A 72,089-nucleotide genomic window follows, 5' to 3' on the forward strand; every position below is an offset into this window, starting at 1 on the left:
TTTGATTTTTAACAACAAAATTAAAGAAATTTTTTAAACATATTTCAAAAGGGTTTAATTTCATAATTTAAATAAATAATGTATTAAAATTTAAAATTATGAAAATTTAAATCTTCACATTTAGTACGCATTTTATAATGAAGTTATCTTACGGAGGCAGCATGCTCTGTAGCAGCAAATCTGTTTTCTTCTTCTCGCCAACGAGTTCTTCAGTTCTCTGCTCTACAATTTTCTCAAGATTATTTGCATACTTTTCCAGTTTTTCAAGCATGCTATCTACTATGTTCACATTGGTCCTTAATGTATTTAAGGTATTGGATTTGTATGAAAGAGTTTGTTAGTAACTGATGTTTTATTAGAGGTTCTTAAAATTAAAACCAAACCAAACCTCGTCCTACCAAATTTCATATATCAAAAATTTTTCATACGAATCAGCAAAATAATTACTTATTGTTGAACTTGAGTAGCATTTTACTGATGTTCTCAAAAGTTGGTCTGTTGGCAGGGTTCTCATGCCAGCACAGTTGGATCAACTCCAGCATGGATGGACTGACACTCGGCGACTTGTGTGGCGACATTGCAGGACGAAATTTTTCATCACCACCACACATCACTTTTTGGATTATATCTATTAATTTATAATGAATAAAGCTGATTTGGCTAAAAAACACAAAATTGTTGCCCGTGTAAACTTTGATAAATTCATCTCAACATATTCAAACAATTGTGGTTAGCTTCAAAAAACAATTGAGATATAAAAATAGTTTAATTGATTTTTATCGAATCATATTTAAAAGTGAAAATAAACCTACAGATTAAACACTTAATCTGTAGATTAAACACATTAAACAGATTAAACACCGTAAATTACTTAACAGACCTTTTGCTGACAAGCCAGCATCTTGGTACGGATACTCTCTAAACACAATCTCGTGGCAGATGATCCCAAAGCTGAACACATTGCCCGCTAGACTACTCGACTGCTGGTCATTCGACCTCAAAATTTCAGGGGCAGTCCACAAAAGGTCACGATAATAATCGTCGGTTGTTTCATCACATTTAGGCAAAAATCTGAACTTTTTTAAGCCGAACCCGGTTATTTTGACAACCCATCTTTTCGTTTGATGAAATATTTAAGTTGATAAGTTTTATTTATAAATTTACAAACACAAATTTTAGCAATTATCAATATTAACGTTTCATTATTATTAATTAACTTTGTTCTAAATATTAATTTAATTAATTAAATTACCTATGGCCATCGAAATGTTTGTTAATTCAACTCGTAAAATTTAATTTTGGGGCACAAAATTTTATACTGAATAGAAAAAATGGTTAACCTGTTATCCAACATGCACACGTTGCTTGTCAGTTTCTCGTGAAACTTAAAAAATGATTTCTGGAGATGAGTCATGCCCTGGAGGTTCAAATGAATGTTTCATTAGCAATAATTACAGAAAAATATAAAACCCATTCCACATTTTTATTATGAACATGCAGCGGCTTGGAATCGTAACATTACAATTTGATCATATCGTCACCACAATCTTTTTCATCAACAAATCACCTTCACGATATCCATCACAAACGAGAATTTGAACGACCAGTCCAATTTTTTAGAGTAATCGCTCAGCATGTCCTGTTAAAATATTCATGGAAATTATCAAGTCTAAATATTTATCCAGATTCAATCAAATACTGCAAAACATCGCTGTTGAACATCGCGGAAATAGCGCTTTATAAGATAATTGATTGATTGATTGAAAACTGATTAATATACAAATTTATGAACCATGGAAACATTATTCATTAATTATAAATAAAAAGGTTTTTTCATTTTAAATTCTTTTCACATTCAATTCAAATTCAACACCGCACTCCGAATTTAGTAACTCACCTGCAAAGAACCTCTACTGCAGTATTGCACAACGTAACAAATTTTATGATCATCTGTGCAGGCGCCTAAGAAAGGGAGCAAGTTGTCGTGTTGGAGTTCCTTCATTTGGACCAGTTCAACCAAATTCTCCCTGGTCAGTTTGATGCTGTGTATGTTTGAGTAACAAACAGACACCAACATTCCTTTGTAGACAGCTTTCAACTGGCCGTCCCTATCGTTCAAATTTTTGAAGTCCTTTACTTGATATTGGTCCTCATCTCCAGACATGTTTGAACTGTCCGTTATTTTCAAGCCGCTCTTCATCTAATGTTGGAAATCATACAAATAACAAACATTTTTTTGTAAAATCTTAGTATGTAAATTGGCGTAACGTTTAAAGGCGCCTGGTTATTAATCACAGTAGCCTATTTCGATTCTAGAAAGATTCCAGCCTATCATACACAAAGGTATATGATGCGTAGATACATTTTTGTTCTGAATAAAAAAAGAAAATGAAATACTGGAAAATATTTTTTTAATCTGAATGTTTGCTAACCACATTCTTACTGACACTTTTCGCCTCGACGATGAACTGCAGTTCATTGAATTCGATCTTCCAGGACATTTTGAAAACTTTTCTCTCAGATATCACCGTTCTGTATTTACATGTTATTGTGAGTATTTCATGTTCATTAGTCATAACGTTGATGTTCGCAGAATATTTTGAAATTAGCTAAGATGGTAGAAGAGCGTGGTTATTAATTAACACAAATTTGGTTTAAAGCTTAAGCCCTTTTCGCCTTGTATGTACGTTGCGGTTCATGTTCGTTACACACAAATATCTATCTACTCACGCTGAATTATTTTTATAACTCACACGACAAAACAAGTTTATTTGTAACCGAGAAGAACAAGTTATAAGCAGTTTTGCTTATGTTAAAATTACAAAATGAAAAAATATTTACAATATTCCAATATAAATAAAATGGCAAAAAAACAAATATTTTTTTTGAAAACCTCCTCTTACCGAATGATGTAAAAGAAGAGTGTTGCAAAAACAATCATGACAAAAATTACTGCCAGTGCGACAAACAACGAGATGTTACCTGGAAAGAATTGGATAGACTTTGCATGATGAGATCATTTAAATCTAAAGGTATATCTCCACCGTAGACATAAAAACATTTAGTCATTTACTAAATTCAATAAAAAAATTCAAAATAGAAAATATTATCATTTTTAAAGTTAATTGAAATGAATATTCACCTAGCGATTTAATGCAGTATTCGTTTTCGAATCCACAGTCTGGGGTATCTTTCGGCACCTTATTTTCAGTAGCCCATGCATCATAACCGATTGTGTATGTCTTAATTTTACAAAAAATTGCTAATTTTATTACACTACAGCATGAAAACATTAAGCATGTCTATTTTATTTCAGACGTTAAAAATGAAAATTTATTTTTTTCAACTTTAATGATAGCTATATTTATTACGAAACCATTCACACTTCTCGAAAAAAGTTACTTAAAAATTTTACAACAATGTTTTAATTTACGAGATACCTAAATAGCAGATACAACTATTCTTAAATATCATAAAACGTATGGATAAACTGGGGATTAAACAGTTTTTTGAAATTTTTCAATCTTTCGAAACAACGACAACCTTGTTTTAATTATAAAATGATCTGAATAAATGTTTGTAGATGTGAATATGTATGTTTATTATATATTTGTGTATCGTTCCTTATTATAAACAGTCCTACAAACTTGATTTTGAACAAATTTGATAGTTGATGTAAAGAATAAATTTTATTGCTTGTACTTACTTGTCAATTAATATGCTATAGCAGGGGTGGGCAAACTTTTTGCCGTGAGGGGCGCATTGAAAACTAATTTTTTCATCTTTGAAGGGCCGCATATGTATTAAAATTTTTCGACCCGGAGGTGAATTTTTTAAGATTTGTGGCTCCTTTATTTTTTCATAATGACGACCTTTTGTGGCGAACAAGGCATCGCCATAAAATAGCTTCGCGTCCATTGCAAAAATTGCTCAACAGTATTAAATAGATATATTTAAAAAGCTCTTGTTATTTATTATGAAAATTCACCGTTTGAAAAGTTAGATTTTTCATCTAACTTTTTTCTGAAGCAGCAAATAAAAAAAAATAAAAAACTTGTTTTTACGTGAATGTCTCAATAAAACCTAAGTACCCATCAATGAATTTGTCTTCGAACATTATTCAGAACATCACACAGGCGCCACTGCTAGGAGGAGTGCAATGATAATTAATAAATGGAAAGAGAGGTGAATGAGTAAGTACTTAACGACCCATGCATACAACAGCATTTTATGGTGATTAATTTTCCGCTTTCTAAGAGTTTTAATAAACCCGATTCATTGAAGTAATGCAAGTGGGATGAATTTATGATGATGAAAACGACGATCACAGTAAAAGTATTGATGAAATTTTTTTTTAAACAATAACAGAGTTGAGACGACATTTGCACCGTAAATGAGAATATTTTGAATAGCTCTATAAGTAATAAAAAGAAGACAAATGTATAATATAGCCTGAGTTTTAAAAATTAAGACTATATTTTAACCTAATTGTAGATTTGATTTAAAGAATATTTTATACGTATAATAGTTTCATCTGAAATTAAAATATAATTAATACATGCATTAACAGTAATACAATTATTTATTTAGTGTAAACCTATTATTATAAAATGTAATTTATTACAAATAATTCACCACATAGTACGTTAGCTCATCCAAAAAGTTCATCAAAACCTACATGCCTACCAACATTTCCACAAACAATTTCAATTACACATCCAATAATTAAAAAAATGAACCAGCACCCACCGAATATGCGCTTTCGTTGGTCATGTTGATTTCCATGTAGGGAGCGAATGTGGTTGCGTCGGGTGCCAGCGTCCAAACGTAGAAGTTCATCAGCCGGTCTCCATCAAAGTTAAATTTCACCGTCTCATTTTTATCTAATTCCATATGCGTTTTCATGATTTTAAAGATAAATAAACATTTGTTGTAATTTTTCAATTCATTTGTTTTTATTTGTTTTTAAAAATGTCTGCAAATTTATATGCATATAAATTCGGATGATGATTAAATCAATCATTTAGATATCTGGCTTCATTATGCCGTAAATCGTTTGATAACTTCCGTCATGTTTTGTTGATTGATTTGTATTTATCGCAAATTAATTTATCATTTCAAAAATCTCTGCATACATACATACTGATAATTTCGTTATACCTTATTGTCTAATATTTTTTTATTATACCTACCCATAATTTGATTTAATTTCGCAGAGTTGAGAATGTTGGACCCGCTCTTTGGATCCTTGTTTGAACTCAACGTTTGATTCCTGAGCACCAGGTAGAGGTAGAATATGTCATCCAGTGACTGCTGCGATGAAATATTACGATCGTTTGCTGTTAAAAATTATTGACAATGTTATATTAGTACATACTACATATTACTGTAGTCCTCTTTTCAATTGCTCATCTACTTATACTCCTTATTTTCCAAAACTCTAGAGTTTTGTTTCAGTTTTTTCTTTCACTGAATAAGTAATCATTCTAAGTGAAGTTAACAAATTCTCGAAAAATTTTTTCCTTTCAAAAAATATTTCATCATTTTCACTATTTTAATAAAATTTATATTTCGATATCGTTTGATGGTGACCCTATTTTTAAAATTTATTCAAGAAAGTAAAATACCTGAGTGGCGTCATTGGAAATGTAAGAGATGGGGGTCACGTTTTTGTACGTTATCTGTCAAGGTTGGCGAGAGGTTAATAATGGACCTCATCACCAATGTACCAACGCGCAATAACCATATAAACAGTTGAAAACTAATCTAATGATGTTTTGAAACAAGGGCACGTATCAGATTTTCTTTTAGCTTCATATTTACTTTTATATTATATTATTATATAATGTAATATGTTACTGTTTTTATTTAATTAGCTAAACTGGCAGTAATTTGGAGTAAAATTTTTATAAACAAAACATTTCACACCAAACCATTGCATCTACATACAATTTTTAGTGAAAGAAACGCTTTCCTCCTGTAGTCATTTTCAGGCAAGTGGTCGTTTGTGGCTGACCAGGGGTGAATCAGGGCATCAAATGGTAGTCCTTGAAAAAAAAATTAAGTACTTGATAATGCCCGTCAACTTTTTTTTATTGAATTGCTTCGGTTGAATGTCATAATCCCACATAACCAACATTTAGAATTTCACTCGTGAATTAATTAATGAACCTTAGTTCAAAAGAAAGTTTAAGCTCTATAAATAGCCATAGACAGTAAGCACTTATTCAATTTAGAAAATGAAAATGATTAAATTAACATTTATTTAGACAAATTTAGTGATAAATAAATGACAAATAATAAAGTCATGCCTATATTAATAATGTCGATATAAAGATGTTAAAGTTTAAGTTGAATGTTTTGTTATGAAATGAAAATTGCAATGCAGAAGTTATTTTTAAAAAATCAATGCGCAACCTAAGTAGATGTTATAAAAAGTGATCCAGACATAATTATCCGGATCAGTCATCCCAAGATCCTGTGCAAAGAACATAATTTTTCTGAAGACGGTTTGATTGGAGTGGCAGACGATAATTACTGCATGAATAATTTTTTAAATAATTATTATTATTGAAGATAGAGTTAACTTGCTATAGACATTTAGATTTTGATTTATTGTCATGACATAATATAACATAACATAAATTATAGTAGCTGAAAGACATATCCACTGTTTAGAGCCACTTTGGTTAAATTCCCAATTTGGCCAATTTGCTTTTAAAAATATTGCTCGATTCTGCTGGCACTGCATCGTTCAGTTATAGACAACTCTGTTGATAAAGAAATTATATTTCATTGGCCCAGCTCTTTCTTCGAAGAGTTTCAGTTTAAGACCATATATATTTGTTATGGGGCAGTTTAAAAAATCTTGCAGCCGATGAATCTTTGTCCGTAGTTTGGATCAAATCTCGCTTTGTTCGATGTGTTTCCAGGGTTGTTAGACAATGTTATTAAGACTATCTTTGTATTGCAGGCGTTGTAAACTTGTGATCAATTTTATAGTCCTTCTTTAATCAGTTTTATAGTCCTACTTTGAACCTGAAAACTGTGTGCACTAGACCAAATGGGGTCATACTCAGAATATGTTTAACCTTGTTAATACGATTTGTTCCTTGTTTAAAATCGTTTTTTTACGGGTCATCGCAAATGATTTGTTATTTCAGCGACTTTTAGACGCTGTTTTGATGGCTTACAATCTTAGGCAATGAAAACACAGGTCACGTTTTTTTGTAAAAGACTTAAGTTCATTCCCACATAGTGTCAATTGAGTTGTATGACTGCATATTTTTCAACATTGAAAAGCATCTACCAGTCTACCGACCATTGATATAATGATAATTTGTTCAGGTTTTTTTCAAACAAGGCCACATCTTTAGCGTTATCTAACACGGCGCACAGTTTTGTATCATTAACACTCTTGGGTAACCTAGAACCTAATCGGCTGTCAAAATCGTTTATACACACTGTAAAGGATGAACAGTAGTGATACTTGGGGTAGGTCACTAGTAACATTTTCTAATCTGATGAGTGTTCCAGTTTAATCATATTTTGTCGTCTCCTAAACCCCTGTAGACTGTGATTAGGTATATTATATGTGTTTTCATTATGATTCAAGATCCGTTCTTTTAACCATTACTTTGCAGTTTATATCGGTTAAGTTGATCGGTCTATAGTTAGCTTCAAAAATGGAATTACAACAGCCTCTCAATCTCAAAGTACCTTTAATTTTCGAATGAATATTTTTCAACTTTAAAAAGTATGTATCAATTTCTGGGCTTCTGTCTTCCTTCAGCTTATGCAGGATGTTTTCAATTTCGTTTGATGTAAACCGATAATTTGTTAAGTACTCATCTTCAACGTCATTAAAATTACTTGTAATTGCTAATATAACGTTTTCGTTTTCTTTTGTGTTCAAATAGGCAAAATACTCGTACATTTTTCTGCTGTTTCAGCATCGTCATCTAAAGTACGTCCAAAATTATTTAATAAAGACCCTACTTTTTCTTTCCGATTTTGTTTACTTTTTACGTATCTATAGAGGCTCTTACAGTCCACCTTAATGTTCTTAGCCAGCTTTCTTTGTGACATTTTTTTGCTTGTTTGTTTTACTTGATCTGAACCTATTTTTTTGTATTTTGTTGTTAAATGTTGTCTAGCGTTCAGATGTTTTTCCATATATGTTCATTATCTTGTTTAGTTATTGTTGTTATTTTTTCTACATTCTGATTCAATTTTTTCTCAATTTAAAAATTACTTTTGTAATTATCCAGGTTTTTTTTATTGTATTTAGAGACAGTGGATTGAATTATTTCTAGCATACAGTTCTTAAAGACTTTTCAACTAGCTTCGGTATCGAGAGAATTCATCTTGCTCGGTGTGATACAGAATTTAAATAACACAGATGTGAGGTGGTGTTTGTAAGAACATTTACACCGATTAAATGACAGCTTTCTTAATATTTTAGACACCGAATTACAAATTTACACTTTACACAAACTTCGAGCTGAGCGACGAATTTTAGAAAAAATCGAAGCATCCAAAGAGCTGATGTCAGCTGGCAATTGCACGATTTCAGCCACCGTCACCATGTCTCCTCTCAATGAAGATTGAATGGCATTAAGAGCAGAATTGCAAAAGTCTGCTTCACTTTCTATCATGATGGCGACGTTTTCCCATTGATACCTTTTGAAATATGCTGCAAACGATGCGCCAAATGATGTCAGAGAGCCGAAGAATCTAATGACAGTCAAATACAGAGTAGAATCGTCAAGTCTCGGGTCGAAGCAGTTCAAAGGGAAATATGGAATGTTCCAGTAATTGGCTGCTTGGGCTGTGGCAATGCAATCTGAACAAAATAGTTACATTAATATTTACGTTTGGGTAAAATATTTCACTACAAAAACAAAATGAGTTATTTACTGAGAATACAAATTTTGTGTGAATGTAGTGACGAAGAAATAAAACAAAAACAAAAAAATAATGGCAATCTTGATACATTAAAAATGACACATACTAGCTGTGCAGTGAGCTCCAAAGAGGACATCCACAGAGTCGTTTAGAATGAGGTTGAGAGTCTCTGTCATACTCGACATTCCATCACACGTGTCTAACACTCGGACCGTGGCACTGTTCAATGACAGGATTTGCAAATTCAACAGAACATTTCATTTATTTTAATGTGGTATAAATCTGATAAAATAAAATGATTTATTTGTTGGAAGATTGTGAATTCACGTGAATGAAAACATTTTCATTGTATAACCACTGAGTATTACAGAGGTACCAACTTATAGATTCCATTGTAAAACTTTTCCTGCTTTGCAAGAGAATATCCGTTATCCAGTGCCTTCATAGTACGACTTATGTTGCTACTGCTAGATAACATCCCGACGAGGATGTTGGCGTTGTTGGGTCGTGGTGGTAATGGTGGTGATGATGTTGTGATTGTTGCTGGTGATAAAGAAGATGATGATAATAATAATGAGGGAAATAATGATGATAAAAGTAAAGGTGATAACAGAGAAGAAAGTGAGTATGAGAAGAGATGAAAGAACAAATAAAATGAATGAGGGAAACTTAAGAGAAAAACAGATTCCATCATGATGATAAGTTCATAAAAATATGAACTGACGACGAGATTGAACTTAATTTAAGATGTGTTTCAGTTGGAAAAACACTGATATTGACGCGATGTAAAAGTTAATATAAATACAGTAGACTTGTTGAAGATGACGACTCATAAACGATGAAGACACAAAGATGCTGATGGTGCTGAAACATCCTACAGAAATTGTTAGATCAATCCTATAATTATTGTATAGAAAAATAAATTTAGTAAATAGTAGAAAGAATAATAAGAAAATAATCTTGATATTAAAATAATAAAGCAACCTTTCACAAGAGGCATTCAAACCTGCGCGAAACTATACGCCGCAAGTACTTTTAAAGCGTTTTCTCCAAGCGATGTTTCAAGCGATAGAGATATACAGACGGAGGCAGATAAACAGAATCAAAAAACATTCACACGTATAAGCAAACTCATTTGTACTCTTGTGTCCGCACATACGATCATACTTACATTATACACATGTATATGACGACGATATTAATAATGATAATGATGATTATTATTATTATTATATTTTATCATTTATTATTAAGCACAAATTAAATACCAAAGTTTATAATGGGTGGAATACAATAGGAAAAAAGCATTGAAAAAAATGTATAATAAAATTTTTTTAAATACAATTCTGCGTCTGTCAGATTCTGAATATAAAAAAAGCGTGGATGTTAAATTTTTGAACTAAAATATTTTGGCATTTACAAAAAGTGATAAACCAGGTTAACCTTTTGAAATTGGTTCACATGTTGTTTTTTTTCATTCGTAATGTCTTTTTAGACTGCATATATCTTTTTTTAACAACTATTCAACAAAATTATTCATTTTTAATAATATTTTTTAATACATTTGAAATTACTCGCTCTTAAAATATTTCAATCACACCATTTTATCAATTAATTTATTTACGTTTCATAGCACCAGTTAATCAAATCAAATCAAATCAAATTTTATTCAATCAATCCAAATAAATAATAATTAGGTAATGATTAGGAGACCAAAGCTAAAAGAAAACAAAATTCTTGTGTCGCAGGCCACCGTTCACAAATTGTTCATTCTAACACAATTTTTTAAGTAAATTTGTAATTTATGACAAAATTAACGTAATGCAAAAATTAGCAAAACACATGTGTATAACGTGAACAGACAGACTCCAACTCGATGATACCTTAATTAATTACGTAGAACCCCGATAGCAATCATTGAAAAAAATTTGGTGTCCACATTATTTACACCATTGTTTGTCGTTGTCTTAATAACCTTTTTTTTAATTTTTTCATTTATGTTGCTAAGTTTATTTGGTTGAAACCGATGGAGGGTTAGAATAGAATAATAATGCTGTTAGCAATCATAATTTTTTAGGGGCTCCCCATTAAGGATGTCCTGCTTTTGAAAGGTCGAGGTCATAAAATAAGCGATAGTTTGTGAGAGAAGAGAATATGAATGGTAGCTTACAGGAAATCATTTGTTTTTTTTGTTGAATGGTTAGAAAGAAAAAAAGTTGCATCGTGAATAAATAAAAAAGGTATATAGACAAATATAAACAAATCAACGTGTTTGGTGTAAAATTGATTCGATGTGATTCACAAACAGTTTCATGAAATCAAATTTTTTCAAATAAATTTTGAAAGTTTTATTCAAAATTTTAAATAATTAATTTCTTCTCACCAAGCCAAATAATGAAGTTTCATTTCTTATTTTAAAAATTGAACACGAAATAGTTTTACTTAAATTATATTTCGAAATTTTGATTGAATTTGATGTGAATTTGACATGAAAACTTATTTTGTACATAAACAATTTTTAACGAATTGAAAAGATTGAAAAAAATCCACAAATTAACCAGAGACATAACAATAAAGCATTATCTCGTGTCACTGGTATTTATGTATTTTTAATGTGCGAACTTTATTTTCACTAGTTTGCGATGATTATAACGAACGTGTTATAACGTGTTAAAAACTTTAAATTGAAAATAAAATTGTCAGTAAATTGTGATAATTTTTATCGGTTGAAAAAATGTAACTTCCTTTTGAGGACAAGAAATTTTTGAAAATTTTTTGAAAATTTTTTGAAAAAATTTGAAAATTCACCCAGAAACGTATTTAATATTTTATGTTGAAATATGAAAAAACTCTTTTACATATTTTTTTTTCAAAGTTCCTGGTGGAAAAAGCAGAAACTTTATGTAGGGAGTGACGTGATAATGTAAACTATAGTTGACAAATTTAGGGATTTGTGGGTAAAAAAATGTTATTCAAGGATTTGGAGTGGGACAAATTTTAATCAGATCCGGACTCTGGTAGTCGTAATAATAATAGTATTAGTGCATAACAGCTAAAAAGTACCACTAATGCAAATTGTAATTTGATGAAAAATGTTTTTAGTTAAAATGTTCGTAGTTGCTTAATTAATTGTGTAATGTTTACTGCAACTCAAACACACTGCATCCACATTTGACTTCCAAGCATCTGAAATGATAGGCCATTATAGTACGTTATGAAGTAGGGCTGGAAGCTGTTGTAGTTGGTGAAGCCACAGTTTCCTAAAACCGTGGTTGATGTGCTGTACCACCACCCTGTTTGTGATTGAATAAAAAATCATTTTAATGATGAGTCTGATCGTGCTGATCAACATGAATATCTAGGATGTGGTTTGTAAAATTTTTTATCTAAAAGTAATAAGTTGTGAATAATCTTTACAAATAAACAGTGTAAAAACTGTAAAAGTTTTGAATCATATAAGATATATAACTGCTTTTCAAAATAGCCATAAAGATGAATAATTTCAACAAAACAATTCCATATGCAATTTGTACCTGCTCTATAGACTGCAGCACAGTTGACAATGGAATCAACGTCGTTATCCTTATCGTACGTTGAGAAATAACTTTCCGCCCTCAACAAACCAGCGTACGTGCTGCAATTTCCACTGGCGTAACTTATCGCATCCAATCTGTAGTTATACGATTCTGAAGCAACTCTGAATTGATCATAATAGGAGTATTGGAGCTCCGGTTTTCCTGCTGAGAGAATTATAAAATTGACACACTTTTACCAAAATAAATAATTTAAAAAAGAAATGAGAGAAATGAAATGATCTATGGATAACTAGATGGTAATAACACGAATGGACATGTACAACTCCCCAAACCCATGAGTAACGACGAGGTTGTTTGAAAAAAACTTGTTGAACGAATTTGAAGTGAGCCTGTGTTAATGTACTGAGCCACAAAACAAATTTAAAAGTAATAATAGTATTACATAAAATGTAAATTCTCAAAAATTAAATATTCAATGAAATAAACTAAAATTCATTGTCAAATTGAACCAACCATTATTAACAGTGCGATAAACATGTAGACCGCATTTATACATGTTCGTAAGTTGGTACAGCAATTCATTACCCAACCAGTACACATCCCAGCTACCCCCACCACAACAACCAGGGTTTGAAGATGCCGACACAGTTGGAACAGAAAATCCACTTTTGAATTGAGACCAACTTCTGTCGAAAGATGTTGAAGATTCATTGAGTTTCAGTTGAACCAGAAACGTGAGAGATGTGTTTGGCAGTAAAGCTGGTGCTGCTTGAAATATCAAGGAAACAAATTAATTTAAATTACAAACTTTTTTTATAATATAGCATACATGAAAATTTAAACACATCAAGTGATAAAATTTTTAAAAATTAATAAGAAATATTATAATTTTATAAGACTAAATTTTTTATAAATCTGGTTGTATTAATATCACTTGCATGGCTTATAAAGCAAATGTCTGTATGGGTATGTTGGCACAACCACCAAACCTGAACTGTTAGCCGGTTTGAGCTGCAATATAGTTGATCAACAGTTACAAATTTGAAAACTAACTGTGAAATAATTTTAAGCATTCAAAGATTTTTTATAAAAAGTTCTTACAGCGTAAAATGAGCATCCGTCTTGTTGGGCGAAATATACCGGACCGAATCGATACAACTCGCACTCGCTTGAATCGAATCTGACATTGAATCCCTGGCAAATTGACTGATTGGTTTGTTTATACCGACACAGAGATATGCAAATAGTTACCAGCGCTTTCCCATCGTCACCGTGTTGTTTGTTCAATGCGACAAGATCGATATTCGCGGTTTCGGTCGGTTCTTCGATCGAACACACACTACGGTTCACGTTGTTGTTAGAGTTGGATCCAACTTTAGAAAGGTTCAATTTCAAGTTTTGGTAACAAGCAGTAAAGCTTGAAAAATTCAAAACTTGTATTATGTTTAATGATGCTGCTGATGAGAGTGAGGTTGATGAGATGATTTGTGCAAGTAGATTCAGGAGAATGAGTTGGCAGAGGAAATATTTCATTAACTTTGTAAGACTCATCTTCAACATATGTTGCAACGTTGGGAAATATAATTTTAGTGTAGTAAAATTTTATCAGTATTAACTTTTTAAATGATAAAAATATTTTGAAATGCTTTGAAATAATTTAAATTGATGCATGCATAAAAATTCTTCTGCGATATGAACGTATATAATTCTAGTGTTGATGCATATATATTTAGAAACCAACGCTTGTGTTCATTTCATGCTAGTGTTACTAAATACAAGAATGTATGTGTGTATATAGATGATACTGTCATGCAAAAATATCTATTCAGTTTTTCTATTATCTTCAACCTTTTGGTGCTTTCAAATTTTCCATTATACTTGGCTCGTCAAACACAATGGAAAGAAAATTTTTATTTTTTCCATTAGGATGTATTGGTACTTGCTGTTGTGCGTGAAGACCAGCGCGTGTTCGGTTGAGTAGATGCAACAGCAGTGCCAACCAAATAATGAGGAAAGTACTCACCGATGCACTTTGCGCTCATTCGTCGCAAATTTAAAACATGGTGCTTGGTAAACAACAATCCAAATAATTTATTTCTTTTTCATTATTATTTTTAAATTATGTTTTGAAAATTTTTTTTTCTTATTAGTACTTTTATTTCATTGTTTAGTTTTTTTTCAAAATATCATCAACACTATAATACAGTTATTCTTTTTTCATTTCAATAGGTAAAAAGAAGAAAAATTGTGCTATTATTATTTTTATTTGCTATTTTGAAACTAACAACATCATTACATCTTTTATTTCTTTCACTATTGACAAGAGGGATATGCGTCGTCATCAATAGGAACTTATTATTAATATGAAAGTTTCATTAACATGAATGCTTTATAAACATGAACGTTTATAGTAAGTTTATTGCCAATATATTTGTTTATCTATTAAATTTATTTTTGTTTATGTTCAAACTTCATAATTTAATTAAAAAAACTTATTTAATTTGTAAGTTTTAATTCGTTACTAAGTTCTGCTTTCAAGTCATGTCTAAAAATATAACGGCTGAGAATTTTCATTTTCCTTTTTTATTTAGAGACCTCAACAACAAACACACAGTCCATGTGAACATATGTAAAAAAACGCATCACACACATCGCGTGTAAATTCGCGAGTATCTTTGAAATCGAATTCTAACACGGCAATAGCAACGCCATGAAAAAATTATAGTTACATTCATATTAAAATCAAAAAATAAATATGTCAAATATGAATGTAAGTGTTAGTTCTTTGATAAATAGATAAGTTTACAAGTTATAAATTGTATGAAATAGAATGAAAAGTAATGTTTTTAGAAGAAAGACATTTGTGAAACATTGAGGAAATCATAAATATTTATCTGCTAATCTCAACTTTAATAATGTTATAATTTCACTATCTTATAAAAAATTTATTGTGAAGATTATGTTGATAAGAGTCGTTAAAATAATAAATGTTTAACAATTACAACACATAATGAAATTTATGATTCTGTTAATCTGACATTTTGAATTACTCACTTGTAAAATTAACTGTGATTTAATTTTTACAATTCTTTGTTGTAATGCGACCCATGGATGAGCGATGAGCGTAGCGACAAAAAATATGTCAAAGCTGAGAGGTTAATAAAACTTTACAATGAGCCAAGCGATAATTAATTATGATTCAATAATGCACTTTGTGACATCGACAAAGATCTACTAAACTAAGCTTCTTTGTAGATATTACTATTTAAGAAGTCAATTCTTGAACCTATCCAACCATTAAACTTTTACACCTGTTCAGAATTGCAATTAAAAAATATTAGCAAGTTGAAGTAAAATTTACAAACGTCGAATTCAAGCGCTAATTCTACGTAAACAATTTCATTGAAATCAGTTTCTAGGTAACAGTTGAAAAACATTTCAGAAGAAAAATGGAATCTAAATGTAACTACAATGATTCAGGTTCATTGAAATCTGATGCAGAAAAGAAAAAAGGTTATGGGATCAAACTACAACGAGCACAGTAGTGTTAATATGGGTGTGGACGATGATGACCACTTTGAATGGCCCTCATTTGATTATGATTATTTCTACGAGAATCCTCGTCGTTTCAGTGCCATAAGAAAAGCGACGTTAAAAAAGATTAAAAAATATAAATTATATGAAGAAGATGCGATTCTCTACATTAAAGTTCATGTAAAACAGGCTGCCAGGAAATTCAACCATTGGCTGGTTTTTCACGACATACCCATAAAGGATCCATCGTTAATAGAAGTGGAGAGACCCGAAGAGATAACCGCCCGTCAACGAACACGTTCACTGGACAATAATGGGAGAAGTGCAGATGGATCGTGCGGAAGACAGTTCTGCAAGAAACCTTCCTGCATTCGAGCTAGTTGAGCTTCTTGCCGATTGTAACCTATTTCGCCTATAACCTATTTAGAAGACGTTCGTCAAAAATGCAAAAATCTACTGAGGTTTCCACGACTGGGTCAACGTCAAAAGAGGAAAATGGATAGTGCTGAAGTAATGAGACAAGAGACTGAAAACATTGAGAAAGACACCCAAATTGCCAAAAAAATTATTAGATTAGATGATGACGAGAAAATACACAGTTTGATACGTTTTTTATGAAAAATATTAAACTTATTTATATTTTACTTTATTTGTAAATATAAAAACAAAAATAGATGGTAACATGTGCAAACTAAATCACCGTTATTCTCTTAAATTATTTTTTCTATCGAATGTAAAATTCAATGTCATAAAATAAAGTTTCAAAGTTATTTTGTCTTCCTTTCACATAATTTTCATTAAAACGTAAAACTCAACCGGTTTTTCAAATTTTTATAAATCATTAGTATTCAATATTATTTTTTGTTGCTTTTTTGTTTAAAATGAATATCTCTTCATAGTTAAAGTAAAATCGACTTTTAGTTGCCTCACTTTACTCATGTTTACAATTGCACACCTAACAAAAATTGTAACCAATGTTTGTTCATGACATTTATTCTGTATTATTCGATGAGTCCTAGTTAGAGTTCATATTGTCACTAAGAACATTAGGCCAAAAATTCTCATTAATATTATTTGTTCTGGTAAGGAATGTCTTCAAAAAAATTAAAAGATGGAAAATTTTGCCTGAAAGACGTTCGTCAAAATAGCGGAAATTTACACCAAGGTCAACATCTTCAAAAGATTTATCTGATTGGAAAGCATCTTCTTCACAGTCAATACCGCCATCTGTTGAAGTTTTCACGACCATTCCACAGTCAAATAAAAACCGGGTTTACGTCCATAAAAAGAAAAATGGATGGAGTTGAAATCATGACACAGGAAGATGAAAACATCGAGAAAGACTCCCAAAGTGCAAAAAAATGAGATTAAATGATGACAGGAATTAAACCTTGTGATCCATTTTTATACCTAAATTTATGAAAAATGTGTTTCAATGAATTTGACAGCGTTTCATAAGGTTTATCATTTTTTAAACGTGTTGCTTTTCGCCATGTAGATTTATACATTATAATTTGTAAACTTAAAAATAAATAGTAAATTTTAGAACACATTAATTGGAAATATATGCAAAATTTATAATAGAAATTAATTAAATAATTAAGTTGATGACAAATTTTATTAATAGTTTCAGGTTGAAACTTTTCAAAATTATTTGCTCTATCGAATGTAAAATTTAATGTCATGATGGGTGGTAAAAAGTTTATCAAGTTGACAAAATTTTTTCCATTGGCGTGGTTTGAACAGGTTTATGAAATTTTTATTAAATGTGGCTAGAAAAACTTTATAAAGTTGTCGAAGGTCGATCTAGGAAAGCAGCGTAGTTTACTGTTGCTTCGGGAACTTTATATAAAGTGCAGAATTATTTCGGATTAGTAGTTCGGCAAATAAATGGATCTTATAAATAAGTTGATATACAAATCTTGTTTTGGTCTTTCTGAACTTGATGTTTAATATTACTAAAATTGTTTGAGTTAGTTTGATTTGAATTTTTTAATACAGTTTTTAAATCGATAGTCGAAATTTCAAAAGAACAACATGGACAACAATGGTGGCACGATGGCAACAACTGCAATAATGCAGAAAACATACACGACAACAATAATTAAATTATATACGACTTCATTTGCCTCATAAATACAACAACAAAACAGTATTTGTCACAAGGAACATTAGGCCAAAAAGTTCCATTAAAGATATTTTTAATGTCGACAAACACCTCAAAAAACCTTAAAGATTGGAAAAAAACAGTTTGAACTTGTAAAACCTCAGGAAGAGGAAAAACCCAGACAAAAAGAACCGGTTGATAAAAATCCTCAGAAACGAAGACGATAGTTTTCATCAAGTCCACAATCATCACCAAATTCACCACCATCATCTGTTTCAAAATAATTTTCTTAACCTAGGTCAACATCTTCATCGTCAACACCACCGTCTATCGTAGTTTCCATGGACATTCCACAATCAGCTGGAAATTTTGTTGAAAACTGAATATCATCTGGGTCAACGTCTGAAAAAAGAAAAATGGATGGTGCTGAAGTCTTGAAAACAAGAGCATAAAACATCGAGAAAAATAATTGAAATGCAAAGAAAATGAGATTAGTTGATGGCAAGAGATAAACTCTATGATCCGTTTTTGTATGTCAATTTTTTTCTTCAAATATATCAAGGATATTTAACTCGGATTTCATGTTTTAGTTTATTTGGCGGAGTTTTATATGGTTTATAATTTTTTAAAGGTATTGCTTTTCATGTTACAGATTTGTAAATAATGAAAATTATTGTAAATTTGAAAATAAACTATAAATATAAAAAATATTTGGCAATAGGTGCAAAATTAGTCGGGAAATTTAATTAAACAATTCTTTACAATACACTGCAACGTTTACATCCGACTATCTCTTTAAATTAGTTTACTTTATTCTACTTTTGTTTAGAAATTGAACTATTTACAATAAACTCCAATTATATTTAGTCTCATTAGGTTATATTTTCAATTAAATATAAATGAACGTGAACTTATTATACACATTAATCTGTCCTCCTGCTGTTGGCAAATTCCTTCCTGATCAAACTTTTCCAGTTTTTAACGGCGGACGAGGCTTCGAATTTTAGCGGATTTCTGTTCAGGAATCGGTAAATTTTTCTCCTCCCAGACTGCTTAGATCGACTGTTTTCGGCTTTTTTGTCTGATTTTTGTGTAGATTTTGAATTGGAAGTGATTGAGATATTGCCGTCGTTGGTTGTGATTGTTTCGTCTAACACCTGATATTAAAATATTATTTATTTTTTAGTAAACAGTATTTTCAATGTAGTTTTTTTTATTTAATTAATTATTAAAAATGTAAATTTTTAATCATTAACAAAATAATGAAAGCACAACGACTGTTTTATCATCTGTCATCTTGAAATTTGAAGCTGCTGCAGTTGAAATGATGACGGTTGTGTTCGTTGTGGTAGTTGTGGTGGCTTCTTCCTCCTCACAACTCCCAAGAGATATGATTTGGTTAACTGTTTTGATGTCTTCAGCGCTAGTGCATACAATGCTTGGGTTTCGTCCTGTGATTTATTTTTCAGATGTAGGTGATTCGGTTTTAATTTTAATATTAAATATTCAATGAAGTATGATAATATCAATAATTTTCAAATGACCAAAACTATTTTCAGTTTTGCGTAATATATTTCAGCCTATATAAATAACAATTGTAGGCACCCCTGAAACAACCTGTGTTCAGATACCAAACCGTTAAGCCATTCATGAACAGTACCGGAGACACCAAAATTGTGATGTAATCTCATCAGAAAAACATCATGATTGACACAATCAAATGCCGATATTTTGTTAAACTTTTAAAAACCTAAAGACTTCCAAAAACTAATAATCCTTATAAAAATTTTGCAGCTGTTGTTTTAGAAAATAATTCACGCCAAAAAAACTTTGAAGAAAAATTCAGACTAGACAAACACAGATGAAAATGAACTGGAAGAGGAACCTATTTTGTTGAGCCTCTCAGCCGCCACACTTTCCAATGTCCTCCTCATCAGTGGGTAGTGGTCGAGTACGGAGTTGAAGTTCTCAACGGACAGCGAGAAAAGGTTGCAGTAAGTTTCGCACCGCACGCTGGCGCACCTTCGAGAGTTCGTCAGTAAACATATTTCTGCCAAAAAAATTAAAAATTTAGTTTTGTTTTTTTTTTTAAATAAGTAGTTATAAAATTTTTTTTTCACATTTTTTCAACAAAAAAAAATTGACAATTTGTAACAGGATGTTAAGGATGATTGCTGGTTGCTTCTTCCTGCTACATATTCGTTATTTTCTACAATAATATCCGCCAGTTTATTTTATACACGCTGTCATATTAATGATGATGCATGTCTTTTTGCTTATGAATGTGATTTAATACACATCACATCCATTTAATGTTTCTATACATAATGCACTGCATCATATTTCTTTTGTATTCTCATTTTTTCATCATTTAAAGAATGTTCGATTCATTTCATAATCACTTGAAAGTTTTTTTGAACGATGTTTACAAAAATTATTTTGATGAATCTAAAATATAGACCTATGATATGTCATTGTCGTCAAAATGTTGTGGTTTTCCAATTTAAAATTTTTATAATAGACTTGTCAATATATGATGATACATTAATCTGTAGGTAAATTGTGTCGAATATGTACTTGCTTGCTCTAAAGTGTTGTCTTTTTGAGATGTGGAGAGTAACTCAATAAATGTGCTTACATTAACAGATATATATATGATGTATGCTTACATTAACAGAAATATAAGCTTACCTTAACAAATACATGCGCTTACATTAACTGATACTTTCCCAACTGTGACCCCTCTTTCGCATTCAATAATGTTCAAATAGAAAATTTCGACTAGTTGTACGCTGTTGTTTGGTTTAAATGTACCCACGCTTTAGTTTAGAGACGCATTTTAAAAAAAGTAAAACTCCTCCGTGAATGATTTGATAAAAAAGTCGATCATTAAACATGAAAACTGCAATAACTGCAATTGCACAATGTATGCGTATTGAGCAGAGGTGCCGACTTTATGAAACTGTTAGAGGAGGGAGTTAGGATAATTTTAAAAGCTGCTGAGCTCTTAATCGGTTCTTGGAAGGACGACTAAAATAAGTAAATTAACACTTGGAATATTTTCAATTTAATCCCAACATATTCAAAAATGCAAAAACTTTGCGTGAAGTTCAATAGCCTACTGCTGATTGAACATCTGGAGAGATGCTGATTCAAGAGTCATTAAAGCAACGGTTTCCAATAACTTAAACTACTTTAACAATCAGCTAGTTTTTATCGACCAGCGAAAAAACCATTCAATTCTCTAAATGGTAAAACAAACGCGAAAACTAAATGCCAACTACGGATAACTCAATGGAATAAATAAAAATAATCTGTATGCTTTCTTTATAAAAGAGCTTAAACAGCATAAAAAAATTCAGTAAAGAACCTCCAAAGTAGCTGCCGTCAGAGAGACTTGTGGCCACATCTCCATCCTTCGTTACGATGTCCACAATGCCTTCCTGAATGAAGTACATCTTAGTGCCTATTGTGCTCTCTTTTATCACGTAATCGCCCGGCTGATACACCTAGGTTTGCAAAATATTTCAAATATAAACACTGAATCAGTTAAAAAAATAAACATGAAGAAAAAGTGTAACTTTTTAAACTTTTGTTTCCAATGGAAAAGACAAAGACTTCATTATAGCGCAGGGCCTTTGCAATAGAGTTTTAAAAGTTACTAAAATTGGGTTTTCATGAAAGCCAGATTGAATGCAAATGCAGAAGCGGTCGTTAACATTAATGAATATTCTTTCTACCAAAAACTACCTTTTTGAATTAAACAAATTTTACGGAAAATGATAGTGCTGAATAGTCTTAGTCTTCTTATTCAAACAATTTTCATAAAGTGTTCAATGAACACTCAAAAAGTAAAAAAATATAATAAAATTATGGTAAATTTATAATGATTTATTTATTTATAACGATTTTAATTCAAAAAAATATAATTTTAATTTACGTAATTGAATTAATATAAAAAATACTTAAAAAGAATTAACATTAATTAAAGAGAAAATTTTGATTTAATAGTAAATTTGAAAAATAAAAAAAGCGAAAAATATGGTTTGCCAAATAATTTATCTGAAAAAGAAATTAAAATAAAGTATACTTCGTATTCCAGTTTGGTGACGACGTCAGTGACGAAGTTTGGATCGGCGTGGGTGAAGAAGGGCACAGCAGCTACCAGAGATCTGCAATTGTAGTTGATGATGTCCTGTCAGATGGAATGATGATAGTGATGGGATGATGATGGTGATGGGATGGTGATGGAATGATGATGGTGATAGGAAGATGATGGTGATGGGAAGATGATGGTGATGGGATGATTATGGTGATGGGATGATGATGGAATGATGATGGTGATGGGATGATTATGGTGATGGGATGATGGTGGTGGTATGTAGATGGTGGGATGAAAATTGGATGATGATGATGGGATGATGAATGAATAAAGATGATGCAATGGTGACGGAAAGATGATGGTGGGATGATGATGAAACTAGAATGATGGTGATAAGATGAAGGAATTGATTTGTGATGTTGTGGTGATAATGTGATGAAGACGACTTTCTGTTGATGACGATTACGGTAATGGTAAAAGTGATGATGATAAAAATGGCGATGATGATGACGACGACGATGACGATGAAAAATAAATTCGAACATTCTCGAACATTTATATTAATAAAAATATGCATAGATAATAATAACAATAATCATACAAATAATAACAACAAAAAAAATAATAATAAAAGAAATACAACAATAACATCAATAATGGTCCAAATAAAAAAATAAGAAGAATAAAAGCTAAGATGACCACCTCTCTTAAGCATTCATTTACTTCAGATAAGATGCTCTTCTCGTCAAACATCTTGCCTCTGTACCTAATGCATGTATAAAATGGATGTGTGTGAATGTGTGTGTTGTGTGTGTGTGTGTGTGTGTGTGTGTGTGTGTGTGTGTGTGTGTGTGTGTGGATGAATTTATGTGTGAATGTGTAGATGAATGGATGCGTGAATGTATGGATGGATAGATGGATGGATGTCAAAGATTGTTGGATTTATGAATGTTGAAAAATGAATAAAATGGATGGAAAGATGGATTATGGATGAGTGGATGAATGAATTGATCATTGAATGGATGGTAGCTGGATATATAGTAGATGGTAGTTCTGCGGATGAATAGTTGGATGAAGGATCGGTTGGTAACTGATGAATGTATACATGAATGAATGAACGAATAAATTAATGGGAACGTGCATTGACAAATGAATTTTTGAATTGATGAATAAAAGTTGAATGATTAAAAACTGAAATGAAAGAGAGTTAATGGAATAACGGAAAAATGATTCGCTAGAATGATCGATAGATGAGGCAACAACAATGGATCGAAATATTGATAACCATGCATGATTAAATCGAGCTGACTGATGAAATGATTGGGAAATTATTAACTCAGAAAACTGAAAAAAATTAAAAAAATGAAACAAAAAACAGAAAAAAATTAGTAAAATTTAAGGTAGTAGAAAGGGAGAAAAGTTGAAACAATGATCAAATAGGCAAATAAAATTTGCAAGATAACAAGAATAGACAAAAACAAGAAATTGTACTGTAAATACAGAGCAACGAACGCCAAGAAACGTTAATGAACACTTCGCAGATTTGAAAATAAAACATTTCCAGAAAAAAAAATTCGTTCTAGAATTTTATTTCGCAACGTCATAAGGGAAGAATTATTTTCATAATGAATAGGTGTTTCACGGAAACACGCGCAATAATCCGATATCTAACTGATTAGTATTGATCAGCGTTTTATAATAGATAAAGAAAAGACGAAGAAAAAACATTTGCGTATTGATATACATTTCAAACAGGCACGCACACACACGCAGGCAAACGCACGCACGCATGCACACACGTGCTCTTCAAAAGCATGTTGACGGCCCCCCATCAAACTTTGACTTCCCCGCCTAAGTTACCCACACCAACCAACGATGTTATACCATTTGTCGGAAAAATTTAAAGGGCAAATACGAAGAAAACTTTTCATTTGAAATGTAATATAGTCGTGACAGTCGCAAATGTATTCGCTAGGAACGCTAGTGTCACTGCGAATGCACCGAGTTCGAGGAGGAACTGGAACCCTCTGACAACGAGTTCGTTTCAGTACGTTCGTGAAGGTCGATAAGACGTGCGAGATATCGAGACGGGGAGTGGCATTGAAGATTTGAAAGCGTTCGTTGTTGTTAGTGTCGTATAGGTTATTTGGCTCTGCGTTGAAAGTGTTGTCTTATTTGCGATAAAAGTTAGTGAATTGTTATTCGGGAAGCGATAGTTTCTGAAAAATAACATTAGTAAGGTTAAATAATGTTGATTATTGATTAACATTGATTATCGATCTGTAAATTAAAAGATAGTTTAAAAGTCACATCGTGATGACATTTTCCATCGGGGATAAAACAACTTCGGCGACCGGCCATTTATAACAATATGTATGGAGGTAAGGTACATGTTTTATGGTTATATACCTGTTATGTGCGTGTGTGTATGCACATATACGCGTGTTTGTTTCTGTGCCTGTTATGTATGCGTGTACATGTTTGCTTCATTGTTTGTGGATTTTAAATAAAAGATGTAAATTAATGTTTTCGTTGGAGTTGTTGAAACTCAGAAATCTATTTAAGTTGCTACCCAGACATTTTCCAGTGTTATATGTATATATATATATATATATATATATATATATATATATATATATATATATATATATATTTAATGAAAAAAAAATTTTTTCTCCTTTTATGTTACTTAAGTTTTAAATAATTTGAGGATCTGAATAAACAAATGAGCTCACTAAATAAATAAATAAATAAATGGATGAATGAATAAATGAATGAAATAATGAATGAACGAACGAACGAACGAACGAACGAACGAACGAACGAACGAACGAACGAATGAATGAATGGCTAATAACCAAACAAACGAACGAATGATTAAACAAAGAACGAATGGTTAGATGAATGTAAAAATAAGAAACCTGTGTTGGTAATAGTCGGTGATTTTTTGTCTCAAATGTTTCGGGGTCTTCCTGTACATCATATATTCTTCTACCTGTTTGAACTAGTGGAAAAAATGAATGTGTAAGTGGCGTGTGTGTGTGTGCGTGCGTGTGTGTGTCTCTGTGTTTGAATCTGTATGTATATTTCTGCTTGCATGTCAGTGGATGTTAGTTTTAACGATTCGTGAGTGCTTTTGAGAGAAGCATTATGAAAGAATTCCAGTCCTTCATGTCATTAACTATTCTTGCTAGAATGTTTTTGCCAGTAAAGATTTTTCGATGTTCAAATTTTTGCAAACATGCGTGCCGGCACGTGGAGTGTGTACTTGGCACTGTGTCTGCGTATCTGCTTGCGTATCTTATTTCCTTGTTTTGCCCCCCTTTTATCATAAAGTTTTAATCTTGCTACAGTATTTTATTCTTACTTTTTATCGAATACTTATTTCCTATAAATTTATTTGCACGTATATTTTATTTATATTTTATATAAACTTTTATATAAAAAAATTGTTTCTAATGAATTTAGATAATAAAAACCGTCATTGGAGTTTACGGTCCACAATTAACTAACAACACAAGACACCTTCATTTACCGTGTATTGATCTCACCTTCTCTCTGTAGAGTCGTTTGGCAGTGTCGAAAGATTGGATGATGGTCGTGGAGTGCCCCACAAACAGGGCATAACAGGTCGCTCCAGTCAACATGCTCACCTGGTTAAATTTTTAAATTAATTGGTTATTGTATTGTTTTGTTTAAATGTTTCGAATGGAGATAGATTAGAAACAATTTTTTTTAATTTGTCATGTCGGAAATGGTTGTAAAACATAAGAGTTAATTATCGTGAACATATGCCTATGTAGCTTGCCATTTAAGTTGATCATTGGAAAGTTGCTTGATTGTTGTGGACAATTTTTGAACAAATAATTGCATTGGTGGTTGTTACGAACGACTCTGACTTCATCATTAAAAACACAGTTTGGACTCAAATCACAAATGCAAAACATAAGAATAATTAATCCTCATCAAATATAAAGCAAATTCAAACTGACCATGGTCAGCCAGACGTCGGTGGAACTCTGCGGTGGAAACCTGCCGAAGCCAATGCAGAGCATGTGTGAGAGAGCCTTGAAGAGTGACCAGGTGTACTGCTCCAACCAGTGCACGTTCTGAAGATGGTTTAGTGAGGTTCGGGTTGTCAATTATTCTCTAAAAATTTAGTAAAACAGAAAATGTTTCTATATTTATAAAAATGTTTTTAATAAAAATGAAAAATTAATTGAGAAATTTATTCTAATAATAATAAATTGAGCTGTCGTGGGACATAAAAATGGATTATAAAAAAACATAAAAAAAAAACATTTTTAATTTTTAAAAAACATTTTTAAAAAACAAATTTCAAATTAATCAAGTTTTAAGCAATAAAATGAGAATCAGCCAAAACCAAACCAAACATTGCTCAATGAAAGTTACTTCATTAACGAACAAAAGTGATGTTCTCGTCTATCATCTTGATATTAAGCTAAGTATGTCTAACTATCATATATTGAAATTGTATTATTGTTGGAAGGAGGTCATATTTTATATAGTATTGTATGAATTCTACCGAATTGTTGGCATTAATCAATTTGAAGTTTATTTTCAATAAATTAAACAATTTCCAGAAAATTCTAATAAGGAAAACTGAAAACACAAGCTTTAAACTGATAAATGCCAACAATTCTGTAGAATTCATATAACACTGTATAAAACTGTTTATTGTATGTATTATAAAAGGTTTAAGTCCTATATGTGACTACTCAACAGATATGAAGCATGGTCTTCGTTGCAATAAAAAAAAAATGAAAAATTATCTCCATTATTATTTGTCAACAATTTTTTATTTTCTGGACTTTGCCGTTAACATTAATAATCGCTAATGACAACTACAATTTCATCATACAAACGACAAAGAGATTATTCATTTTAGATACAAAAAAAACTCATACTTTCATTGCAGCTATTATTATTATTTCTATAGTTTAATTTGGATTTTCATTTTTGAACTACTCTTTCAGCATTTCTAACAAAACCATCATCTTCACCATCTTTATCAGTTTCGTCATCTTCTTCATCTCAACCATTCATCTTCATCATCTTTAGCATCTTCACCATTTCCTCCAGCTCCATCAGCTTCGCCATCTACAGCACTACAATTTTCAGTAGCATTTTGTTGCATTACACTCCAGCATTTTTGAAGGACCATTCATTCTTAATGATGCCGTTTTGTTGAGTGGGGGGTTTCATTTTTTATTGCAACCTACACCATACTCTACACACGCACACACACGCACACAACTTACATAAACATAGATACACACACATACATACATGAATGTACACACACACACACACACACACATGCATACACAAACACACATGCAGTTAGCTTTCCTTTTAGTTGTAGTGCTTCAAAACGTTTCACCATCAGCCTCACTAACTTTCCTCATCTCATATCATCAATTACATCGTCATCATTCAATCGTCATCATCAACAACCACAACATCGTCTTCATCATTATCATAAACAACAACTTCTTCATCAGCAACAACTATATGGTCATCATCATCATGAAAAACAACAACGCCGTCATCATCACCATCAACAAAACAATACCGACCTCATCATCACCAACAACATTTTCATCCCCATCAACAACTCAACAACAACATTTTCATCATCACCCTCAGCATCAGCATCAGCGGCACACGACGTCCAGCGATATATTTATTACCAAATAAGTGCAAATGCGTTCACCACAGTAAGATCATGCTCTGGGCCAGCAGTACGTGCTGCTTGGTTTATTTTCTCCTAATTTTTTTTCTGTTTAGCGCTTCACCAAATTCTAAATTTGGATTACTCAAATCGTCTTTCTTTTCCTAAATAAAGTAATGGTCAGTCAGTTAATGTGATGGTCAGTCAGTTAATGTAATGGTCAGTCAGTTAATGCGATGGTCAGTCAGTTAATGTAGTGATCAGGCAGTAAAAGTGATGGTCGTCGATTTAACTAACACTGGCCAGTTTGTAGTTGTATCGTTTTACTTCTTTCAACACAGTTTAGTCACACAACTCTCTACTTATCCCTTTCATTCCACAATTAACTAATATTTTTAACGTAATTTCTTGGATTTGTAAATTTTAGCGATAAAGTTAAATTTATACACACGTCAATATATTTAGAAGATTGTGGTTGTCATTTATTTAGATTATATTCTACGGTGCTTTTCAATTTTACTATTCAATCACATGACTAATTTTCTAGTTTTCAAATCCATTGTAATTGCTACAGATTTAAAATGTGGATTTTTTTTAAAGGAATTTTGTCATCCCCATTTTTGGTTCATGATTTTATTTCATAGTGATGTAGAGCTATTATTATTTTTACACTTCGACTTTCGTTGATGGCATGTTACTTTTTAAAAATTGTGCCTCTGTGTGAGTGTCTGTCTGTGTCTGTGTGTGTGGTGTGGGTTTATGTTTCCGTACTTGCATGGATACACATAACGTTATATAATTGAAAGTTACAGGAAATAAATCAAATCATGAAAACTATTAGAAATAAATGAAAATATAAAAAAAACTAAGTAAAACAGGGAAAAAGTAATTTCGAAAAACCAAAAAAAAACGGCAGATGGAAAAATGGTTCGTGAAGAAGAAAAATAAATTCATCAAGTTGATGATGACCCTGCAGGAGTGAGTAATATAGAATGAAACATATCATGTAGAATGTGATGCAGAATTTGATGTAGAATGTTATTTAGAATGTGATGTAGAATGTTATTTAGAATGTGATGTAGAATGTTATGTAGAATGTGATGCAGAATGTGATGTAGATTGTATTGGCGGATCTAGACAACTTTGACGGAAGAGACAAAATTTTTTAAATGTTCAGATTATTACGGGAAGGCTGAAAGTTGTGGTAGGATGGTTGACGACGTTTTTTGTCTTGTCACGTCAAAAATTTGGTCGATGATTTTCTAACTAAAACGGTTCATTTTTCACTTTTAATAAAAACTGCTCACAACGGGTTCTCCCTAGATGATGGTTATTATTATTACTATGTTTGAGGTTTGTTTGATGTTTGATTATATCACATTGATAACCACAATGGTGATGATGAGGAAGACGATAAAAATAGTTGTGATGATGATAACGACACTCTTGATTATGACTATGGTGATTTTGTTTAAAGAAAAAACTGAAAAAATGTAAATATTCATCAACATTATCATTGTAATCGTAATCATCGTCATCATCATCACAACAACAACATCATCTTTTTGATCAACAACATCACCATCATTCTCAACATCATCATCATCCTACCTAACGACACCATCATCTTCATCGTCAACCACCGTCGTCATCCCAACCCCCATTGTCGTCATCATCATAATCACCATCACTCCCCCCCCCAGAAACAGTTCACGCGTGTGAAGTTGCCACCTTCGTGTCAGCTACAATCGATGGATTTGTTTTCCCGCATTCTTCCTAGTTATAATTATTGATAGGTTTTTTTTATGAAATCTTTTATTAACAACAAAAAATAAAAACAAATAAAAATTTTAATTCAATATATAATTTATTTGAATTATTCAGTAACAATTAACTAAATTAAAATGTTTTTGATTCATATTTTTCAGGAAAAACGAATTTTTCAAATTTTTTTTGTGGCAATTTTTTTTCATTTTTTCAATTTATAACTTTTATGGTTTTTATTACCCGCTTATTATTTTTTTTCAATTTTTATTCAGTGTCCATTATAACGAATTTTTAATGTTTACTTGAATTAAATTTTATAAAATTTAATGTTTCTATTTATTTATAAATATTTTGAATTTAATTTGTCATTAAAACGATAATTGCAAATTTATTTTAATTAAACAATTACTTCTACATTATCAATCAATCATAATCTGTTGTTTACAAATGATTGTGACGATGATTAAGAAAGAGGATGCTGTTGATTATAGTGATGAAATCATTTTTAAACTGTGAACAGGTGTTGACGGTCGGGATTTACAAATCAAATCACTTTTATATTCAATCAAACAAAAAAAAACCAAGTATCTGTCAAAATGCTAATGTGACAAAATAAAAGACAATTTAATAGGATTTTTTCCACTTGGAAAGCGCACCCAAGTTGTTGTTACATAATGATGCCTCCAGACATCTAGTCATTTCTATACATTAAAAGTTGGAAAATCCTATTCTTATTATCCTCATCTTTGTCGTCATCATGATTAAAAACATTATTATCATCGTTATCAACAATAACAGTATTAACATCATCATTTTCTTCTTCCATTAAGTTTTGAAATCATTTTATTATCACAATAAAAAACAAAATTTTCATCATCACCAACCATCATTGTTATCATGATCATCAGCACCGTCGTCGTCAACTTCATCTCCATTAGGAACATCAATGATTGACATCACTGTCAAATTTTCAACTTTTTATATAGAAAAAATCCGCATAGCGCTACGGCTGTTTACAGGCGGTCCAAAAAATAAAATCACGGTCATCATGTTATAAATACGTAACATCGTCATCCACATCATCATGACGTCATCCTCAACTGTAACCATCATTATACAATACAATATAATACAAAGATTATTTGATACAACACGATAATGAGGTTTTTTTTATGGTGATGACGATTATAACAATGCTACTATTGATACCATCAGTGACATTTGACGTCATGGATCATCGTCACCACTGAATTCATCATCATCATCGTGGTGGCTGATAGCAACAGCAGCAGCAGCAAGATAGGTAGAAACATTATTCATTCTGTTATCACTGATGTCCATCAAGAGATGTGCTCGTTCATCATTGCATATTCATCATCATCAAAATTTCATCTCTCCATCTTTTATTTCAAATTGGTTCATCATTTATTCATTTTGTTATTCTTTATTCCTTTGTCATTTATTTTCAATTCAATTGTTCGTTTTTCATTTAAGTTCGATTTCAGAACAGAACTGGGATGATATGCACCAACCATTCACTCCACCTGTACGAATGTTCAGACTCGAAACTGGCATCAATCATTCCTTACACGAGTATTTGTATCAACGTGTATATGTTCATATACATTACTTATGTGTTTGTATGTGTCTGTGTGTGTATGTGTGTGTGAACAATTATAAATTTATTATGTTATTTGCGGCATAGTAGAGACCAAATAATAATATTAGTTTAGAAATTTGTAATGTTTAGGTTATTTCAATTCTAAACAAGTTGCTCCAGTTTCTGCGTTAATGGACCTGTAATTTTATAATGGACAAATATAAATTTTCGAATCATATACGTCAGTCTGTGAAAAAGTTCTTGAAGCACAAACAACTAAAGTCCGCGTTTCCGTGTGGCAAAAATTATCGTAAAGAAAATATGTTATGAAGTTTTTAAAGTTTGAAAAAATTTTTATTACAAACTTATACATAAAATAATAAATTGCATACAACGGACATCCGATATAACCGTGAAACAACTTCGGGGTTGTAATCAGTAGAATTAAACTTTAAGAGGTATTCAGCGTAAAATTTAGTATATACAATTACTGAATTGTAAGTGTATTATACAAATCTCATTTTATAAAGCTCGTTGGTGATAGTTAATAATTACATTAAATTTTAATATTCACAGAAACTAGGAATTCTGTTTTTACATATAAGTCGGAATTTCCAAATGATTTAAATTTTCTGAATCTAATGTTAGGGCTCTGGTATAAACACAAGAATCAGTAATTGGACTTAGATTGGAATGTTTATATGCTAACATTTGGCAAAGTACCTACTAAACTGTCAGAATAATCTTGGTTAATGCCCAGTTTAATATGCTGCTCCAGCAAAAGTGAAGTATTGGTTGAAAGAGGATATCTTTCGGTTGATTGATTTATACAGAGATAGGCCTTGTCTCAGAGACAATGATGATATAGATCATCGTGATAGAAATTGTATGGATGAGTGCTGGAATAAAATAGCTGACTTACAACAAGCTCACAGATCTGAAATCGGAAAAAATGAATTCATTTTCAATACAGTTTCATAGAAAATACAAACGTAAAATGAAAATTGAACATGAATTTGGTTCAGATAAAGACTTCAAACCTAAGTGGTTTGTCCGTGAGAGGCGGTCTTTCCTTAGTAGAAGAGTTAGAAACAAACCAATTATTTGTCATAATGGATCAGGAGAAGTAGAAAATGGAGCGTCGGGGGAAGATGGTTCCAACGACATTAACCAATTTGGTCATATGGTCGACGAAAATTTCACAAATAAGGATGACCCGGTTGGTCAAACTTGCTATTTTTTTCAAAGCGCATGTGATAATTAGCTTGGCAAAAAAATTTTCTGAAATATACACAATGTGTATGTATTATATGTATAATGATTTTAATTTAGTAAGAGAGGTTTCGAATTATCAAATTATATATAATTAGATGGCTAAATATGTTCATTTGCCAGAACCAAGTGGATTTATTATTACAACATTGAAATTGCAAAAAACTTGTAAAAATTATAGGTCACAAACCTTTGATTAACTATTTCAGTAACTACAAGTAATCAGTTGTTTATATTACATAGTTTCAAGTTCGCTTCAATGAAAGAACACGTACACTTTCGAAATGGTAATTGATAAAAATGAATTATGTTAATGTTGACCTAATGTTACACTTTAATTCAAGTGTATTTCAAACACGTACCAATTAGTTCGTGACCTCTCTTGGCAGAATGCATATGCGTGTATGTGTGTATATGAGTGTGAGTGTGCTAAGTGTTGAATATATGTGTGTGTGTAATTTTAATGATTTTGGGAGTGTTTGTATGTGCTGTATTATGTGTGTTTGTATGCGTTTAAGTACACGGGTGTTTGTATTTGTTTATCTTGTAGGTGAGTTTTATATGTGTGTTTGCAGTGGCGGATCTAGACAACAGTGAAGGGGGGCCAAAATTTTGAAAATGTTTAAAAGTTTTCAAAATTTGACGGAGGCCAAAATTAAACTGGCGACCTTTTTTGACATAAAATGGTGCTTTGTCTGTGGAAAAACTCAGTTTTACAGACTTTTAATCCAAATACTGCCTTCAACGGGAGATCCATAGCCCCCCGGCCCCCTAGATCTCCCACTGTAAGTATTTATATATATATATATATATATATATATATATATATATATATATATATATATATATATATATATATATATATAATATTTTTGGTGAGAAAAATCTAAAAAACGAACAATATTGTGTGTATATATATATATACGTATGTAATTTACGTTTGCACGCAAGAAATGGGACGGAATTGCTACATGAATTGTGATGTGCGTAACAGCAGTTGCATTGCATTGAGTGTTTTGTATATTAAAACGAACGCAATGAGAGGAGGCAATTAGAATCATTTATTGACATCATAAATGCCTCCACACGCTCAGTGCAAGTAATTTCTACCGCTTATATAATAGAATTAGTAACGGTAGTTGTAAGTGTTGTAGTAGCAGCAGCAGTATTATTAGCAGCCATAGCAGCCGCAACAACTGTAGTAGCAGCAGTACTAGAAGCAGCCTCAGTAGTAACCGCAAAACGTAGTGGCAACCGTTGTAGCAATAGTAGTAACTTTAGAAGTAGCGATAGCAGTGAAAATAGTGGCTACTTTGATGATGTTAATAGTAGTTTAACGATGGTGTTAATATTTGCGGTAGTGAGTTTTCTACCAAGTTCAGTCAGCAATGGCAGTTTTAGTAGAAGTTGCAGTCGAGAATCGCGGTGTTGGATGGTGGTAGCAAGCCACAGGACATAGGAATTTCAACATTATTGATAGTAGATGTTTTAGGAGTAACTTTTATACATACACACTCACTCGAAAACAATATGATAAAGATTGTCTTTTAATTCAATTCATAAGATTTTTTGTGGAAATGATCCTTCCTTCTGCAAGCCACAATGGTGAAATGCTGATGGAAGTTATGATGGCAGCGATTTCACCATGCTGATTACATTACTATGAATATAATAATGATAGCAGTGATGGTGTTGATGGTCGTGACGTCATCATATATTGTGATCGGTTGACGTTGACGAAGACGACGATGGTGTAATAAAATTAACAACGACGAGAAAAGATCTCCGTTCATCATTATGATGTCACAGTTGATAACAAAGAATGACCATGATGTTTAAAAGGATGACGATGATAACGGTGATGATGACGATGCTTATGACGTTGATGATGATTTTGTAGGTACACGATGATGATGAGAGTGAGAAATCTGAACAAAAAAGAGATGATGCAAAGCATCTCTGGTACTTGAAACAATGTTTACTGTCCAGCACAGAGTTGCGATATTTGTGTCAGAAACAAAACAAAGAAAAAAAATTGAAACATTGTTGTCTCAAAATTTTGAGCAAAATCAATGTTCGTTGCGTTTAAGAGAAAAATATAATTTTTTTGTTGTTTTTGTTATTTTTAATCTATTTGCATTAATATCGTACAAGCTCTCAACATGTGTCTCATCATTACTGCAATATTGTTAGTATCATCCAGATTATTGTTTCTATTAAACGTAGTTCCGAGAGGATTGGTTTGTTATTTTTAATTTTATTATTATTATTATTGTTTACGTTGTTATCATTATTATTGTTGTTGTTATGTTATTATTATTGTTGTTATTAAAGATGCACGTCTCAATTTGTTGAACACAAAGAAGGTTGTCAATCAAACATTTCAATGCAGGCAATGTTTGTTTGTTTGTTCGTTCGTTCTTTCGTTCGTGTGTTGATCGTTCGTTCGTATGTTTGTTTTTATTGCGGGATTTAACTTTTGTGTGTTTGTGTTTGTATGCTTTTTGTTTGTGTTTGTGTTTTCAATATCTATTTTTTTGTATGTTTGTTTGCGACAATTAATACGTTTTTGTATGTTTTCAGGTTTGTGTGCTTTCTTGTCTATATCTATATTAGTGATTTTGTGAGTTTTTTGTGTGTTTCTCTGTTTAATTGAGCGTGTTTTGTGTGTTTGTGTTTTTGTGTGTGTTGGTTTCTGACTTCTGGGGAGGAACTATAGCAACCATGATGGTGACGATAAGGATGATGAATATAACGATGATAATTGAAAATATATGTTACTGATGATGAATGTAATAAGAAAAAATGCCACTGACGCTGATGATGTTTCTAAGGTAAGGTACTAATGTAGGTTGACATTTACATAGGTACGTTTTTACGTACATTATTTGTGCTAACTTGTGTACAAAAAATAAATACTCGTATTGCGTACAACCGGAGTTATGGGGCTGGTTTGAAATGAATGATGCCTGGTAAAAGTAGTTGCACGCCATCGCAATGTTTATTTTTATTTTTTTTTTTTTGAATGGTTCAGCACTTACAAGCATCATTGTTTCTGAATTATTACTATTATTATTATTATTTATTATTATTATTTCTTCTTCTTCTTATTATTATTATTATTATTATATGATATAACACTACAACCACGCTCAAAAGTTGCATAAGAGTAAATGAAATTATCATGTACGTAATAAACAGCATTACTTGAAGAGCATATGAATGAACAAATGAATAATGAACTAAAAAATAAGGACGATGTTTGTATTGTGTTTGTGTTGAATTGAGTTTTGTCTTCCAAAGAGTTGTTGGTGCTGTTTTTGCCGCTGTTTATGATGCGTCTAATGTGTGTGTATGTGTTTTATGTGTGTGTGTATGTGTTGTATGTGTATATGTGTGCGTGTGTGTGTGTGTTTGTGTGTTAACTTAAGCATAATCCCGTTAGTGTGTTGCTGATGTGCATGAAATGTGTCTGCACTAACCTGGAGTTCTTCCAAAGCCGGCCAACTGTTGCTCGGGAAGTCTTGAAGCATGGGGACCAGCCACTGAAGACATCCATTCCAGTGTCCCAAGAGGAGGATGAATGATATGAGGTTGAAGATGCGGATGAACTTCCCTGCTACTGAGATGAACTGTTTGTTGTTGTTGTGGCTGTTGTTGCTGATGTTGTTGTGGTTCACGTTGATGTGAATGCCGTTGATGTTATTTTTGTAAGGTTGTTGTTTTGTAAGGTTGTTGTTGTCAATGTTTGATGATGATGGTGTTATGTTCGGTCACTGATATATGTTTTGATGTTGTTTGTAATGTTTTCATTCGTATCTGACATGACTTTCCAGCTATTGTTGCTTTATATTACTTAAAATCATTCTAAATTTAAACTGAATGTCGCACGGAAATAGTAACTAAAACATTTTAAAATACTAGCAATGCAACTAAACTGACTTCTTCCCATTGGCTAACATATCTGACCAATCTGGAGAGCCGTAGCAGCTTAAGCAAGCTGAGCAGCTTGACCAATCGGAAGAATCTGAGAGCGCGGCCTGTTTTGTGATTGGATGCTAATTTTAAAAACCTCGATTCACAAAAAACAACTTGAGTTGTTTTATTAAGCATAAACATTTTAAATCGCGCTTTCAGTATCATAATCGAATCAAATTTGGATTGACAATATTGATGTCTACCATTCAAAAAAACAAAATAATAAGATAAATATATTTTATTGAAATGATCACATTTTCTACATTTATGTTATTCTCATGTGGCAATCTATTGGACTCTTTGCAGAGATTACGCAGAGGTTTAAACTTGATATTGAAGTGGATAAATGGCCTATTCCAGTGGATCAAGCGAACTGAGCTGCTAAATTTCTTTTAAACTAGTTTCATCATTAAAAACAAACTCTTTGAATGTTAACATTGTTACAAATTTAAAAAATTTTAAAGAATAAATACATATTAAATACTCTACGTTAAACTAGCTAGTCTATTTAGGACTCGAAAGTGTCAAAATAAATTCGCGAACGTCGTTTCGTAGTGTTGAAACTTTCCAGTTTAATTAGCTTTTAAAAAAAAAAATTTAAATGCCATTAGCATAACATGTCAGAAGGTGGAAAAAGTAGTGGAATTAAGCTAAAATTTACTGATGAAGAAGTCGATGATGAAGAAGAATGATGAAAGTGATGTGACAATAATGTCAAAGATGATGAAGACGACGATGATGATGATTACTACCAAATGATGATGATGAAGACGACGATGATGTGGACAAATGCAACGGAAATGTTCGGAACTGGTCCCAGATTGACAATTAAACCAATTAAGAATAATGCTTCAAGAATAACAAGTGGAAGAAACTGAATGGAAGGTGATGATTGTGATGTTGAATATGACGTGATGATGATCGTTGAGGTAATGGGATGAAGGTTGTGATGATGATTGTGACGTGATGATTGTGATGAAGATTATGATGATGATTGTGGTGACGGTTGTGATAATGATTGTGGCAAATTTTGATGACGGCAGCGGTAATATGGTTTTTCGTTTTTTGTGATAATGTTATGATGATATATATAATGATACATATGTTATAATATATATGTAATGATATATATGTTATGATATATATGGTATGATGGTATATGTAATGGTATATATGTTATGATATATATGGTATGATGATATATGTAATGGTATATATGTTATGATATATATGTAATGAAGATTGTAATAGCTACAATTGTGATTAATGTTACTCTATCCGCACACTATTGAGAAGTAAAATTAAAAAACCCAATTATGACGAGTAGAAAATTAGGGTGCCTTTTTTACTAATTTCAATTCAGTACTATTCTCTGCTCATTGCCATCAATAAGAAGCATGCAGTTCCCGTAACTGCACGTGAAGCAACGGTTACTTCACACACATTGCATGTGCATTTGAGGATTTTTGGTGTATTCGAACCCGGCCACTGCAGCATCTTCAGCGACAGGCCTCTTTGCGTCGCCATATTATTATTATTATTATGAGTATAAAATCAACAAATACAAAGACAAGCTCAAGACCAACCTCAAAGACAATTTCAAGCATTATAAAATAATTCATAAAACAATTGAAATATCTCCAATGGGACTTTTTAATAAATTTAACTTACAATTAATTAACATAATATGGTCAGATTCGTTTTTAAATAAGTTGATTTTAACAGCAATAACTCAATCGTACAATATCTACTGTGAACGTAATAATCTATAACATTCTTTGATGCTTTTAAACTTTTTCGTGCTTGCGTTATGCAACGAGCAAAAAGTTTTATTATCAGTAACTCCATTTCATTACTGTATGAATTTTAGTGATTATATTTTACTCACTGAATTATTAACTCAAACTAAATTTAATGACCATTCACTTTTAATGTTTCTTTCTAATTCACGTACGTTTTATTTCATGATGCAAATAAAAGACTGTTCTCATTATTTTTATTATTTATATTGAACTTTCTTAAAAAAAAATCAGAATCTGACAGAAACAGAGAATCTGTTACAAGAAATATGGAAAATTTGTATATGACACATACACGTGTGATGTATATATACACTGTGTATATGACGAAGGCAATAAAACGAAAAACAATTTGGCCGTGCAGATTGTAATCTTATTAAAGATGACCACACAGTGATATCACGGCGATCTGATAGAAACGACCGTTGGACATTGAAGGCCGTCAGCAAAACCATGGGGATGGAGAAGAGTTTCACCATTCATTTTCATAAGTTGTTGTCATCATTTTCATCGCCGGCCGTAGCATCATTTTCGTTGTTGTTATCATCTTTTTATCAGAAATGTTATCAGCAACTGTCGAAGCGGAAGCAGTATATTGTCATCATTAAGACTGATATCATCATCGTTATCAGCATTACTATTGATATCATTCAATGATATCATCGTCCATCAAATGCCAATAATGTAATCATCATTAATCAAAATTTAGCCAAGTTTGTGACGAAAAAAAGAATTGCTAGAAGTTGTACGTAAAAATTGTAATCTCAAATTATTTGATGAAAACTTCATTTAAAGCCTATTTATATGCTTTGATGACGAATTTTAAAAGGAAATGATTTATTACTCTCATTACTGTGAATTGAGCCGCGCAATCGTGATGTGTTGCAAATGAAAGTTATACAAGGATATCAATTGTTAATTAATTTATTACTGACCATCGTAATCAACGAATCATGTGCCATCTGTGAGAACAATCTGGCTTTATTAACCAACGTTACTTTCATTCGAGTTTTATGATGATATGTATTTTCTCACGTAAACTATAGTGGACCGAGGGTATGGAATGGCTTGGTATCCAAAGGTTTTTCAATAGACCTCACATCTATGAACAATTTCAGGAAATCATTGAAGTCACACTTGTTGATTAATGGGTGATTAAATTAAATGCATGTGTGCAAATGTATACACTAGATAATCTTTGGCTGTCATTGTATGTCAATCCGAAGCTCACGGTATTTGCTTGTGGATGAGTATATATGTGTGTGCATGTGGAGACGAATGTATGTGATTATGCATATGTGGGCATGATAATGCATGTACGGGTAATAATGTACAAGTATGGGTTTGTGTAAAGACTGACGAGTGGTGGTTTTGTTTGAGTGTGGTGTGTGTGGATATGAATGGCTTCAAGTGTGTACGTATGTGGTCGTATGGGTCAGGCTGTGTAAACATGTGTATATGAATGGGTATGTGTGAGTATGAATATGGGTTGGTGGTTTTTGCATATGTGCATATATGGGAATGAATGGGTATGAACAAATGAGTTATGACATTGTATTTATCTTGTTTAATGTCTGAATTGTATTATACCGTAAGTCTATTGTTTAGTATTTTTAATTCTCGATATCTATTGTACGATGATGCATGTAACATGTACTCACGCATGTTTTGGGATTATATATCTAAACCACAATATGTAAGCTTTTGTTTATTTTGTATATATGTATATGATTACATTACGTTTGTTTGTTTATTTATTGGGTATTTATGTACAAACAATTTCGAATGTGACTAAGTTCCAAATGATTCTATTCTATTTAACATTCTTGTTAACTTAAAAATTTTCAACTGATCAACAATCATTATCATATTTGTTAAAATTTTTACTTTTTCTCTTGATGACATTACATTTACTTGTTAATTTGGATTATTTTTTATTAAGGTTACTGTGCACGATGAGTCTCTTAAAGACTCTCTACAGTAGTCCTGTACCTTTATTTTTCTTTGAGGTCGAATAAAAATATTGTATTGTATTGTATTAAACAAGTTAATGTCTTTGTCAGATTTTTGTATATAAGAGGTGGATTACTATGAATGTTATATTCAATCTGATGTTGCCGTATCTCTTAGGTTTATTTCAAAACACCGCGGTGGATAGCAATAACCAAAAAAGAAGCGTTGATGAAGATGTTACCAAAAACATCTCAAGCAACAACAATCCAAACAACAACAATAACAACAACATAGAGGCGTTTGATTTTTTGTTTTTTAAATCAACGAAATTTTGAAAAAATTAAAAGCGCTACTGCAGACAAGCTAGGAGCCCAGAAATCAAACTTAAAAAGTACTGCACTGATGACAGAGATTCTGTTGAAAAAGACAGCAACGAGGATCAGTAGATGGGAGCAACTGTTTGATGCCACCCCAGAACCCCTTGTGCCACCAGTCAGAGGACCAAGAGGGCATATTGAAAGTGCCCCACGTAAAAAGAAACAAACATCCACAAATTATGCAGGCACTAGAAAATGATGGAATCTATCAACAGGCAATAATGAACATGAAACAAATTGAGAACTGGAACTACATACCACTCTTTGTTTCAATGCTGTATATTTGTATTGTATTTGTATAACTTTCAAACGAACATATTTCTCATAAATTTTTGTAATGAAAAATGAAAAACTTTGTTAGTTGATTTTTAAACTGAAAATTTGGCAACGAAAAGTGAACACAAATGGAAAAGCAGGAGAAACTTTTTTTTGTTTATTTGACACATTGGATGAAATCGAAATTACTTACAACATCTTCCAATGTGGAAAATTATTCAAGAATCCAGTTGATAATGGAACAGTTGTCGTCGTTCATTTCAATCACAAACCTGATCGTTTTTGTATTTCAGGGAACTTCAGCACACAAAAAGTCAGTCCTCGTGGCGACTTATTAAATTAGTAAAGTGTTCAAAATATTACAGTAGATAGTTAATAATGTTACAGTAAGCTAGTCAATGTTTTGGTAATCGTTCGTTCGTTTACACATTCAGTGCTGGTTAAGGTTAGCTCACTTTTGCTGTCTTTTCGTGTTGAAAGTTCTAGTTATCACGAAAATTATTCTAAAAATACTTGGAAGAAAACGTGAATATGGTAATTGGATATGCACAAACACGTTTGACGCCCCACCAATTTTAAATTCAATAATAATCGTACAATAAAGTACAATAGCATAAAAACACTCCAGACAAACACCAGACAGACAACAGACAGACGACAGACAGACAACAGACAGACGACAGACAGACAACAGACAGACTACAGACCTGCGTGTATGATCTGACTGATCCCTTCAGCATCTGGTGTGAAGAGAACGATGACGTGGTCGAGTGGAATGGAGCTGAGGAAATCGAGGAGGAACCAGGTCTTCAGGTAGTGCACCGCGATGTGATGTGGCTCTAAAATGATTTCGTCGGCGAAATTGTCTGCAATTATGCCTGTGAAATAATTTGTTGTTGTGTTAGTGATGCTGGATGTGTGTGTTTGATTGTTTGTGTTATTATGTAGGTTTCAGTAGGTACGGGGTGGTATGAATAATGTTGTACGTGTTAGACGGTGCCCATGAATGAACCTTTAATTTATGTATGTGCATGCCTGTATGTGTATACATTTATGTGAACGTGTTTATGGTGATCATGTAAGAAGATACCAACTAGTGTATACCATCGTGTATTTAGTATGTTTATGCGAGCTAACGTGTTATTCATCTGTTAGTAATTCGTTCGAATGAGTTTCTTTCGTGGTTGTGTGTGAGTGATTGAAAGAGTTGACAGGTGAGGGTTTGAAATGATGGACTTGTGCAAACGTGCTCATGTCCGGCGAGCTGCCTCTTCATCATATCACGTTCGAAACTACTTCACAAATACTACGAAGCCTGCACTGACAGTTTTGAAATCCCTTGAAGCACAAATTTAGTTCGCTGTTCAGCAATCGATCATAGTTTGCTTAGTTTAAAAGCTTGCTTCCTTAAAATTTCATTGCGAGGTTTGCTGTCTGCAATGTTTATCGTTCTATGCCAGAAGCTATAGAGGATGAAACGCTACAAAATATAATAACAGAAAAAGATTGCCAAAAATCTTTAATATAATGAGGGAAAAATAAATAAAAAATTATTTAAAAAACTGGCAACTATGTTAGTGATGAATCCGGAGATCATTAAAACCAAAAATCAAACAATTTTTTTAAATTACGTTACAGATGTATGTAGGTAGAAATTCATTAAAACAGCAGAAAACTATCCTATTTATTTATGAATAAAACATGTATGTAAGAAACGTTAACCGTTCGACACATGTTGAATCAGAGGTGTATGATTTATAGGCGAGAGTTATTGTGATAACTTTTGAAGGACATTATTCATCTGGTTGGCTATGCATGGATACATTTGTGACAGTTGATGTTGGTGTATATATGCATATTTATTTTTTAGTCTTGCGTTCAACTTTTGTGTTTTTGTGATTAGAGCGGACTTTTAACAAAAAATATTTTTCCTTTGTTGTATTATGTTTTACAATTGAATCAGCAATTGAAATTAAATGTTATTTTAAAGTCAAGCACATTTAAGAACAGTTGTATCAAATTCATATTCAGAAGTAATATAAGCATCAGAGCTCGGACATTCATGGGACAAGTAAACCCGATGTCATTGATAAACTTTATTTCTTATGAATGTTGGGAGTAAAATTCAATTCAACATTTTATCAGCCGTCAGAAATTTTAAATATGAAAATAAAAACATTTATAAATCATAACTATAATTTCAATGTAAAACTCATTCCAAGTAGACGTTATACAAAAATGTTTTGTGTCAATGTTTTACAATATGAAGTTTAGTAAAAAACCAGCACGCTAATCTGCGTAATTAGGAAGTTTTCCTCTGTTTGCATGCTCACCAATTGGCTTCTTTATGTGTGTTTGAAGAAGAACTCTTCTTTATGTGTGTTTGAAGAAAAACTCTTTATAACAAATTTTGTGGATGCCTGTGCGTCGTTTGTATAATAAATTTAATAAGCAACTCTTTTGTGCAACAAATTAGTGTGCAACTAAATTTCATAAAAATTTACGTCATAGCATTGAAAGTATTGCAGAACGAAAAATAAATGTAACTTTGTGCCGGGCATGTCAAAAATGCGATTCAACAAACTCTTCTCTTTTATAACATATCCATCGACATCTGCATTCAACAGCGTATTTTATCATCTCTCAGAACGACAAACTGGAAGCCTACAATTTGTACATCAACATGTCTGTATATCCAGACCAACGCAAGTGTTTGCACATGTACACGAGTAAGCTTCCTATGCATACAAATATGCATACATTTTCTGCATACGTCTAATTGTACGCGTAATGAATAAATTCATACCAATTAATGACGAATCCACCCTAGGCGTTTGCTCATGGCCAAAAATCCTGTCTCAACTTTTTGCATCTTTTTAATAAAGATTTCATCATAAATACAGCGTTAGAAAGAATTGTCGTCATACTGAAACACTGGTGAACATTTTCGGCAAATGACCTATCTTCAACATAAACCAAATACACTTGCATTTTTGCTTAAGGGGAATTTTGTACAATTTCTATTTTTCAAGTAGGAAAACAAAAACTAAAATATTTATAATGTTCATAACAAACTAAGTGAACGTGTCCGCACCGCTCAGAAACAATTCCGGGAAATGATTAGTTGACTGGTTGTGTGTGCTTGTTGGTGTGTGCAATCAAGCGTGTGTGTTATTTCATTTGTGCGTGTGTTTTTACTGTGTGTGTGTGTTTCACTGTGTGCGTGTGTTTCACTGTGTGTGTGTGTGTTTCACTGTGTGCGTGCGTTTGTGTGTGCGTGTGAAAAAATTTGATTCTGCACACGCACACGCGCATTATTAATGTATTTGTGTTGGTTTTTCTATAAAAATAGTCTCCTTCAAACAAACCTTCACTGAATTCAATTATTATAACAATTTAATTAAAATTAAATGTAACAAATTAATTCGTATATTAGAATAAAATATTTAACATTTCACGAGAGGTTTCAAAATTTAAAAAAAACAAATAAGTTTATTTTCCCACATTTAAAAGATGTTTAAATAAACCCTTGCTTGATAGCTGTCGGGTTTCCTACTTCAAAGGTGTTTAATTTATCAATACTTCCATTCTGGACTTTCATCTTTTCTTTAAAACTTTCCAGGGCTTCATTCGTGGAATCAAATTTAAAAAGACAGTTTCCTTTCTAGTTTCTACACACATCGTGGCACAAGAAGTTAATTTTTAATTTAAAAATTAAGTAACAAGGATAAAAAGAACGAAATTTTAATTAAATTTAAATAAATTAAAAAAAAATAAATTTTTTCACATATTTTCAAAAAAAATTGTAAAAATACGAATAGGAGAAAAAATTTTCAACTATATAAAACCACGCACACACTGACTTTATATTTTTAGCATAACCCAGCAAAAACTATAAATTGAAAAACGTGTAAAAGTGAATTCATAAATCAAAGATGTACCGTCTAATTCTAATTTTATTCTCAGGTATGCACTTGTTACTTACCCACACACATACACACACATACACACACATACACACACACTCTCTCTCTCTCTCTCTCTGTGTCACTTAACTATTTTATTAATTAAGCAATAATTACTTAACATTTAATTCATCGTCAATACTTGCCATGAGTATGAAAAAGTAGTCACCCATTGAATAAGTAAAACCTAATGAATAAAAAACTTAGGTAGCCAGTGTCGAAACCACCACAGCGACGCCACACAAACACGTTGGTTTTTACATTGTCACTTGTTTTCGTCTTATTGAAAGTCTTATTGAAAGTGGAAAGACAAAAGAGCGATAAAAACAAAAGTGTAAAAAAATGACGAAATAGTCAAAAGAACAAGATAAAAAAAGAGAGGAGAGAGAGAGAGAGAGAGAGAGAGAGAGAGAGAGAAAGAAAGAAGGGGCTGGCGTATAAGACAGGTGATTTATTTTATTCTGCCTCCAGCAATTCATTTTAAAGAAGATGTAGTAGTCGTGACAGTGTTCATAATCTTTGTTGCAATGAGTGACGATTTGAGTTGTAGCAAAAATGAAAGTATTAAAATCATTATATTACTAGTTGCAGTAGCAGTAGCAGCAACAGCAGTAATAGTAGTAGTAGTAGTAGCAGTAGTAGTAGCAGTAGTAGTAGTAATAGTTGTTGTTGTTGTTGTGTTGTAGTAGTAGTAGTGGTTGTTGTTGTTGTAGTAGCTGTAGTAGTAGTAGTAGTAATAGTAGTAGTAGTAGTGAAACAGTAGTGATAGCTAAAACAGCAAGAATTGTAAAAGTACGCGGTAGTAGAAGTAATAAAGTAGGTGAAGTAGTAGTAGTAGCCACTGTAGCTAACAGTAACAGTAGTAACATTGACAGGTGCTGTGAACGATTTGAAATTTGTTTGAACATTTCAAATGTTTTCTGTTGTAGCGTTATTTCATTAACACATAAGCCTTTTATTCTCTAGATCATTTGTATGCCAGATTTGTATCGTTCTGAGCTGCACAAAACTTTATTTTTATTGTATTTTGTGTTGCATAAAACTACAATACATTTTTGTCGTATTTTTTAATCTGCCTATTCATGAATATTGTTTGAGTAGAAACAAATTGTTTTTCTGGCAATGTCGCGTGATAAACAGCTTAGCATTCGAACAAACTCAACTGTTCATGTTCACGTTCCAGTTTGTTTGCAGGGCTCCTAATTAATTTGAATGACGTTTCACTGAATCACATGCCACTGTTTGCACTCTAGTCCATCGATTTTTACAGTTTTATAATATTTTTGGGGCATTTTTTCAAAAAGCGTTCAGTATGGTTTCATGGCATGTTGGCATGTTAAATTGTTTGGAACTCAATATAATAATGAGCAGCACAGAAATGCTTCATATTGTTCTGCTGCGATATATTTTTCTGATTCGTGACGAGGTATGTGATGTCGAACGACTATTTAAAGTTTATTTCGAGACTTTCTGTATCTACACAACAATTTTTGATGCATACACTTTGATAATATTATTTTGTTTGAATTATATTTGAGTGTGTTGTGTGGATTTGATCATTTTGTCTTGACCGAGATGAAAATTTTTAAATTGCTGTGCTTCTAAGGGCTTCAATTCTAGATGTGACTCGTTACAGCAATATAACTTGAAGTTAATAAATTCATTTTTGGGATTTATGTTAGATGATTTCATTAAGTGTTGCTTAGGCAACTTATAATTGGTTTTTTTAGTTTAAATTTAAATTAAATTTCAGATACACAGCCTTTAATTTTATTTTTTTTTCAAAAAATTCATCAATATTTGAAACAGTCAACATTATGGCTAAAATGAAGCTTTATGTACTTCGGCGTGAAATAATATTACACAAGTTGTCTTGTAGCAAAAATATCGATCGATGCCTTTGATGTTTTTAAATTTGTCTGCTACTTGTTGAACTTTGAACGTTCACACTTTTAAATCTCTTTTTTAAACACTTAGCTGCAATTTCGTTATTATAAATCAGATGATTTCATGAAAACAGATTCACCCTGCTAAAAATTAAGGTTATAACAATCTTACATACAATATGCCGGTGGTATATGACCATTATTTTTTCTTTCAATTGATGATAATATTTTCACGTTAGCGGCTTAACTAAAAAGCTGGTCTGGGTGATTTTCATTGATATAGTTTTATTTTTCGATCACCTCAAAAACATCATGGTCAATTTCATCATCATCTTCGCCACCACAATCATCATTCCTCTAATCGTCATTGCACTTTCCTAGCCCTCAGCTTCATCATTAATGTTATCGTCATCCTATTATCTACATCATCCTCATCCAACAACAACATCGCGACAACAACAACAACAACAACGACAAAAACAACGACAACGACATCAACAATGACAACAACAACGACAACAACATCAACAATATCAACAGTAACATCAACAACTACTAGCCAGTCCGGAAGTTGATGATGAGGTCCATGAGAAAGATGGTGTCAGAGACAGCATTGAAGGTGATCCAGGTGTTGGGAAGGTCGTCGTGGAAAAAGGTGATGGTCACTGGCAAGCTGATCAGGTTGGCTATCAGGAAGATCAACATTATGAAGTCCCAGTAGAATCTGATGTGTGGTTTGTTGATTGGATGATTAGTTAGTTGGTTGGCTGGTTAGATGGTTGGTTAGATGGTTGGTTGGCTGATTGATTGGTTAGTTGGTTGATTGATTGGTCGGTTGTTTGGTTGGTCAGATGGATGGTTTGTTGGTTGGACGGTTAGTCGGTTGTACCATTTCTACAAACAACACATCAAAATATGTTTAAAACTTCATGTCAAACATTCAAACGCAAGATAATTTGCAGAATCAGGTTGCGAAGATAAAATTGATGATATGATTTGATATATGATATGATATGATATATGATATGATATGATACGATACGATACGATAAGATGATTAATGAACAATTTTCCTTTATATGTTACTATTTTGGTTTGTGGTAATAAATTACTCACTTTTATTAAATTGTTTCATATTATCTGTAATGCTATCACTCTAAATAATATTATCATCATCGTCACGATCATTATCATCATCATCACCGTAACCGTTATCATCATCACTATAATTATCATCATCATCACCATCATCGTCACGATCATTACTATCATCATCACTATAACTGTTATCATCATCATCATCATCATCACCATCATTATCATCATCATCACCATCATTATCATCATCATCACCACCATCATTGTCATCATCACCATCATTATCATCATCATCATTATCACCATCATCACCCTAACTATCATCATCATCATTATATAACATCACTACTTACATAATTATTTCATCATGAAAATTGACAACACTCGCAATATTATTGTTTGGACAGTGGCTAGAGGAATGAATCAAACGCATCGTCACGGTCAAGATAATCAAAACATCATGCCCCACTTGGAGAATATGCCATTGGTTGATTGCGACCATCATCACAACCATCATCGTCGTCGTCGTCTTTGTTATCATTGTTGTTATCACCGTTTTCAACACAAACGATACATCTTTTTTATCATCCTCATCATCGTTATCATCATCATCTTCATCATCACCATCATTGCAATCGTTATCATCATCTTCTTCATCACCATCATCGTATCACCGATTTCATCATCAATATCATCACTAATTTAATAATTTAGAACGGCATAACCGACAAAACTCAACGAATTTTCATTTGGTCATTGATACCAAACCTGTCTTCATAAATTTTTTGTATAGCTCTTTAAACCAAGAAATCATGACTTAAACAATTAATTCAATAACGAAATGAATAAAACTTAAATGTTACTTTAACAGGACACCAAGGAGTTAGAAGGTACATTTTTTTTAATTTGTAAAAAGTAAGTGAAGTACAAAAATAAAGATTTACGAGAAATATTATTTAAATTAGAAAAGTTAGTTTTTGCCATTTTCAAGTAATAAAACAGTGAACCTTCATTAGCATCAATTAGACTAACGACAAGTTAATGACCGACAATCAAATGGAAGTATTTTGAAATGAATGTCTTGCGTTTGTATGAGGAGTTTTGTATGTTTGCTTGTATCTTTGCATGTTTTTTGTGTGTCCATGTACAAATAATTATACGATGGATGTGTGTATATGGATGTATTATGTATCAATATATGTATGTATTTATGTAAGTACATATGTTTTGCTTTGGAGTTTTTTTTTAATTCCATTTATTCACAAAAAAAAGTGAAAGAGTCAGCCTAGCAATAAATGCTTATCTAGGGTTAGCTCACTATTAACCTGACATTGTTGCATCCTCTATGAGAAAATTATTTAATGTGGGGTCAATTTGTTAGCTGAAATGTCTATTCTATTCTAGAAATTAAAAAAAACTTGAACTGAAAATAGGATTCTTGGAGGAGGTTTCAAGGAATTCCAAACTGTTCAGTTTCAAACTCGCCTACTCCCGCTACGTTGTCACCATCAATGCTCCAACTTTGTAGAGTCATTATATCAATAATATGAAGGGGAAAAAAATCAGCTACATTCTCTATCGCTCTACTGACAAACTACTCAAGCGAATAACAAACAATTTTGTGAAGATTTCAACGCTGATACGAGTGATCTCAGATCCTGCGCTAACTTCAAGATTTTCTGCCTACTCAAGACGATGTTGAAAAAACTAATCACCGAGCTTGCTGTTGCAAGGCACAATGAAGTCGACATTACTTTTGAATGTTTAAGATAGCCGGAAGCAATGGTATTATTTTATCAAATACTTTCTGACATTTGCAGGGAAAACAATGCTTAACAATTTCAGAGGGGCTGCCTTTATATCTTTCTTTGAAAATAGAAAGAGTACACTGGAACCAGCTTGAAAAATCATTCTTATCCGTTTGTGTGCGAGTATGTGCGTGCGCTTGACATGCTCGTGTCTCGTAGGTCTGTGTTCTTCTGATTGGAGGTGATGATGAATGTTGAACGTGATGTGAATTGAAGAGGAGTCATCACCCTCATCATCATCATCTTTATCATCACCATTCCTATCCTCATCATCACCATCATCAACATCAACACCACCATCATCATCATGCCCATTGGAGTTTGGTTAGGATTGTTTTAAAATGGCCATAAAGATAAACATATTCACTCTTTATTATCATCCTTATCAAAGCAATAGCATCGTCTTAGTTGTTATTATTATCAACATAATTGTCTATTTTTATATATAATTATTTGGTAGAAGCATATCAAAATATCGTTATCAACAACATCATCGTCAGGGTCACCATCAAAATCAACAACAACTTAACCTACATCATTGTAATCATCATCATCATCATCATTGTTATCATTATTATTATTATCAACATTTATATAGCGCCAATTATAATTCAGAATTCACAATGGTGCACATTAATCAGGATCATTAGGTTACTTGCAAAAATTCTTTAACATATACGTCTTCAACTTTTTGAGTTCTGCAAGTGTCAAATCAGGTTGTCTTACATCATTCGGCAAGCTGTTCCAAAATGTCGATCCAGCAACTTCAAAACCTCTTCCAGCTCTTTTCAAATTAATCTTCGTAACGTGTAGAGTGTTCGTATCTGATGGCCTTAAACTGCGATGAAAACGAATCTTTGAAGCTCTGTTACATTTGTTTGCTAAGTATTCAGGCGCAAGATTGCTCACACATTTGAAAACTAAAATTTCAAGTTTGAACGAAATTCTTTCTCTGAGAGGAAGCCAGTGTCGAGATTTCAAAATCGAAGAAGCGTGATCAAATTTCATTCCACCCATGATTAGCTTTGCCGCCTGGTTCTGTACAAGTTGCAATTTTTACGGCGTTCATCTGATATTCTATACGGGAGACTATTACAGTGGTCCAGTCTGGATGTATCAATAATCAGTGCTTGCAACAACAATCGTAGACCATTTTAATCAAGGCTTTTTTTAATTGAACGTAACTGACGTAGTTAAAACGAGCATTTCTGACTAAATACGTAACATGTTCATCCATCGTCCAGTGCTTGTTGAAGATGAAACCCTTTTTGAGACCGCATCAGAAAATCGGATGTCAGTCTTGCACAAGCATACAGAGTTTTCCTTAACTAGAGATAGTTGCTGCCAGGTCACAACAAGCATGAACTGAGCTTTTGTTTCGTTTGCCTTCAATCAATTCTTACCCAACCATTCACTGACTTCGTTAATGCATCTAACTCAGACGAGTAACTTGAGGCACATGTTTGTATGTCGTCAGCATACTCGTGACAATACAGACCAAACTTGTTGACTATGGCAACTACTGCACTTGTATACAGTAAAGTATCATCATTGTCATCACCATCACATTCTTCATCATCAACATAATCATCAACATAATCATCATCAATAACAACATCATCATCATTAACAAGAACAACAACATCATCATTAACAAGAACAACAACATCATCATCATTAACAAGAACAACATCATCATCAACCTCAACATCATCATCAACATCATCATCATCAACAACATCATCATCATCAATAACATCATCATCATCAACAACATCATCATCATCATCATCATCAACAGCACAATGATGTTCTTGGCCTTCGTTGGACCAATACATATTGAAGCCATTTATCTCAATTAGTGATTATTAACAGGCCTGTCCTTATGCTTGCATTTGGTATATATATATATATATATATATATAAAGAATTTATATATATATATATATATATATATATATACATATATACATATATACATATATTCACCTCACCACACACATACACACACACACACACACACACAATTACTCACACATACTATATGTCCTTTTGCTTGCATTTGGTATATTTATATAACATATATAACACATGACATAAATGAGCAGATATATTTTATGTATCATATATACATATATTCACCCTACGCGCACACACACACATACACACACACACACATGCATACTCACACACACAATCACACACACACACACACACACACACATGTCTAAAACGTAATAAATGAAGACTTGAATGTGTGTTTATGGAGCTTTTTTTATTTTTCCATTGTGTAGGCACGCGTTTCTAAAACGTGCAATAAGCCAATTGAAGCATGAAAATACAAGTCCACGTCGTGTTTGCTTGTGGGGAAATTTTTTGCTCGCAGATAGAAAAAAAAACCATCTCAAACATCTTGGGGTGATTGTGATGAAGTCTGAAATATGAAAATAAACAAATAAATGAACAAATCTTTAGAAAATAAACAAACAACTAATTAAATAAAAGAATTTAACAAGCAACACATAAACAACTCATTGAACGTTCATACAAACACATACAAAAACCAACATACAAATAAAACATTAAAAATTAGCAGCATGAAAAAACTCCCTGCTCGCTCACCTGATTCAATATTTGCACGGATGAATGCATGATTTATTGCTAAAAAAAATTATTTAATTGCCTCCAAACCTACCCGCGTCTTAATCATTATTTTCATGAATCATTACGGTTCCATCCGCATTCACAGCCTTATATCATCATTAGAAATATGTTTTTTATAAATATAATGTATGTTGTGTTTGTGTGTGCAGGTTTGTGTGTGTGTGTGTGTGTGCGTGCGTGTGTGTGTGTGTGTGTGTGTGTGCGTGCGTGTGTGTGTGTGTGAGTGATTTAAATGTTAATTAACATAGATAGAATTCATGTAAAACGAAACACGAAATATCGAAAAATTATAGAAAACATAAGAATGTCATAATCACTGAACAAACGGCCTATTTGTCATGAATATTTTACCCTTTTTAAATCTTTTTTTTGTTTTAAAAAAAATTAAATATAAATCTATAATCGATATTTCATTGAAAATGATAACATAAATTGTTGCCATAGTCCTAAAAAGCATTAAAAAAACATTGATAACATCTTCATCCTATTAATAAACGTTATTTCTTAAATCTTTGAATCAACAAAGCAATCCTTTTTATCATCACCACCACCATCGTCACCATCAGCATCGTCGTCGCCATCTTATCACCACTCTCATTGCCAACATAATTTCTCGCACTATCCTCAACTTCATCATCGTCAGCGTCGTCGTCTTCGTCATCAACATCATCACATCATTATCACATCACGTTTTAATAAGACGCATAAAAAATTAAGAGGTGTAAAAGAAGGAGAAGAAGAAAAATGAAATGAGCATCCAACCCGCGTCGATAAACATGGACCTAATAGTTTCTTGCACACGTGCGCATGCCTAAAAATAACACAAACCTTTAAACAACTAGGCCAATATTTACTTATATACACATTATACAAATATTTGCATACAAAATGTTGTGCACAAAATGTTTGCGTATAAAAAATACACTCATACAAAAAACGAAACCCATCTATTGGCAGTAGTCATCGTTTGAATGTTGAAACGTATTTAGTGTTGATACCGCTTACTGATTTGTAGACATTTTTTGTTTTAGCTTTCTAGAACGTTTAATTAATTTGCTAGTTTATTATTATCACTGTGATATAAGTATTTTACTATTTTATTTTTAATAATTTATTTGGCGTTCCTAAATCAATGTACTTATGCGCAAATTCAAGTTTGGCAATTAAGTGACGTCAAACTATTCGAGATGTTGTGTCAGATATGTGTGGCTTTAAAATCATTGATGCACGGTTAACAAAACAAAGGAAAATTTTTGTTTCCTACAGAGTTTTTTGTTATGTTCTTGAGACCCAGAAAGCAATTCTTCAACAAATTGTTTGTTGTCCCGTTGGCTGCAATTTTTACATTCCATTCTATGGTACCTTCGAAAAACATCTAAATTATACATTAAAGTATAAATTATATCATTAAAGACAGCTAAATTATCTAAATTGAGTATTTCAAAACTTAATAAAATAGGCAACAGTATAAAAAATTGACCAAACTTATTTATACAGACAGAATTTTCCAACGATAAACACAAGTTTCCTTATTTTTGAATATGCCAGGAAATCAGATGCGCCCGATTAATAAGGTAGGTAGTGTGCAAATGGTGGAGTTGTTAAGTGGAGCTAAGAAATGCGCAGTAATCATGGCTGGATTCAGCTGAATGGATAGATCCAGTGGTTGGAGTACCATTTCAGTTAACGCGTTTACATTAGAATGCGAGCAATCAACAGTTTTGTTAACGCATCTTCAACAAAAACATGTCATATTTTTTTAAGTTTTTATTATTGCAACTTTGACATACGCAAAACCACTTACAACGTTACAGATATATTATCTGTATATCTTTTTATTATGTTCTTCATATCTTCATCCATTGATTTGAAGCAGCCATCTTGTAACATTCAAATAAGTATGAACTTTTTGAAATTTCAATAAAAATAACTCAATTATGAATACATTTTTCTAAACAAATAAAAATAAAATCAATGAGTATATGAAAAAACTGTTTTAAAACTGTTTTAATGAAAAAAAAAATTAATAACAAACATAAGCGCACTTAATATGAATTTTTGTAATAAAAAAAAGCACTCTCCAAAATGTGGACCGCTAAGAAGCGATTTAATCAACTAATACTCTTTTCAGAAAAAATTCGTCTTTTTGAAAATTTGATTTGAATTGAAAAAAAATTCACTCGTTTAAATCTTATGAAATTTTTATAAAATGTTTCGTGAAAAACTGAATGCTGAGGTTAAGATTTTTTTTCACTGATCACTTTACCAGCCATTCAACTTAATAAACCAACTTGGGCAGCCAGTTTTAGTAGTAGTAGTAGTAGTAGTTAGCAGTATTAGAAGTAGTAATAATATTAATAGTATAAAATAATAATAATAGTAAATATATTTATAATGATTATAGTAGAAGTAATAGCAGCCGTAAGAGTAGAAGTATTAGTAGCAGTAATAATAAAAATAGTAGCAACAGCAGCAGTAGTCCAAGTAGTCCAAGTAGTCCAAGTAGTAATAGTAGAAGCAACGACAAAAACCAGCTGTAGCAGCAGTATTAGTTGTAGTTTTAGCAGTAGTAGTAATAGAGGCAGTGATAGCAACTAATAGCAACATTAGTAATAGCAAAACTAATGAGTGGTGGGTTCATGATTTCATATTTGGTTGGGATTTGTGTTTTTGTTTAATTGCTGTTCCCTCACAAAGTTTTGTAGTGGTAGTGTGAAGCAGCGTGAAGCAAAACAAACAAAACTGACGTAAAAATTACGCAACAAAACGTCCGCAGTGTAAATCAACGGAGAGGGAAAAAATTCAACGTTGAAAACAATGGGCCAAGTTGGTATTAAGAAACGGAGAATTGAATAAAAAAAAGATCACAAAAAATTGAGCGAGTGGAAATTCGTAAATCAACCTGAACGATAATTGAAAACATAGAAAATGAAATAAAACTCTCATCATATAACTAAAACAAAGTACACAAAACACAAACAAACTATTATAAAGAAAACAACCTCTTAATGACATAGAAAAGCAATTTTTACCTCAATTAATCGTCGGAAACGCTCTTAAATCAACATTATTATCTTCAACGGTTCAAGCGGCGAGATTAGAATTCGTGTATGAAATGAAAGCGCCTGTATGTCGAGCTGATCAATTGAGTTGATGTATTGCATTTATACATTTCTATATTTTTATATGTTAATATATGTAATAATAATTAGTTATTCAATTAATTAAGTATTTAATTAATTGAATAATTAAATAATTTATTAATTCACTGAACTATGTATTTAATTATTTGTTAATTTATTTGCTCATTGGTTTATTTTTTTTTTATTAACTCGTATAAATTAAAGTTAAATTAAACAAAGACTTCATTATACTCGGTATATGAATTGTGAAATTTTGTCACAAAATTTTATAGAGTACTTAATGAAAAACAAAGAAACGTTGTTTGACTGTGAAATGGCACTGGAATGTACTGGTGATACTGAAATGCTGGTACATATGATCAATCACCTAATGTACCGATCTTTAGTGAACCTTAAAACACTGGGCATTTTTAACAGATGTGTTTCAACATTCAAGGACAGCATTTTGCATAACGTATTCATGCTTGTTTCTCTCTCTCTCTCTCTCTCTCTCTCTCTCTCTCTCTCTCTCTCTCTCTCTCTTTTCGAGATAACCAGTTTTTTCGAAGTTGTTGGTTTATGGTTTCAAATAAATGGATTTGTTTTTATATGGTTCAAAATAAATTGTTAGAGATCTCATGTTATTGTTTTGCTGATATAAGGTGATTGCTTTCCTCCGTGTTTATGTTACGAAATCGAATAACGAGTAGGAAAATTTCACTTGAATGTTGTAAATTTGCGACGCTACAATAAAAAGAATGCTTTCGGTTTAACAGGTTCGAGAACGAACCAACCTCAGCAACAAATGACTGGCTCCTAATAACCTTTTCACTCCTCAGTTAAGTACTTTTGAAAAGTATAAACAAAAACATCCAACGCTTGAAAATACAAGAGAATCAACGCAACTTACATACTTTACATAGGTGTGACAGACGGAGATCTCTGTGCGATCGATGCTAGTCACAGCAGCAACAATATTAGGAATCATAACCGCAATGATAACATTAGTAACGTCAACAATAATAACAAAACAACAACATTAACAGCAAGCCAGCCAGCTTATTTTAATTCAATATCAATAATATTACCGACAATACTAGTAGCAGAAACAACATCAGCGACAGGTATAAACACCGACGACAAAAACATTTAGAAGTATAACAACAAATTATTAAATACATCAACTAAACTAATTTCAGTGTATTAAGCACGACAGTTACAAACCAATGAACCACGAAATTTCTTCTTCAAATCCAACTGACGAGCAAAACACGAAATAAAGAGGCAACAATAAACACATCTCACAAACGTCAATATCGTCACAGCTGACATCAAGAATAGCGCCAGCCAGCTTATTTTAATTAAAAAAAATAGCATGTGATAGCAAAACAACAAAAACAACAGCATAATAGCAACAGCAACAATAATAACAATAACTGCAACAACAACATAAATAACAATGAAACAATTTCCGTTCACGGCCATTAAATCTTTCCGGGTGAAATTGAATAAAAAAAAAAGATACCCTGAATATATGAACTCGCAAATAAATGGATTTATAAATAAATGAACAATTTGATGATTTAACGTACAAATAATTGAATAATTAATTAAATAAAGACCACTTATGATAATAAAAATATCATTATAATTATAAAAACTATTATTAATTCAATTATTAATTTATTATATTGCATATGACTTTTTACAAAATTAAATAAATGTAAATATAAAGCGCAAGATAAGCGTCATATTTTTTTTATAAAAGTAAAAGTGGATTTAAGACGTTCCTATGCGTTTCTCTAATTTCGTATTTATTGTCGTCCTGTCGGCCGTAAACTTGTTTACATCTTGATAACTGTTAAACGAATTAATAAAAAAAAACATATCTAAATAACTGTCTAAAACAAAATATTAATAATGATACTTTCAAGGACAACAATAAGTTGATGCTATTAGTTAGATTAGTAGACTATTAGAGTTAGTAATTAGTTAAGATTAAACTACTGATAATAGCGATAATAATTATCGTTATTATCAGTAGTTTCATTATAATTATCGGATAATCATAAATATATTAATAAAGGCACTATGGTGTAACGGTAAAGTACCTGCCAATGATATTGCAGTACAAGATTTGATTGCAAAGCGATCCCACCTACGACATGCCATTTTCTTTGTTGTTAAATCTTTGCGGCCTAAATATTATCGGTATACCAACATTTGAAACTGCAACCCATCTTAGGTCAAATTTCATAAAATCTCCATATAAAATTTTTTTTAAATTGTTGGAATTTCTCCTCCAAAATGAAAAATTTAATCAAATTTGGGTAAACAACTGGTTTTATAGAAAAAAAATCAATAAAAATATGTGGAATGAGAAAAATCCGTCATATTTTTCTAAACATCGAAACGCCTACAAATAATTTTTTGTGACAATACTAATTAGATGAAATTTTTCGCTTCTATCGCGTAGACTCAATCATTTGTGGATCATTTTTTTTCTCCTTTTTTCTGATATCATAATTAATTCCATTACCATTATCAATATTGTTACCACCACTATATTAGTCGTCATTAACATCATCATTCTTCATCATCTACGTCAATTTCTCTGTTGAACATCAGTTGAACATCCGGAAAACATCTCCATCAACCACATCGTTACCTATTATCATTAGTTTCATCATCGCCACTAACAAACTGTGTCATCAACTTTTACATTCACCTCATAGCATCTTCGACATCTGCACAGCCATCACAGCCAACCAGTTAACTCAAAGCCACTTCATGTTGTTGCCTCACAAACAGTCATGACGTCACCACTTATCTAGTCACCATAACAACGCCATTGAATGGAAAAAAAACTATATAATAAACCGACGACGACTTAGGTTAACAAGGTTATTTTCCACCGCCACTCACAAAAATGGATAATCTGGACAAACCTCCATTTCCACTCCCCTTGTAAAATTTAAAAATAATATGCCATTTAATGTTTTTATATAATAATATAATTAATATTGTAATATGAAAATCATGATTATTATAAAAAAGTTTATATGAATTTGTTTGATACTCGTAAACATTGAAAATTAAATCGAGTTTTTATTCTTCGCTCATAAAATTGTACTTAACAGTACAAATGATAAACAATCATTAGCAACGCACAGGCGCAGGTATGCCCCCTTGCAATTAAATTACTCCATGTACTAGCCGCACATTTGTCTCAGTATTTTTGTGGGAAGTACAAATCCCAGTAACGTTTCTTTCCAGTTTAATGATGGTTTATGGCGCATTGTATTTTTTATTTCATAATTTACAATAAGAGCATTTTTTTTTATTTTAATACCGAGTATTTTGTTTCTTTTTGTTTCTTTCATTTTATTTTGATTTTTGAGTTAATAATTTTAAAAATAAATGAATTTCGCTTGTAAAACATTAAAATTAAAACATTTGATTATGAAATAATCAGATAGTTGGAAAACTACGTTTGAGTGAGTAACAAATAACAATTACTGATGCAAATACAAATGAGTTAAAGAACAATCCCTTCAAACAAATGGTGTATCACACGACTTTAGAAAATTGTAAAAACTTTTGAAAATTCTAAATAACAAAAAATATTAAGCAATTAAGCAGACAAGAGAAAACCTGGATAATTAAATGTTGAAAAGTTTTCTGCGATAAAAGATAAAAAGAAAAAATTATCATGGGAGAGCAACGAACAACCAAAAAACGTTGCCAACCAAAAAACATCGAACAAAACACAAAAGGCAAACCTGAAATTGCTGCACGGATGGATGACCCACTTGCCCACAGCTTCCTGCCTTTCCTTTTCCTTCTTCAACGCCATTTTGTTTCCAAACAATTTCATGGCTAGCTTGTTATCAGACGGCTGAAATACGGACGTAATCTGTTCCTTTAAGTAGCTGGTACTAGTCGATAATGCTCCTGATTTTGAAAGCTCTTTAAATGAAAACGATCCTTTCATCTCATCTTTGATCGCCTGAACGCTGAAATTTAGTTCGACGGCCGTACTATGGCGTGCAAAAATTCTATCGGAACTGAGGTATTGAGGCTGCTCCCAAGAAGCTCCTTGGTTGGCGCGGTTGTGTTGTCCGCAGACCGATCTGCTTCTGTTTTGGAAATAATTTTTCTTTCGAGGGGACGGATGGATGGATTGTTTGGGTGTTGCAGACAGATGGATGGATTGTTTTGAAGGGGTGGCGGTGCTTGGAGGACAGAGAGGATCAAGAATGGTTGACTCGTCGTTCGTGAAGGTGATGCTTCGAGATTTCTCACCAGGTATCAATGTACCCGGAACCTGTGCGATGACGTCGTGATGATGATGATGATAATGATGATAATGATATTAGAACTGATGATGATAATAATTGTGGTAATGATGATTGTAACAAGATTATGGCGGCAATAGCAATAAGTACGAAGATGACGGTAGTGTTAATAATAAGGAAACTGCTGATAACAATAATGATAAAGACGTGATGACGGTGAAGAATACGTTGAGGATGATGAAGATAATGAGTGCAAATTGTGCGTGGGAGCTCACAAAACGATGTCAAAGCGACAAACACTACCATTCAAACAAATGAATGCTGTTTCCAACAGCAATAAACCAAACGACATCATAATAACAACGGTCTAATGCCTGATGCTACATAATTAACAAATGCCACGCTATAAAAAGTCTATTTTTATTTCTACGTAATAGTGAAATATGGCTATGGGAGAATGTTTTGTTGTTGGTTACGTTTGAAACGTTAATAACGGACTTTTCAGACAATTCTTTCATTCAAAATATCAAGATGGACAACTATAGCTGTGTATTTCGAACTTTTAAAAAACCGTTTTAAAAAAGGTTTCATACACTCGCGTTGATAAAATTCTTTGTTATATTTTTGACAATTCATCGATTAATTCTTAAAATTAATGGAATTAATTTTTTAAATATGAAATTCAAATTCAGTTTAATTGAAAACTATCAAGGTGTGCATGTGTCTACTACTCTGTAATTATCATATTTCTACTCTCACTACACACGCCATTTTCTCTAGCAGTTATTACATTTTAAAACGAACACTGCAAATGCCAAACCCATTAACCCGACATAAATAATTTTAAGTAGAAAAAATGCGATACTCTCCTCAATCTACTAATTACAAAACAGCTCATCAAAGTATGTAACCTTTCAGTGAATAAGTTTTTCATCAGTTACCTTACATACACTTGCCAACGTAAATATTATTGCTACTAATTTTAGTACTAAACCAATTATTACTGCTACTTACTTATAAAAACAAAAAGTAATAAATATATTATTTAATTTTATAATTCACATTCTCTATAATGAGATTTGTCGGTAGCATCGCCATTACTAACTCAATTGCCGACCGAATCTACTGTTGTCATTGCTTATACTAATACAGCGACAAGGTTTTCTCCAAATACTAACATTAAACTGAAACTATAAACCGATTATTATTCTAGAAGTTGCCATCCTGTCAGTGCTCTAACAATAGGAAAGAGGATATAATTTTCAATTGTCAAGTAAGTTGGACATGTTCATTAAGCGCTCCAATGACATCCGATGAATATATTGATTAAAATGTCTTCAGAACGTATAGACATTTGTACCTACATATGTTTGTGCGTGTGTATATATAAATAGATGTTCGTGTGTGTGGTGTATGTGTGCGTGTGTGTGGGGTGTGTATTTATTTTTACATAACTACTGAATATATGTATATATATATATATATATATATATATATATATTTAATATATAGTAATATATAATATAAATTGGATTAACACTGTCAGAAATGCAATAATTGATGGAAATCACAGTATGTTCGGCGTTAACTTTTAATTATTGTTACTTTTTGTTAGAAAAATCAAAAAATTAAATTGGAAGTTAACTAACGCTGAATGTGCTCTAATTTTCATCAATATATAATATATACCAATTAAAATTGAATTTCACCATCGAGCACGAAAGTGAAAATTCTTTGCCATTTCTGGATGTTCTGGTAACGCATGACGATCAAAGATTCACAACTGGCGTGTACGTCAAAGCAACAAATTAATGTATTTGTTTAAATGGGTTAAGTGAATGTACGGAACAAATCAAAGTAAGTACAATAAAATCTTTTGTGAATTGAAGATCGCAATACGGAACTGAAAAGAATTACTAACCTACTAGTAAGCAATGGTTACAAAAACATCATCCATTGAGAGCACCATTCAACAAAGACTACAACAAGGCAGCAATATATTTAAAAACAACAATGACAACGACATAATCCTATATTATAGAAATCACGTGTCAACGGCATATAAAATAGACAAAGTCGTCCTCAAATAAATCATAAAAAGAAATTTTACACCAGTTAATGATACTAAGAAAATAAAACTCAGGACATACTACAATAATTGTAAGACATCACAAATGGTCTTAAAGAACAACTGCACTCCTAAAGTCGATTCTTCGTTATCATGTAATATGTGAATTTAAAAGCCCTATTGACGACTGTGCGCGTCAACAACATTTGCATATTGACATTATGACCACTTCACTATCAAGACGTCTCACAATTCATACAACAAAGAGGAGCCATCAAATCTCACAATCAACACATGCAACTCCAATAACCCGCTAATTTCTTGACAACACAAAAATAATTTATCAAAACACCTAAAAATACATCAAAAAAAATGGAGAAGCTGTCTTATTAGACATATATAATATAAACCCCAACTAAACATCCAACTAAGAATGATAACATCATTACCAACTCGTCGCCTTAATACTAACTTTTATAACAATGAAGGACAAAGGAAACCCAACAACAAAGATGTAGAACACAATACCATCTAATAAACTTTGTATGTAATCAAGGTGAAAGAAAATCTACAGATATAATATACGTGACGACAATCGCTGTTCTTTACCTACACTAATGTATTTTTTCAAGATTTTAATATTTTATTACGGAAAGACAAAAGTAGCATAACTTAAACGACTAACCGTAACTAAAATTAAACTTCTTTGATAACAGAAGGTAAAAACATTTTTCAAATAAAAAAAAGGGTATTTTCCAATAAACATATAACACATACGCAAATACAAAAAATTGATAGATAATAAACATTGTTAAACAACATTAAACATTGTTGGACAATAATAAACAAATGTTTTTACTACCAGAAATCATAACTTTTTTTCAATTGAAGCAGTAGAATAAGAACATCATTGAACAAAGATCACATTGATACGATGAACAATAAACAATTTGACAAACGTTGATGAATGAATGATTTAAAAGAATAAGTCTATTAATCATAAACAAAAAAACATTCAGATGAAAGATTGAAAATTATTTGAACGAATGTGCTTTATTATTAAGGTTTTAAAAACATTTATTGTGGAAAAATTTTGGAAAAATAATGCCAATAAGCCATAGTAACGAGCGTAGTTTATAATTCGACAGAATTCATATAAAAATAAGTTCTTAGCTATTAACAATAAAGTTTGGAATGGTTTCTTATCTTATAGTTTTTGGTGATTCTAATGGAATCTAATAATATGTCTATTAAGTAAAGCTGAATTTATACAATTTGAAAAAAAAATGATTGAAAAATATGTAATTGCTTTATACTTAATATATTAGAAGGTTGAAAGTAAGCCCTAATATGGTATGAATTATTTATATAAATATACGCGCGCACACACACGCAGGCACACACACACACGCAGGCACACACACAGACATATACACACACAAACACGGTTGCAGATCTGGGGACAGAAATAAACATACCACTTATATGCAGAACAATTCGTTATTTTTTATTACTTTTTCGTCCTGCTACATTTTGTTTACGCCATTTTTTAAAGATGTCAGCTTGATAAAAATGTAAAAATTCGATGAGGGACAAAAATATATAGAGGGGGAGAGGGAGACGACAGTTTGCACTTGCTGGCGGATCCACACACACACAACACACACGTAAGCACAAACACGCACACACACACGTACGCACAAACACACACACCACATACAAACAGACGCACACAAAAATATAAATAAACATACCCATAATAAAAAAAAACCGGAAACTATATAATTTGTATTTCTTATCTATAAACCCATCTTTCCCCATACACTATCTATTCATTCTTTTTCTTATTATGTCAACCATCTGTTCATTTTTGTACTTATCCATTTTTCTTTCATTTATTCATGCATCACATTTTCATTCGTTTATTTTTCAATCTTTCCATTTATTCATTAATTTGTCTATCCGTTCATCTATTCATTCACACATTAAATTCATTCATTTATTTATGCATCACTCTATCCATCCTTCGATCTATCCATCAATTCATCCATCCATCCATCAATTCATCTATCCATCCATCCATCCTTCCATCCATCCATCCAATTATCTTTACATAACGCACTCCTATTCAAAGATCTTGATGAGCATTTGAAACCTTTCAAAAACTTCAACCATCGTCAAGATATGACCATCATCTTCATCTTCATCATAACATTTACATCATCTTCATCATCATCAACTTCACCTAAATATGATCCTCCTCATCATCATCATCTTCGTCATTTCAGGAAAAAGTTTAACTATTTGCAACTATTTGTTCCTTGCTTCTCAGCAAAACTACAATGATCATTCAAAGTATATCCTTATTTGCAACAATGGGGTTAATTATTAAATCTCATGTTTATCTTTTATTTAAACAGTCATCTGCCCCATCAAAATCTCATCATTATATACTGTAACCTATTCTGTATTATTGTTACTAAAGTAGTACTCTTAACTTTTATCTTTTTCTTAGTGTTACACTATCATCATTATGGTCATCTTAATCATCATCATCGTCTCCACTATCATCATCGTTTTCGTCGTCGTCATCCAAGTACCAACACTCATTTTCATCATCCACAAACTCACTCTCACCACAACCAACCGCTAATACATTTTTGAGGCAAATGATAATCAATATGTTGGATCAATTAGTAACTCTAAACAAGGAAACAACGGACATGTCGGATTGATCTTTCCTATCCTCTTCCCGGCTATATTAACCCTATCCCAATAATCTTGTTATTGTTTGGCTTTTTGTGTTCATGTGATGCAAGGGAGTTTTTGAGACTGAAGCTCCTAGCAATGGACAATTTTTCAGAGTTATACGAAATTCCCTTATAAATTTGTGAAAATTCTGACTGAAAACTATTTCAGCCACTTCCTGCAATCATAAAATAAAGTTAAACTTTGCTTAAGACCTGGTTTTCAATGCCAAATTTGCTAAAATTGAGTGATAACAAAAAATATCGCCAATTATTTTAATAATATATTTAGACCGCAAATTTTTAGCAATAAAAAGTGATGCAGTGTTTTTTCATTTGTACGTTATCAAACTTCAAGAAAATCATAATTAAATCGATCAAACGATCGCTCAATCAACAACAAAATATTTTTATACTACGCATCTCTTATTGTTAGAACGCTCAATTCGACGCCGTGTAGTCCGCACAGTTGTTACGGTTTCACAGTTTTTATATCAACATTCGTTTAAAAAAGCCTCATAAATATGCGTGATATTACACAAACAACAGGTGAGTAAAATTTTGAAGAAACAAGTTTGTATGTATATCGCTGAGTAGGCAATATGTTCATATAATTGAGTTGGGTTCTGTCAACAAACATGAATAACACGATGTATCATATAAACATACACGGGCAACAAAATGAAAACAAACATGTTTTTACTATTGACAGACAAACAAAATACGATCGACTGAAATGGGATGATGCACTTATTAGTCGAATGTAACTTGCATCTCAAAGAGAGTTTCTCTGAAACAAACAAACCCTTTTGTCAGCCGTTGTGTTTGTTTCACCATCACATCGAAAAAAGGAAGTTTTATCATCACATCGGTTTTCTGCCCATTTGAAAACAGACAACAAACAATTGTAAAATATTCACTTCCATTTTTAATTTTTTAAATTTCTGCTTTGTTACAACCAGTCCATCATTTTTAATTTTTCAACATCCTTCAATCAATTTAATCTGCCATTCATAACAAATCTAGATAAAATTTATAAACAAAAAACAATTATAATGTACCCATAATCAAAGAATATGCTTCTCAAAGTGAAACACAGAATAAATGAGATTGCATCCTTTCCAACAACCTCACAAATCACCGCCGAAGCACAAAATTGGACATTCATGTGTAAATGGCCCAACACCGAACTGATGACAACTTATTTTCTCGGCACTTAGCACAGAGGAGATAGATAATTTGACCTCAACACATTGAACAGGCAAACTTCAATCTATTTTTAATGAGCAATATTCAAAAGGCTCGCCACGTTATTCTAGCCATTCAGATTTTCTAAAGCTTAGGCTCTGACAAGAGGAAATTGGTACGTAGAATATTTTTATGCTGAACCAATAACAAAACCTGCGCAGTAGAAAGTTTTGCTAAGTATTTTTTGTAACAAGAAAACACGAAATATTTTTAACTTTTTCATTATTTTTGAAGTTTGACGCACCGAGATGTACGGCACGAAGCTGAAAGATGGGCAACCAAACAATTGATCGTTTAGTTGGTTGGTTGGTTGACTGATTGATTGATTGATCGTTTTATTGGTTAGTTTGTTGGTCAATCAAGAAATTGATTGATTTATTTATTTACTGAATAAATGATAGAAATGTCAAACTTTAAAAAAGCCTCTTTAAATTTGCAGTCAATTGCAATGTAGTTTGATTTTTTAAAGAAAAATTTTTCAACGTTATTGTACAAAATTTGCGGTATGTATCGGACTGAATATAAATTGTTTTTCTTTTAATATTTAGTGACAAATTAGAAAAAAGAAATCGTTATAATACATGAATCTAAGCAAATAATCACAAATCAAAATTTTCAGAACATGAAATTTACAAAATTATTTCAAATTATTTATTTTCTGCATTTTTTCAATTGCAATACTTTTTAGAAAGCAATTAATTAGAGAAATCGAGCTCGTCTTTCCAACTGATCCTTCGATGGCAGACAATTTTGAGCCATCTATTGCACGTTTTTTGCAGGATCAGATCCGTTGCAACTCTTTACACAAACATACAAAATAGATTCTTTCAAATTCTACAAAATAAATTACATCTAAATTTTTACTATACCAAAACTACTATTTATTAATATAAAGAGGAGAATTTTACAGGCAATTACACGCACAAGGAGTTGTTCTTTCAACAACTCCTTGTTAACTCATGCTGCATTCTACATTGGTTAGTTGTGTCGCAAGTGCTGCAAATTTATCTGGTAGGAGCACTAGATATGATCCATCATGCCATCTTCTTTTTTCTTTTTATATTTTCGGTTGACTTTCTTCCATGTTTTCTAACGTTAATAATGGTGTCGTATTTGCTTACTGACAATCTTATAAGAGTTTTTTTGGAAAGTCGGTAAAATATTCATCATCAGAGATAAATAAATTTTTGTAAACATGCAAGTTCTCAAAATTTTGTGTGTGTATGTTTTTGTGCAGTAGATTTATTTATATTTTTGCTTAATTTTTTTTGGTCAGATTTTGCGCTCAAGTTTACCGCATCAACACGTTATTTTTGTTGTACTCCTGTTGTATCTTTTGTATTTCTGTCTTTCACTAACTTCAGAAACCAGTTTAATTTGTTCAATTATTCAATTTGCTTTGCACGCGATGCAGAAAATATGATTCATGTTTTCAAAAAATCCAAAATTGTGAGAAAAATCATTTTTTTACTGGAAATCTTTAAAAATCTATTCCACTGTTTGCCCTCTTGCTTCGTTATGTTAGTGCTGCATTCCTCGTCAAGACCCATTTCTTTTATCTATATTACTATTTCGCCAAAATTTTACATTCGGCTTAGGCCATTTTTTAAGGCCAAATAGCAAAATATTGCAACATAAGTTTAAGCCCAAACATCTTTTGTTGTATTCAAGAACATTATTGCTAGTTATTATTAGCGAGAAATTTATTTTGACCATCATAGCTGTTGAAATATTTTAGTTTGAACAATTGATTGAATATCATCTCGATGAAGAATTGTTGAATGAACATGAATTGCCCACTGGTTTTTCAATAGCTTGTTTTTCATTCCGAAAAATAATTTTTGTTAACAATTAACATTTTTTAATATTTAGTCTTCGTCTTTGGATAAATAGTGGCACACCTATTTGGCTATAGAAACTCACTCTTCGGTGCAACTCAACTATCGTCAAATGCGTTAATAGCTGCAGTTCAAATATTCAGTCTCTTGCTTCTAAGCTGTTGAATATAAATGGTGATTGTTGTTTGTTTTTGGGAATATAAATAAACATTGGAAAGCCACTTTGAAAAATTTTCAACATCAACAAAATTATTTTAATCAAAAATTGAAATAATAGTCTATCATAGAAAACCAAACGAAACAAATTAAATAACACAATAATTCACAAGTACAAACATTCGTTCATGCAGAAATTAATTCATGCACACATTCACTGGTCGTTTGAAATAAGCATTTATTTATACACACATTTTCAAGTTTTCAAGCATGCATAATCAAATTTTCAGGCAAACAAACACAAGTGCATTTAACGGCGCGTGTTTAATGACATAACATTACCGCCAGGAAGTTCTAATAAAATTACATCTTTTTAAAATTATTTGCTCTGAAAACAAACGGTAAATTAACCACGGCTTTTTTTAGTTTACAGATTGTAAACATCAATCAATCAATCAATTAGTTTTATAAAGCGTCATATCCGCGATGTTCAACAGCGCTCCTTAATGAATTTTGCAAACAGATGGGTCTTGAGATCCGCTCTGAACTTTGTTAAGTGATGGAGAAGTCAGAAAAGTACGTAGAGAGTTCCAGAGAAAAGGGCCAGAAAAACAAATACAGATTTAGCAAACGAGTGTTTAACACGAGTTAAGAAGAAGTGATAACAAGAAGACGTTCGTAAACCGGGGCTTGAGTACTTAGGAAATAACTTAGATTGAGACTTATACATAAAGGTGCAAATTTTAAAAATTATTTTATATTTTATAGGTAGCCAGTGCAAGAGAACAAGATATTGCGATATATGAGAAAAGATAGAGGCACGAGCAACTAGACGAGCAGCGGAGTTAAAAGCTTTACTTAAAGGATAGAGTGTAGAATCAGGAAAACCATATTAGAACGAGTTACAATAATCAATCCTAGATAAGACTAACGAAGTAACAAGAAGAAGAGTAGGATCGTCAAGAAAAGGCAAGAGTTTAAAAATTTAATAAATTACCTATGGTACTTTATATTTTTCCGTTGAAACTAATTTTATATTCAGCACAACTTTTGCTTCATTCCTTATGCCAACAAATTAAACATTAGTTATTAACAAGGGTGAACGTTTCGGATATTTCTAAGTTTTCGCTAAAATTTTAATTATCAAATAAATTCAGATTTTAATTTTTATATCAATTTATTTGCAAGGCTTCAAAACCCTCCAAAACTGTTATAAAATGTTGTATGATTGTATGAATGTGCGAGCGAGTAACTCAACAAATTAACTGACGAACAAACAAAATCATGGCCGGCGTTTGAATAATTTTTTATTACTCACAACGTTCAAATTTCCGGGAAAGCGCAATTTGTTATTATTTCTTCGTATTATTCCTTACATTTTTTTAAATTTTGATCACGAAGTTTGCATAAGTTTTCATTAATTTCATAGAAAATTTGTGAACGGTTCCTTTGAAAGTCAATTATTTATTCACTTGATTATCTTGTCCATTATTTTTTTGCTTTAATTTTTAGTCTTAAATTTCAACTTACGTGGTGCAAACTTTGTTATTCGCTAACATTTTTATTTCTTTTTGCTTGTATTTTTTTCACATCTTACAACCAGTACTTATCGTGTAATTTTGTGCTCTTTTGAATGTGGATGTGTGTGTGTGTGTGTTGGTGTGTGTGTGCATTTGTGTGAATTTGTGTCTGAGCGTGTTGGCAGGCATTGGAGTGTGCACGTCCACGTGAGCGTATGTGCACTTGCGGACCCACGCACACAAAAATCTAAACATCTTGCTGCCACCTAATGAAGTACAATCATGCAAATCTTTGAAGGCCTGTCTGAAAAAAGATCAATATCAATTCATAGTTTCATCCTCACTAAACATGTCTGTTAGTCTCTAATGGATGCGACGAATGTTTCTAATGTTGAATTTTTGAGAGGTGTCCACTTTGATATTTTTCTCATCAAATGTTTCAAATTATTTTGCTCATTTGTTTCAATATGCACTAGTATTAGTAAACATTAAGAATTTTTAACTTATAAAACTTATAAATATTTCCATGAACATATAACAAGTTTCACCCGGAAAGTCCTATCAGTGCCATAATGAACCAGTGCAACTTCGCCTTGTATTATGTTTAAAAAAGAGCCCTACATTACGCCATAATTTGTGTATTATCATTAAAATTAAAAATGTTGCTCAAACCGGACTCTCGATTACACCAGGACCCGTTTGTACTTGAATGACCTCACTAAACTTGGCTCTCCGTTCTGTGTGCGTGTGGTTTTCTTTTTTCGACCACGCCATCTTGTTAGTTTGTATAAATACTTTTTCTTATTTCATCGTTTCCAAGTAATACAAACCCGAAGTTTCAATATCTTCCAGTGAACATTTAAATTTTATTTTGAAAAAATAATAGAAATAATGTATTCATTGTGCTAGCGACGGTGCTAAATTCAAATTACGTAAGCATATTTTTTAAACCGTAAATCCTTGTCCGGTTATGTGACGCCATAAAGTGCAAAAACATTTAACAAAATAAATCTACATACACTCATTAACCAAGCTTAGTGAGAAAAAAAATATAGAAATAGAAAAATTTTGGCTAGCTCTGAACTAGAGCATTTTATTTTGAGAAGAGAAGCTAAGAAGAACATTCCAAACCTACAGGTACATCTCATGCAACTATGAAGACAAGATAAGACAAGATGTTTCATTGACAACATTGCACCACCATATGTCCTACTTAAAATGCTATTCACGCACGTGCATGTGTAAATAAATAAGCAAATACATACAAATTCTTTTCTAAAAATTAATAAATTAATAGATAGCTTCATTTATTGATTCAGCTAGACACAAAACAATAAAGGGATGAGAAGTTTGTTATGATGAATGGGACATTGAATGGGAAATAACCTGGAGGAAGTGCTTGTGAAGGCCTGACTCTCTTAAACTGGCGAATCTCTGGTTCCTTCGTAGACCGGATTGCAACAAGGATGATCTGATGATGATGACGACGATGATGATGATCTGATAATGGATGACGACGATGACGATCTGATGATGAGGACGATGATTTGATGATGGATGACGACGATGATGATTTGATGATGTTTTGACGACGACGATGATGACATGAGATGATTAACGACGATGATGGTGATGATGACGATAATGATAGTCACGGCAATGATAACGTCACTGATCACTGAAGTGATAATTTATTTTTCCTATCAGATAAGGAGTTGAAAAAAATCATTCAAGCCGTTTACACAATCCTAACCCCGGATCAATCATTTGAGAGACAGTCAAACGCTTAAAAAAATAAATATTCAGACAAATATCAACATACTCACTCAAACATACCGACAAATACTGACAACCACATGGAGATACTGAAAAATGGAAAGATTGACATCAGCGGAATTAGAATTTTATTGTTATATAGAGAATGCTGGGAGCAGCTTTAATGCTTACAAATTGAACATGATGATGGAGAGACGATGATGACGAGATGGAATGGCAAAGTATGATGATGATGACGACGATGATGTTGTTAATCATGATAATAATGAAGATGGTGATGATAACGATGATGATGGCCATCAAGGTGATTATCGTTGTCGATTATCAATCAAAATTGTCATCATTATCATGATGACCATCATGATGAGGAAGATGATGAATTGTATATGAATATATGCAATTATTGATGAAAATCACAGCATGTTCGGCGTTAGTTAATTTCCAATTTAGCTTTTTTATTTTTCTAACGGTTAATCGTAAATCATTTTCAAGTTTCTTAAGTTCAAAACCAAAATTTTTGTTTATTTTATGCATGATAGAACAAAAAAACTTCTTTCGGTATTCCTATATCACCTTCGGTGCTCGAATTGATACGTTGTGTATGTGGCCAGATGCTCAAATATTTATATACTGTGCCTCTACTCTACTTTGTTGATACCTTGTTTGTTGTTCGCAGGGTTTGGTACTTGGGCCTATTCTGTTTCTTTTATACACTGCGGATGTAGCTGAAGTGATTGAATCTTCCGGTTTTGTCTGTCATGCTTTTGCTGACGACAATCAAATAATTATAACGAGTCAACAAAGTTTGTTTTAAAACGAGAATGGCAAATTTATCAGTTGAAGTCAAGTAACGGTTTGAAATTGAACCAGTGTAAAACCTAGTTGATTCCAATCGGTACGTGGCAACAATTGGCAAGGCTTGAGACGAGATCAATCATCGCATCTGGTGAAAAAATAATGCCTTTCATTGATGTCGCATCAAACCTGGGTTG

At 32.0% G+C, this 72,089-nt stretch overlaps 6 protein-coding genes across 6 annotated transcripts in view; 1 reads left to right on the plus strand and 5 right to left on the minus strand.

Moving 5' to 3' along the window:
• Positions 1-2,077, minus strand: part of HELRODRAFT_77635 (hypothetical protein) — a gene marked incomplete at both ends in the record, with an annotated part of 3,763 nt that extends 1,686 nt beyond the window's left edge. The window contains 6 exons of the mRNA XM_009017950.1: positions 153-296; positions 448-628; positions 881-1,113; positions 1,341-1,417; positions 1,568-1,639; positions 1,898-2,077. Coding sequence (XP_009016198.1) covers positions 153-296; positions 448-628; positions 881-1,113; positions 1,341-1,417; positions 1,568-1,639; positions 1,898-2,077 — 887 coding nt within the window. The remainder of the gene's footprint in view (positions 1-152; positions 297-447; positions 629-880; positions 1,114-1,340; positions 1,418-1,567; positions 1,640-1,897) is intronic.
• Positions 2,078-4,725: 2,648 nt separating this feature from the next.
• On the minus strand, positions 4,726-7,936 carry HELRODRAFT_171207 (hypothetical protein; the record flags this gene model as incomplete). Its single annotated transcript, XM_009017951.1, has 6 exons — positions 4,726-4,883; positions 5,193-5,313; positions 5,628-5,681; positions 5,929-6,047; positions 6,418-6,537; positions 7,720-7,936. The coding sequence occupies 6 exons, from the start codon at positions 7,934-7,936 to the stop codon at positions 4,726-4,728; spliced, it is 789 nt and encodes a 262-aa protein (XP_009016199.1).
• Positions 7,937-8,480: 544 nt separating this feature from the next.
• On the minus strand, positions 8,481-9,907 carry HELRODRAFT_171208 (hypothetical protein; the record flags this gene model as incomplete). The annotated part of the gene is made up of 4 exons (XM_009017952.1): positions 8,481-8,845; positions 9,014-9,126; positions 9,288-9,450; positions 9,892-9,907. 4 exons carry the CDS (start codon positions 9,905-9,907, stop codon positions 8,481-8,483), a joined length of 657 nt encoding a protein of 218 aa, XP_009016200.1.
• Positions 9,908-12,057: 2,150 nt separating this feature from the next.
• Positions 12,058-14,003, minus strand: HELRODRAFT_171209 (hypothetical protein; the record flags this gene model as incomplete). The annotated part of the gene is made up of 5 exons (XM_009017953.1): positions 12,058-12,200; positions 12,441-12,644; positions 12,957-13,208; positions 13,433-13,454; positions 13,545-14,003. 5 exons carry the CDS (start codon positions 14,001-14,003, stop codon positions 12,058-12,060), a joined length of 1,080 nt encoding a protein of 359 aa, XP_009016201.1.
• Positions 14,004-15,158: 1,155 nt separating this feature from the next.
• HELRODRAFT_191332 (hypothetical protein) lies at positions 15,159-16,390 on the plus strand. Its single transcript, XM_009017954.1, has one exon. It carries the CDS (start codon positions 15,939-15,941, stop codon positions 16,359-16,361), a length of 423 nt encoding a protein of 140 aa, XP_009016202.1. The 5' UTR covers positions 15,159-15,938; the 3' UTR covers positions 16,362-16,390.
• A 3,541-nt stretch (positions 16,391-19,931) lies between these two features.
• Positions 19,932-59,440, minus strand: HELRODRAFT_77257 (hypothetical protein; the record flags this gene model as incomplete). Its single annotated transcript, XM_009017955.1, has 12 exons — positions 19,932-20,134; positions 21,455-21,593; positions 22,175-22,279; positions 22,889-22,952; positions 25,108-25,190; positions 25,738-25,839; positions 26,179-26,295; positions 36,003-36,152; positions 36,454-36,560; positions 41,611-41,813; positions 47,311-47,478; positions 59,229-59,440. The coding sequence occupies 12 exons, from the start codon at positions 59,438-59,440 to the stop codon at positions 19,932-19,934; spliced, it is 1,653 nt and encodes a 550-aa protein (XP_009016203.1).
• Positions 59,441-72,089: the final 12,649 nt, after the last annotated feature.

Source organism: Helobdella robusta (assembly GCF_000326865.2).
Source record: "Helobdella robusta unplaced genomic scaffold HELROscaffold_20, whole genome shotgun sequence".
NCBI lineage: Eukaryota > Metazoa > Annelida > Clitellata > Rhynchobdellida > Glossiphoniidae > Helobdella > Helobdella robusta.

What these genes read in the sequence shown, in the direction of transcription:
- HELRODRAFT_191332 (XM_009017954.1), top strand. Translation starts at nt 15,939, where the DNA reads ATGCAGAAAAGAAAAAAGGTTATGGGATCAAACTACAACGAGCACAGT.